The sequence below is a fragment of the Chanos chanos genome, chromosome 12 (genome assembly GCF_902362185.1).
Source record: "Chanos chanos chromosome 12, fChaCha1.1, whole genome shotgun sequence".
NCBI classification, from domain to species: domain Eukaryota; kingdom Metazoa; phylum Chordata; class Actinopteri; order Gonorynchiformes; family Chanidae; genus Chanos; species Chanos chanos.
Window position 1 is genome coordinate 15,923,581 of NC_044506.1, and position 72,089 is coordinate 15,995,669.

Below are 72,089 nucleotides of genomic sequence, written 5' to 3' on the forward strand. Positions count from 1 at the left end.
GAGAGAGGTGACGTGTAAAAGTTTAGGATCCTGGAGCATTTCGGATTTCGGATTAGGGGTGCACAACCTATACTACTGTTGCGGTGATCAAATTTAGAGTACACTTTTTTACTTGACTTTTTTTACTGTTTAACTTTTCTAGCCATGATGTTCTTCGTTTTCCTGAATTAACCCACACAGTGGATCATTTCCCACCACTGGGTGGCACTCACATCACAGACAACTCTTCTGCAGGTTGAAAACATCACACAAATGGAAAAGAAGTGTCGATTTCACTTCTCATCTAGAAAGGTCAACTGATCACAGATCTTTAGGAACTTTGTTTAAATGTGCTTGGGTTACAAGCATCATATGACTGCCCTGTCCTTCTCCATACCTTGAATGCTTGAATTGTATTACTGCATACTGACCACGTCACAGGCTGATGGTGCATCTGTCAGTGAGGTAATGAATATTAATACAGTGTCAATGGCTGAGTCAACATCCCTTCGGCACAATGCTGATTACATTAAGGTTGTTGCTTTCACCTCTCTGTTCTGAAAAACCAGACTATCCCAAAAGGTCTTCTCTAAGAAACTGCATGGGCTGCAAAGGTTAATTCAGAATGTATTAAAGTAGAGAACCAAACCTAATGCAAAACAAAGCAAAAGCAACAACAACACGTTACATCAGTTTAAATCTGCCAGTTTTCAATCCTGCCAATCTGTATGCACACATTGTGCAAGGTGACTGTGGTGTGTTCCTATACAAAGTACAGTTACATAAGGTTACTGCAGCATAGTGGAATTTTTTATTCAAAAAGAGTGACAAAGAAAATGCATTTTTAATGAATTAGATCTCCTAGTGTGAAACGAAAAGTCTGCATCAGTCACCCTCTTGTCAAAAGAAAGTGAAAAACACATTTGATCAAAGTTGAATGTATTTCTCAAGCTGTCAAACAGTGACACTGAAATAAATACAGGCCTGTTCCAACATAAGAAAATGTGGCGTGTGTGTGTGTGTGTGTGTGTGTCTTCACAAGACTAATTTCTGTCTGTCCTTTTGTCTTTCTCTCTTGCTTTCACAAACATACACACCATTTAGTCTTGTCACCATGAAACAGTCTCACACTCATTACATAGAAGACAGCGCTTGTGGCCTCAGGTGAACACAGGTTTTTTGTTTAATAAGCACCGTTCAGCTTGAGTAAATGACAGCATATGGTATGACGAAGTTCATTTGCCATGTCGATAAAGAGCCTTCTTCTACATTCATCGCAAGGCAAACAAGTCTTCAGTCAGCTGCCAACGTCTGATAACACAAACACACGGAAAGACAAGCAAAATGACAGTCTGAGCCTATTTCGACTGCTTAACTCAACTACTGATCTGTGTACACATAAATGCAAGAACTTTTTTTTTGGAAATGTGATCTTTGCTATAACCGTAATTATCCATATAAGTAGCCTTGTCTGCTCTACTGTGTGGGTGAGATAAAAACTAGAAGGGAGCTTGACGATAAAAAATTGTAGCTTCTCTTTGACGTGTGATAAGGTCAAAGTTGAGTCTGAGTGGGCCGAATAACATTCTTCAACCTAATGATAATCAAAGAGCGGCATTATGAGGATGTGTTTGGATAAAATTGTCTAAAGCTCAGTCTGGATGGTGAAGATAATCGTGCCTTTCGCAATTAGGATGTTAACTTGAATCCATGAAACAGATGCATGGTCTAAATCACTGGAAATACAATGTCAGATGTGACTGCGCCATCCTAAAAATAAAGATGAATCGACCACCCGGTAATATTTTAAACGTACGAATGCAATAATGTGAAAGAAACAATACAGTCGTTGGGGGTGTTGGAAGAGTCACCCAGGTAACCTCCACCCTCCCACACACACACACACACATCTTTCGCATCTTCCATGTGATTATGAGTGAAATAAACTCACTGTGGCCAAGGACAGAAAATGATACTAGATATAGTTTTACAGTAAAATCTCTGCAATGTTGATGCGTGCTGTACATTTTCACCGGGCTTACTGGACTATATCCACATCTAGAGACCTTATTATCTGTCCAAATAAACATCTCGCTCTTCTTGAACAGAGCGGAGCCACGTCTTTAATGCTAAAATCTTGCCATCCTGATCTGTTTCTCGAGAAGCGTGTGTGGTCAAGCTGTGACTTCGTTCATTCAAATCACGTTGTTTTACTCATTCATCATTTCCATTAAGGTGATCAAAGTGAGTCTCGCAGCTGCGCAGTAATCATGTTTACCCTATGGGGGTGACAAGATTGGCCGAATCGCTACGCTGTTTACTTCTGTCGTTCTACCGTTATTTAATTCCCATAAATACCCTCCCGCTGATTTCGCAAAGGAAAATAAAAAGTGTGTCATCTGCATGGATTAGAATTGTAAATTTGGCAGGTGCACACAGCCGATCTCATAAATAAAGATTAATATAAAGTGCCACAACTCTATGGAGAGACTCTAGGGATAAGAACCACAGATCAATGCACTCGAAAGACAACTGGCGCAAGCAGAACTACAAAAAGGGCTAAATCGAGTGGGATAATATATTCAGTCACCGAAATGAAATGCCTTTGAGTTTATTCAGAGAGATGAGTTTTGACCATTCCTCTGCTTCAGTAAAATAATAATTACTGGTTTTACGTAACGATAAATTGCACTTCACTGCCGCTAAGCGCTCGGTAGATGGACACTGTGATTGATTTGAATGTTCTTGGGACAAATACTTTATTTATGAAAGATTAATAGCTTGACACTGCCTCAAAGCTGCAGAATGGCACTTGTCTGAAATAGCCAATAGATAAATATGCAGTTATTTCCCTAGTACATGCGATGTAGCTCACTGTCGGTATTTAATTATACGTCAGAATTGCCAGATGAAAGCCTTTTTTTTTTTACCTCCTCTCATATTTGCATGTAGTATTGGTAAATAACATCAGTGTTCTAGGACAAAGCAGTGGCCAGAAACATTGGTCGGTGTGGTCAGTTACTATGGCCATGCTGTGGACTATGACACCAAACCAATACTGACATTAGAGGTGGCAAGACCAAACAGCTCATGTAATTATCACCCACAAGTTCTGTTCTTGGGACTTCACAGGAATCAGGGGTAGTTTAACACTCTCTCTTTCTCTCCTATTTTCTTATCTAAGACTACTCTGGAAATGAATCAGCCATACCCAAGATGGATCTGACTCCAAGACCATCACTATTACAAACCCATTTGAGGCTCCTGTGATGAAAAACACTTTGTCCACAGTGTACTGAATGTAACGTCCAATTTTGATCCATCTATAAACTACAACCGTGGACCATTTTTATAGTCTGCTAACATCTCTTCTGTTGTCTGCTTTGTTCCATCACAGAGAGGACTCTCAGTGGTTAGGTGTCCATGCCGTGAATTTCATGTCAGAGTGCATCTTTTACTGCCAAGCTTTGATAATTGCACTAACCCATTTACAAAACCACTTTTGTGAATTCCAAACAAAAGAATATGTCTATGTGCATCATGATTCGACTGGATGTACACTATATACAATATAACTACATGGTGACATCTTACCTCTGACTGTTCTTGAGAACTGGGTTGAAAAGTGCATTCAACTTTCATGCATACTACAATAAAAGGTTTGTGTTCAACCAAAAAACATTCTTAAGGATGGAGATAAAGAAAGACAGAAATCCTTTAACACAATGTCAAATCAGTTAGCCATTTGTAAAAAGTTTATAGAACGTATATCAATGTCACGTTGAATTTGCATGTCTCAGGATTTTTTTCCTCATGATACAATGTATTTCTTTAAGGATGTCCTTTTCAACTTCAGCAGAAAGGTTTCAAGGTCAAAGATGAGGTTGGGTGTGCATTGAAGAGCAGGAACAACAGAGTAAAATAGGGGAGGATTTCATTCGATTTGAAAGGAAAGCAACTGTGGTTACATGTGAAGCCCTCAAATTCAACTCTGCTGCCCGTGGCATGTGTCAGCACCTTGCCCCTATGAGTATCCATCAACCTCTCCACCCCTTACAGTTGCTGCTTGACCTCACTCTACTGGTTAGTAAAAAAAACTCTATTCTACTTGGAAGTTACTCACAAGCTACCATGAGAATACTGGTATTGACAGTGGTGCTAGATAATGGCATAATCTGTCAATATGTTTTAGAATTTGATCCAAACATGCATCACTTGATTAACTTCCTTTCCAATAGGTAGGTTTTGGCTGAAAAAGAGCTGGTGCGCTAGAGCTGGGGTATTCAACGTTTTTCGACCTGTGCCCCCATCCTTTGTCTACATTTGAACTTGAAACCCCCCGCCACCACACACGCACCTTTTTCATTGTACTTTCACTGTACCTAAATACCTCCTAATCTTGCGACCCCCTTGACAGGTGCTCGCACCCCCCTGGCGAGCCCCACAGGTTGAAAACCCCTGCACTAGAGAGTAGATGTGGCTCCTAGGTTAGGGTAGAGGAAACTGTGTGATGAGAGGATAAGAACTGGTACTAGTAAGCTTTGGTGAAGAAATAAGACTCAAGACTCAAGACTCAAGTAAGTGCTACTGAAACCTCACCTTACTGGCTATTGACTCTGATGGTTGGCACACTTTGACCAAAACACATTTGAACTATGTATTCACATACAATTTTTGGCCAGATGTTTCAAACTTTAGTCACCTCTGATGATACATGTTCCTCATTAATCTGACTGATTTTCAGCAAGTATAAGAACCTTTGCAGATGTATTAATTAGTCTGATAAATGAGACTCCAGAAATCAAAGGACCTGGTTAAATTCCACACCATTCTATTCCAGTGTCACCACTGATGTGGGACGGTCTTTCTAGCAAGAAACACTAGTGTGTATCTTGCATAATCTTGAATAGTGCTGCTTTTGTTCAAAGTTTTGCCTTTTTTGCCTCCATTCTCAAACACTCTCATTTCCTGTTTGAAAGGAAAACCTAATTGGTCTGCACAGATAATTTGGTGTTGCCAGGACCCTTGTGGTGTACCAGTTACAACTCTCACGCAACACATCAGTCTGGGCTTATCCCCTTCATGGAGGCAACAAATTCATGCATTCCCACTTGATGCGGAACATAGATATCAGCCATCTATAATTACTTCCCCTGACCCTGTGTAACAAGACAGAGGAAGTGTTTTAGTCAGCTCCATAAAATCACTGCAAGCAGGACGCAGTGATTAGCAAAATAAAAATTCTCATGGTAATTGCACTTTATTCTCCTGTTCTTGTGTTTGCCACAGTCATGTCCTCTGAGTCAAAAACCTCTCGACAGTTAACGACAGTTATCTGCCTTTCAGTCTGTGTGCATTTAGGCAAAAAGCATACAATAATTCATTACCATCCCTTTGCATCAGTAGTTTTCAAATCCAGTCCTGAACACTCACTGCCTCATTTCCTTCTCTGCTCCAGCTCAATATCTATTGACATGGACACATTAAATAGACGACTCAGTGTGATTTCATCATGAAATACAGACAAACAGAACCGGTGCTGGCAGTCCTGTTCATTTGTAACACAAAAGAGCTGGATGGTGAGTAGCCTGAGCAGGATTTGTTGGTTGAATCTGCGAAGGTTTTACATGGTCTCTCACCTGGTCTTAGAGTAACGAGCAACTATTTGACTTCGGAGAGGAAAAAAAGTGGTATTAGCGTTTAATCTCAAGCTAGACTGCTGTCACCATACAGCTCAAAAAAAGTGAGTATCTCTTTTCAGCTGTTTTTTATACCAGGGGTTGAAGGAAGCCATTTCCCAAAGAGCTTTGAGATGTTTGCACAACATAAAAGGAGCTTATAGGATGAAAAGGCTCAGTGAGACAGAGCACTGCTTTCATCACTATTTTGTTTTCTCCGAGACAGGTCGATGTTTGTCTGGGATGACAGCGGTGAAAATATTTTTATATTTTGACGAAACGTGTTTTATTCTCAAGGACGGAGTTGGCTGTTGGTTATGTGAAATACCTGAATATCATGAAGTACATCTGTGGTATTGGCAAATAATAGAATAAGAAAAGGCCAGTCTGACTTGTTAAAATGTATTTTGAGAGAGAGACAGACAGCGCAACTATGGGTCAAAGACGTCTGGCTTCAGTTAAACATATTTCATAATTTAAGCTAGGAGAAACATAAAGTATTTGTTTGTGTGGCTTCTTTGTATCATTATGAGGAACTGTTCAAACTGAGAACGGTATGAAATAAGGACGCGTCAGGGTCTATGTCTTATACGAGATGGCGCTGTTGTTCCTTTGCAAAAAGCCCGTTCAATATCGCTAATGGGGTCCATTAACAACCTCATGAAATAAATACAATACGCGCACATGCGGCATCAAAAAGCTCACTTTTACTGAAACATGGGTTTCACCCTGACTGGATGATTTAGGGTTGAATGAGTTATCAGACGTTAAATTTAGAAAAGCAAACATATCAAAGTTTAGGTAGGCCTATAAATATACATTATATATATATATATATATATATATATATATATATATATATAAAATGTAAAGATCGCAGTGAATAACATCGTTATGAGAACAAGTTAGAGCTCGTCGAGGCTACATCGTTCCGTTTCTCGATGTCGTTAACAACCTTGAGTTTACAGGATGATGCAGACGTTTACTCAAACTGTTAGCGCGGGATAATTTGTATAGGGGTAGGGTGATTGATGTCTTCAATGTGGAGAATGTTTCATGAGATAAGCCTGCCGATTCTGCGGTGCAGGAGAAACTCATCAAAAACTGTATGTGTATAATTAGACTGCAGTTTCTTCAGTTTACTAAAAAAGCCGGTGGTAACTTTGCCAAGACCACCTTTATTCAAGGCTACACCTTAATTCACGTCTCATTTCTAATGCGTGCAAAAAGCAAGTTGGGAGGGGAAAAATTCCAGGTACCCGTACTGAATACGCAGCATTACACATTTGTGACGTTACTTTGGGGCGCGGGGCGAGTCTTATCTTCCGATCAAACCGAGTAACAAGCTTTATTATGTTTACCAGACAGCTGTCTCCCTTGAGCTCCCGCTTTCATGAGCCAGTAGGCTCAGGGGAAATTCATCCGCCGCATAAAGATCTAAACCCCCATGTCTGCCCGAGCTTAAAGAAAAGCAGCAGGAACGACGGCATGGTGTCGTTCGCGGAATAATAATCAACCTACATTTGTTAAGAAACGTGAATTGTTTGTCCAAACTGGTCTGGTCTGTTTGGATAAAGCGGTTATGGCCTACTCACAGTCTATGAAATACTTATTAAAATCTCTTATACTGCGAATCTACATTAAAAAAAGGAACTGATCTTTGTTGTGACTCCGTTACAACAAATAGCACAAATTTAGACACCCTCCCCCTTTTCGTTGTATGATTGTCATTGTCATTATTTTTTTAAACCACTGAATGCTTATGAGTACTTTACTGGGCTGTTTAAATACTAGCACTAGCACTTATTTCCACCAGTCGTGGTAATAGTCTCAGATCGGCTAAAAAGCGCTGATAGTAAATTGTGTAATTAACTCGGTTATCTCCTGACACATGAATGGTTATGCATCCAGATGGCGCTGTCAGTTGGCAGACACGGTGACATTCAGTGGTTTTAAGCATCAATGGGCTACCTACCAAGTCTCACTTAAAGTGTTTCCACAAACGCAAATTCAGTTCAGAAAGTATGCTTGCTTTAACTGATAAACAACATGGGGGGAGTTTGCCAGCAGCTGATGTGACTCTTTGAACTAAGACAGTCTTTCACCCCCAAACTCATTTCCTGAAGTTTGAAGAGAAAGACGAAGAAGAAAAAGAAAACTTAATTAGTCTGGCGTGGCATTATTATTATTCATGTTACATTATGTGACACAGATAGCACTGAGGCTAAATTTGCTTCAATCAGATTAATTAGCTCTGATGTCAGTTCATCCTCTCTTAATTAAAGGACGCACTCACTTTTTTTTTTCACTCTCTGCTAGTGGCATTTGGATGGGACTTAACTGAGAGGGTCAGGGCAGTGGTGGATACTCTTTCATTTCAGACAAGCAATAAAAGAGAGTTATTACAGATCCCATCCTCATACAATCCCAGCCCTTTTCTCACAAGTCACATATTATTTCAGAGAGGCGTGCATAGATATAGGTGTAGAGTAAAATTGTGGCTACTCGACTGCTTATTTCAATGCTAAACTGGCGAAGCACGTTTTGTCCAAAAATGGATAAAAGGAGAATCACATTTCTTCCGTATTTTCAAAATATTTTATGTTTTACAGTTGCCCTTTGTGTCCCTTCATACTCTGAACCAGTGGCTTTATTCCAATTCTGATTGTCAGGAGGCTTTAAGCCACCTCCCTAAGGATATAACTTCAAACTGAAATATTAGCATTTCATTTTTATCTATTTATTTTTTTAAGTTTAATCATGACCATGGATATTATCCATCAGAATGATGGATTCTGCCATGACGTTGATCCATAACTCTGGCATTCCTTGCCACTGCAATGACTAATCTAATGAACCAATTGTATGTGTTCTGAAGGACTGTTTTCAATACTGCATGGTGTCATTGCCATAATTATTCAAACATGTAATCTCATTTGCTCAAACAAGTGCTTACAAACAAGCAGGCTATTTTATTTTACACATGCAGATTTTTTACACACTAGAGACCAAACGGGAGATTCTAATACTAGATTAAAATCACTGAGGTGAAAACTGGGGCAACTGTGCAAACACTTGCAGCCCAACTGCTTGCAGTGCAGAATTTGACTTTGTCTGTTTTGCATGTATATAGAGGTATCCTTAAGTCTTTGTGTTGATGTGAAATGCAGATGAATTTACATGAGCTACATAAATTTATCAACAGTAAGCTGATATAAACTGGTTCTGTGTGCGTGTGTGTGTGTGAGGAAGAGAGAGCCCTGTGAAGGACACTAAGCTTAGGGACATTTTCATGTGCACAGACACACACACACACACACACACACACACACACACACACACACGCACACATCACGCAGATGAGACAATCTGAGCAGGCAACCAGCAAAGTTAGGAGAAATCCAGCCTTTTTACAGCACTGCAGAAGACCCATAAGCCGGTTAGCCTTCTTGGTCTGCCTCCTTTCCTCTTTCCCCAGTTCAATACATGCACGAGGTGTTTCTTAAGGATGAAGACATATCTAATCAGTATTTAATGCTTGTCTTTCTTTCTTTGGTTTTTCATACAAAATGCATGTGTTAAGTCCCAATTAACTAAATATTTTGAAAAATCCTGTTACATTATTTTCAAACTCTTAAATTTACCTAGGCTTAGTGAGACTCAGATAAAGATAATCAGCTGTGTGCTTTGTGATCATAGTGCATTGTTTGTTCTATCTGTTTGCCAGGGCTAATATCAAGATGCCAGCACTTAATCTCTACACGAAACTCCGATTACAATACTTAACCACTGTTGATCAAACATGATGATCAAACACATGCTGATTTCAGGTTAACATTTACACATAGGCCTATATACTGTTTCTGTAGGTCACACATGGAGTGCCCTACATGTGTTATGCATGATTACTTCATATGCAACATATGAATATTCATATCAAATTTCTTTGTTTCAAAAGCAGATAAGGGAATGTTTTTTCTATGCTAATAGAGTTACCACTGAATACGAAAGGCATGTAAGGAATATAGGGCGAAGTGATGTAGTCTGATGCAAAAAAAAAAAAAAAAAAGCTAAGGTAATTTCCCCCAGCCTGAAAACATTTTTCGGTTGTCAAGTTAGCTCTTTTTTTTTCTTGTGTGACTGTTTCTCCTCGCATAGTCTTGAGTCAGCAGGCGTTTCAGTGAATCCTGCCTGTCTGCAGGATGAGGGAGGTGTCCAAAAACCGAATTCCTTTGAATTCTGTACTGCAGTTTAAATTTATTGGTCACATTAAGATGTCTGACCTTCAGCTCATCCCTTACTGAAGGACAGACTTGTGTCCTACTTCCAGTGTGATGCATATTCAATATGGCTATCTGCTGATGTGTAAGAGTTTGAACCCTTCATGAAAAGTAAAAGAACACCATTTCCGGCCCTTTTGTTTTCTTGGACTTCAAAAAAAAACCCCATTCACAAACAGATAGGTTCCACAGCCATGATTAATGTGTGTGCAAATAGACTTAAATGTAGCTCAAGGTTGGGGAGCCTTTTAAAATAGCAGTTCAAAGCGAAGTCAAGAGCGTTAGTGGGATCTCTTTATATAAAAATAGGGCTTTGAGTACCTTTCTTCCCCCAGCAAAGCTTCTCTCTTATTATCTCACATGTTTCTGGTTTATTAATGAGAGATTAATTTGTTCCCCAGAGACATTAATTAAATCAGGATGTGATGAATGTTGTCTCAGCACCCATTTTTATAATCAGTGAGGGTGAACAAGAAAGTTGTTCTAATAAAAAAAAAAAAGATTTATGACAAAACATAACATTTCTTATTTTCCAAAATGAATTGATTTCGAGGCCATGTCATGTTTAAAATATGCTGTTCTAGAACTAATATTCACAGATGTTACTGTAGGAACGCAGGCAATTTTTCAAGTGGTTAACATTCTCAATTCTCCATGAATAATCCTAAGTCATCATGTCTTCTTCAGTCAGACTGGAAAAAAAAAGAGAAATTAGTCAACATTGAAAAGACAGAATTGAAACAAAAGATAATTACCAGAGGAGTTAATCAACTTTTTTGCTTTTGATGATCCTCGTGTGACAGGTCACCAGGCACTGCTTTTGCCGGTGAAATACTGTGAACTTAAAGGTCCAGCTTTACATTACACTTATAAAATACTGCAGACACACCCTCACAGATGGTTCAGCGTAACAGAGTTCATGATAGGCAGCCTAGTCTCTGAACCACTTACATGAAATTTTTGCCTTATAAGGAAGTCTCCTAACTTTTAAAGGACCAGTTTTGATTATGCGTGTCAGTACAAGTTAGTGGATAAGAGGTGCTTGTCCACCAGCGTTAGGCTGGTTGCCCCTAAAGTCCATTATAGCATGAGCTAACCCATTTTGCATTCACTTTGTCCATCATTTACAATGAAAAGTAATGGGACCCTGTTTTAATATGGCATCGCTCTGCACAGATACATTTTTCCTCTGATATAAGGAGGGATATAAAACTTGTCATGGGCCATCTGGAGAACGCAACTATAGCTTTGATCCCAGGCTGTTAAATCTGTTACTGGGACAGTTGTTTTCCCCCTCAGCATATCGGTGAAGATAGCATGGAGATAAATGCGGTCGACAGTCCTGACAGTTTAAGAAACTCTGCAGTTCAGTTGAGCTTTATAGGACTTGTCCCATCTGGCTAATCTAACCAGATCTATAAAGATGAGAATAAACACCACTAAATCAGTTGGCCCCTCTGTTCAGATGGTACTTTCAGGGCAAATGATAGCATGACAGTGGAATTTATGCAGCAATGAGCTTTGATGACCAGCTAATGTCATACGATGCCATTCATTTTCTGGTGTTAGCGCAAAGTATTTTAGAACAAAAATATTCATTGTTTACTTTCGGTTATTCATCTAGTAAAGGGGAAGAACAACCGGAACAACAGCTGACTGAAACATTTCAGAGTTTGAGAGTAAAGATCATCGTAAATCAACATGAAAAACAGCATGCTGAGCAAATCAAACCAAACTGTTTTACCTCTGCTGCTAACAAGCTAGTGCAATTTGTTTTAATTGGAACACTTATTAAACAGTTTGCTACAGTATTGAGAAGGTGGAAGGAAGTTGTTTTAAAGCTCCATTTGTGTTATGTGTTTGGAAACGCAAAGGCAATAACACGATAATTTCAGTGTACACACATCATGTGCTCCAGAGCATGCAGCTTAGTGCATATATGCTTAAGACTGAAACCAATCTGGAATTCAGTCATTTCAAGCATCATCCAGAAGGAGAAACACAGTGTATATATTTCATTGCTGTGTTGCAACTTCTCTCAGAGAAAGGCTCCACAAAAAAGAGCACCCTCTACTGTTTGTCAAAACAGGTCAGTACTAATGTGTTAATTAAAAAAAAAAAAGGTTGATTACTCACTGACTGAGACTGGGTAGCTACAGTACAAGCTGGTGTAGGCTATAACTATTGACGAACTTTTTGTAAGATAGAAACTACTCGATCGCTCTGGATTGATCATATGTGTGACCCAAGTTCTCGTGTCTGTCCTTTTATTACTGGTGGTAAGGCAAGGTCAGAGTACCATGCAGCCTATTTCAGGTTGCTCATCTTCTTCTGCCGTATGTTCAGCATGTCAAGTACATCCACTATTCATGAACCAATGTGAGAGAAATTAACTAGTGTGTTTTCCTTGTTTGTATTACCTGTTCCCCTCTTCAAACTTGTTTGGAAACTTCAGTTTTCCAACAACTAGATTTTGCAGCTTACAAATTGTGCTTGCCCTCTGAACGATCAACTGGTTATCAATCTAGAGTATATCCACATCACATCACACACATCAACAATGAGAAATTGCTCATTCATAGTTCACAAATGTCTGTATTTCATTGAGAAGACAAAGAATCTCATGTTTGGATTAAGAGAAATAAAGAAAATATCATTCATTTTAGCAGTAAAAGATCAGGTATGCTGCAGATAGACTCAGTTGTAGAGAAATTGTTTTCTCTCTGTGTATGCAAGGAGGATTTAGTTCATGGGTGTGCTGAAGAATGTTTAGGAGGATGAGTTTAGTGTGTTATGACTCATCACATGTGTAGCATCTGGAAGTGGTCTGCTTGATCTGACTCAGAGCTGAAATATCTGCATGCTTTAAGATGTCACAGCAGTCTGATATAAACCGAAGAAGCGTTTGCAGGGATAAGATAGTAAGACATTTATTTCTCCAAAGACCTGTATGAGTAATCAACTGCTTAATCTCTGGTAATTTGTAGAATATTTCCTATGGTAGTCACGCATGTATTGCACTAGGGTTTTTGAGAGAAATGTTACACAGGCAAGAGATACTTTCTCTCAACCCTCGTCCAGCCTGTTGGTTTTACTTGAAAAACTGTTCTTTTTTTTTTATCCGAACCACAAACATATGTTACAGCTGTTTCTAAAGCATAGCTTTTTGATATAGGATATAGTAGAGTGAAACAAAAATAATATCACACTAATTTCACATTGAAAACAGCGTGGTGCAGATGTGTAAGGAAAAACAGCATTTGTGCAGCATTTGTATTCTTGCTGGGTGTGTCTCTGTGCTGCGTGCATCCAAAACTTACATGCAAAAATGTGGCCACATTTGCCAAGGGTAAATTACACAAAGTTACGCAAAATATGACATGAGAAGCTCTTTGAAGTCATATGATAAACAGATGGTGATGTGCTTTTAAGCAGGCTTTCTTCACGAAAATAAATTTTTCGGGCGATTACTGTACTGATTGTTGCCTGAAAAATGTTAGCTAATGTTAAATGCTCCCAGACTCAAGGCATCAAAAAAATTTGTTGTACCCATCTTTTAGGTTACTGCCCATTACCATGTAATTAATCATATAGTAAATTAATTTGATTTTCTCCTAATGTCCCACTACAGTGAACATAAATAGGTGGAGAGCAATTGCTTTGTATGTCTCGTTGACAAGACTGAAAAAAATTAGGTGGGCTAAGTGGGTGCACCCACGTAACCCCATCTGTTGTGCACTAGTCTTTTAAGACAGACACAAGATGATTTCCATCTTGTGGCTGAACTGAGGCTTGATGTAGACTAACGTCACACATACTTTCACATTAGTGCACAACAGATGGGGAGAGCCTTCAAGAAGGAGGCCTCCACCAGGGATATAAGAACGATTATTTGAAGCCATCACTGACAGAACACCCACAAGAGACGGATCACCTGCTCTCCATAATCGGACTTGATGTATCAAGGAAGACTGTCAATTATATGTCAAGACTTGTATGCATAGATTACATTACATGAAATCAAATCGTGTACCTCAAAATATGTACAAAACACAATACAGCAGAATCAGTACAATGTTGAATAGGCATTTGCGTGTAATTCGAGTGACAAGTCAACTTAGTTCGGCAATGCCATATAAATTGTTTCTTCACTTTGTTATATAGACTGTCATCCCCTCCCAAAGGGTAATGTGAAGGTGGAGGGGGCTGGTAGTGTGTTAACTGTTGGTCATAAGTAGTGTCAGTGGGATGTTGCGTTGACTTTGGTGCTGGCCTGAAATGAGATAGGTACAGGTGTAGACAGAAGTTGAGGTACTGACTGACATTGAACCTTAAGGTCTGTGAGAAGCTATAGCAGTTTTCTCTCTACCTGGAACATAGATGGCAATGTGTTCAGTACTGGCACAATGATCACTGCAAAGTGAAATATGTTTTCCCTAAACTGTGGCCCATGGGACGGTGTGGGTGTTCTGGCACTGATGGCTTCAAGAAGTTGTTGTTCTATCCCCGGTGCAGGCCTCCCTCTTTGAACATTCTCTCCTTGTTTGCCTAGCACCAGAAGCCATAACTCTGCTCTTCTTGAGCCCTCAGATCCACAGATCTCTGTGCCACTCCCTCCTGGACAGAGGGAGGAGAGGCTACCCTTTTGAGAGATGTTTTCAATCTTTAAACATTCTGATCAGTCATTCTGGTTCAGTAGTCTATTCTCATGTGAGCGTTAACTTGACAGACTTTCAACACATGCAAAACATCCCCATAAGAAAAGGAGCAGCCCTGATTTGGGAATGCTCATGGAACAATTCATCAAATGCCACGAGGTCACATAAGGACTCTTTTGCATGGGTGGAGAAATGGGAGAAAGAGAATGATGAAAAGGAAGAAAAAAAACACACAGAGAAGAAAGAACATAAACTAGCTCTTTTCTCTGCACTTAGATAAATGCTGAATCCTCAGTTAGCCTTCTACAGTCTCTGAAGTGGGAAGGTCATAAGCGTCGCTGTAACGGTCACAGTCTTCATTAGGCAGCCTTTTCTTCTGTTTCACTGATTTGTTGAAAATCAGAGAGCTGCAAACAAAGTTTTGATCTTGTGTCTTAAGAAGTGCAGGCCTATATGTCAGTAGCAAAGGGTTTATTGTGTTGTGTTGTGTTGTATAAATGTATATTGATCCCATTTCTATCTGACATTTATTTATCTATTTTTTTATTTATTTACTTGTTTATTCAATCAATAATTCCATTGGAGGTGATCTGGAGATGTTTATAGTGAAATGCTTTCAATCAATTAGATATACACTGGATTTACAGTGCTACTTCAATGTTTATTGAATTCCGTATTCTTAATAATACAACACGCACAAAAGACGAATAATCAGTGTTTATTAATATGTCCCCATGTCTGTCCTCTCATGTGACCAGCTTAATGTTGGCCCAGGCTATTATGGATGATGAAAGCATCTTCCTGTGGAGCAGCACCTACGGCTGGCTCAACGCCGTCCAGCGGCTGTGTTTCCGATAGCAGACTCAAACAAGTTCATCAGCGCACGGCATGCAAGGATGATGTTGGGCAGCTTGTCAAGGGTGGTGTCAATCCCCCTCAAAAGAATCCATTCTGCTGAAGAGTTCTCAGCAACCATCTCTGCCCTACTGTGTGTTTCACTGAATCTCTTCTTGTCTTGGGTATGCTGACCAGTGTCTGCAAAAGGCTTTATTAATTTAGCGTGTAGAGGACAGGCACTATATCCTTGGATGTCAACTGGCACTGTATACCCCCCCCCCCTCCTGTTTAAACTGAAGAAAAAAATATTAAAAACAGTGTTCTCTTATGTGTGTTATACGGTATTTATTAGGGGTAATCAAAAAGTTTAGAGACTTGGCCTTTATTTTAAATTCCTATTCCTATTCCTATTACTTTATTGCAACATTTCTATTGATCTTCCAGACAAAGCAGTACTCTGATGAGGGATGGAAACAGTTTCAGAAGGTGAGGTAGAATTTCTTAGTTAGCCAGATGACATTGAGCCAAAAGTAAAAACAGCCCAAAAGAAGAGGACATTAGAAAATTCCTATTAAACATTCCTTGATTTTTGTCTTAATGTAAACCGGAAAACAGAGAAAGTGTGGGTGAAATTCTCAGCCTGGGCCAAATGAGAGTCCCAACGCCACACGATACCTGTTCTGAGACAAAACAATAGGAGTCTAACAGTGAGTCAGATGCAGCGTAAGTTTATTGTATAGCTCAAAAGATGTACAACAAACTGAGTCAGGTCCCGGGGAGTGACTGACGCCTTCTCACAAAGCACCGGTTTTTATACACGTTTTCTCAAAAAAAAAGATACACATTACTTTGTCTCTTTGTCTGTGGGACACCTCTGCCAGCCCATCTTCACAGATTCCTCTCATCGCTGGTTTATGTCACTTTATTATTGTTTAGTTCCTTTAGGTTTACCATACGTCGTCACCAATATTTACTGCCCTGCTAAGTGGTGGAGTAAGATATATCACAAACCTGGAATATTTCACCTTCTCCATATATTATGACTGACCACAACACTCTGGCAGAGGCGCCGTTCTTTTCCCATATATTATGACTGACCACAACACTCTGGCAGAGGGGCCGACCTCTTCTCACATGCTGTCCCCTAAAGGGCCACACAGGTCTCTTCTTTCTGAACAAAGAGAACTTGATGTTTCTTGCAATACAAAGGATTGTATAGATATAGCTGTTAATATAAATGATTACATTGATTCACTCCTATAATAATGAATACATTATTGTTACATTGTTTATCATGGTTACTACAGTGGTTATCTTAAAGGAGAGTAATTTTTCTCCAACAAAAGCCTGCTTTGGATGCTCTGTTTCAAACACAGGAGAACTCAACTTCACTCACAATTCAGGTATTTGGTTCTTTAAGACTGACCTATTTTCCTGATTACAAGTTAGCGCTGTTTAATACCCCAAATTCATGTCATGTATTAACATGTTCTGTCATGCATGACAATATAGCACCAGTCTTCGGTCTCTAAAGGGTACCAACACATTCTAATATGATAAGCATTAGGCTATAGTACTATGGCAAAATAAATTACAATTCTGGAAGATAGTAAGAAAGTCAAAAGGTTTCTAATATATACAAGACAACTATGAAAGGAGAGCTGGTCTTAGAGACTGTGTACATTTGTGGAAAGCTCAGAGTGAAAGGATTTTGTGTATGGAATGTGAAATGTACATTTGCTGACAATTTGCATAATAATTTGATCAGTGGAAGGACACACTGAAAAGGATTAGTTCTGCCACAGTTCCTTTGTGTGTATGATGTTTGATCTTAATAAGCCACACAAAAAACCCCTCTCAAACACACACACCTTCCACATTTTCATGATTTCATAAGCGGTTGTAAATATGAAATGTCAACATTTACCATGTGAGTACATTAATATGATGATATTTGATGTGACCCTCTGCAAATATTCACCTTGTCTCTAATCTTTAGCTGCACTGCACACTAAGTGACATACCCTCGTAACTAAGGTGTCCACTTTTCCCATGCTGAATTAAATCCCTGACAGTGTGTCTATTATTTGTTAATTAATTAGTAGTGTTGGAATGATCAGGTTCCATTAGCCTATTGATGATGTATTAAAACACATTAAACACAGGTCACAATAAACTGGTCTCCAAACATGTAACCAGTCTCGGGTAAACTAACCATCTCTGTGTAAACACATTAATAAATGTTATCAGAGGAGATTTCACTCTGAGTTAAGTAGAGAGTTGGGTTAAACTATTCAGTTTTGTTTGTGGGTGTTTTATTGTTTAACAATGTACTTATTCATAAAGCATTTGACACTCAAATGTCTCCTTCCAGATGCATCCACTTCCTTGACGCAGAATTGCTCCCTGGATGACAGTCAGCCTCGGCCAGTCATCATACCAGGCCTGGCTGCAAATTTCACAACCCCTTCCAAAAAGGAAAAAGATCCTCATGCGCCCAGCAGGACAGTGCAAAGATACCCGGCACTGCCTCATTAGCTATTATGGGCCTCTGACTCTAGGCTACAATTGGGAAATAGTGGCAAAGTTCAACACCGCTGACAGTGCTCAGAGCATTTTTGGATCCCACAGACTAAGCGTCAGACACAAGTACACATGGTAAACATTATCAGTAATATATCTAGAAAATTGTAACAGCAGGTCAATAAAGCCAGCACAATTGGCATGGAAGCCTCTCAGTATAACCAAAACATTGGCACAGCGGCCTAATGATGTAGGCTAAACATAACTGACCTAAATGTAACAGTCAAGTGTTGTATTCATCCGCCTGTCTGAAGGGCATTTCACAAGCCTTGTGCTCCATTGAGTCATCAGCACTCGCCCTCAGGGAGGAAATGCACAAACGATATTATGCATTTGCAAAAGGATTATGGACTGACTGATATGCAGTTCTCTTCTTTGTCTCTTGAGTCATTTAAGTCTTTTGTGCATGATTGTAATGCAATAAATTTCCAGATGTTATATATTAATTTCTGTCTAATTGTGTTGCTCATTCCATCATGTGGTTGAAAAGAATACGGACAAAACAAGAGCTTTTAAAGACAGCTGATGGGGTCATGGAAGTACAAACATTTTAGCCAAGAACTAGATGTAACAGTGAAGTTAACAAATCATTTTCATATTTGGATTGGTCAGTTTTCACTTTGGGAAGTCCATGAGCCATTAAAGGTTAAATTTGGGAAATAATACAAGTGATTCTCACCTTAGACCCAGTGTTTTGAGTTGATTCTGGGATGTTTCTAAAAAAAGATGATACATAAATAATCTCATCCTGAATGGAGTGACTGGGGTGTTTTACTGTGATGTATGGGTTCTTTCAGGACATGTTAGGGCTGGTGAGGCCTCGTAGAGTGAGGACCCAAAAGCAGACCCAGTGGATAGACTGTAACTTAATAAATGTTTAATGAAATCGTTTTTTCCGAAAAACCAAAAGGCAAATTCACAATGGCGGTACCGGTGGACACAGGCAAAAGCAGTAGTCAAAATCAGGCAGAGAAAATCAGGTACAGAGAGTCAGAAAATCCAGGCAGAGGTTCCAAAAAACACTAGGCAAAAAAACACATTCCAAAAAACAGGCTGAGGTCAAAAAGCACGATACAGAGGCACCAGATCCAGAGGTAACAAAAACACAGGGCAAAATTGCAAACCCAGGAACAGGCTAAGTCAAGAGCAAAATAAGCGATGCAAACAACACAACAATCACGACTATGGCGAGTGCTTAAATGCAGTGGCTGATGAGGTGAGTGGCAGCAGGTGAGTGGGAACCAGGCAGGGAACAGGGTAAAACATGGACCGGAGCAACCTGGAACAGACAGACAAGACATGCAAGACAGGACACAAGGAAAACATGGACTAGGACATGGAAGAGCAGGGCTGGACCGTGACAGGACAGGGTTACAGCAAGCCAACAGTCTGATTACTAACAAAAAGTTCTCTGCATTTGCCTGACCATGAACCTCTCTATGTCCCTTGAACGCCAAGTCGCATGTATCTAGAGAGAGTGTCACATTTATCATACACTTCAGTACCTGCCTCCAAACGTCTACTGCATTGTGTACATTCTCTCTCCATTTCAGCATTTATTTCAGCTTCCACTGCTTACAGGCTGCACATGGATCAAAACGAATTGGAGCGAATTCATACCGCTCAGTTTTGGAGGAGAAATGCTTCCAGTCTTTCACTCCATTTACCCATGTGTTATCGCAGTAGGGGGTACTTTGACTGGCAAAAAGTCAGCAGGGCTCACAATACACACAATCTTATTTGTGGGAATAGCACAGCCAGCTGTGTGGCAATTTCATCCCAGCTTTAACTGTAGATAGGACCATCAGGTTTGCATGGTCCAATTTTAAGAACGCGCCTTTTAATATTGGTGTCGGTGAGGTTCTCAGGGAAACTGCCTCTATCAGTTGGTAAATGCTCATGACCATGAGGAGGCAGGCTGCTTCTACTGCAAGGCCACGCTGGTGATGACAGTAAAAAGGAGAAAGTTAGCTGGTCTCACGCAGGAGGGCAACTTTCTCCAACCGAGCAGCTTGCAGCTGATTTTCTCTTACGACATCCAAGAAATCGAGAGGGCGGGGAATCGGTTTAATTGCCATTTACGTCCCTGCAAATTTTGCCAACAGTACTTATTATGAGGGCTTTTTGATGGCAGTGGAGATAGAGGATGTGATGATGCACCACCAGTCAGGTCATATTCCCCTACTGCTTTTGCCGACTCTCTTGTTGCAGCAAAAGGAATGAGATCTAATTTTGGAGTTTTTGAAATTTATTGGCTCCATATTATGCTGTTGTTTCCTCTTCTGAGCACCAGTTTTCTGTTGATAAGTAGGCATTTTGAGAAGAACGTACCACAAACACACACTCTGTTGTCAAAACCAATATTTGAGCTCACTAGAGCAGATTTTGGCATTTCTTGATGAGGAGATAGCAGCATGACAACCTTCATTTTTTAGCTTTTATTCACTGTTCATTAATCTAAATTTTTGTAACTGTGTGTATGCTGAATAAAAACTGCTCATCTAACACAAATTTTGAGATTTCAGTATTTACAACTCACCAGGCCTGTGATATTTGTTAGAAATGGGTGGTATTTAAGGGTAATAGAATGCCCTCAAGAGAGTTCGGAGCCAATACTCACAGGCATTTTGCTATGCAATACCTAACATAAGACACTGTATATCCTGGTTTGGCTGCACCCCCAGCATTCCCTGGCATTCTGCCAGTGCCTGTCATCATCCAGTTTTCAATGCACACCTTCAGAGACAAAGCATAGAAAGTCTCATGAGATGCTGCACTGTTGGAGGAAAGGTGAATTCGTTTTGCAGAAGATCTTACTTCAGCAAGAGGCAAGTTAGAAAAGCACTGTGGCCACAGGGGGAAGAGAGAGGGGGAAGACAGTATACTCCAGGGCATGCCTTCATCAGGGTTGAAAAGTTGTCTGTCAACATCTGTGGGAGAGAAAGGCTGTCTGTCATCAGCAATGGCAGTATTATGTCAGATATTGGTTGATCTAACTTGACTTGTAGGCCGGCCTAACACAGGCCGTGTCTATTTTGACCAAATGTAGTATTGAAGACATTCAGTCTAGAAGTTGCTGGTGTACAATAGTTTGAGTTCCCTTCTGAGTCATGCCATCCACAGCACCAGTCCATGGGAGCATGACTAAGATTTCCTGTTAAGACTTGAGTATTTTTGCGGAAAAGAGAGTGAGGGTTGGGGTGGGGGGGTGCAGCGGAATTGGGGGGGGGGGGGGGGGGGGGGGGGGGCACTTCATCGAGGATGAGAAGCTGTCTGTCGACGTCGGTGAGGGAGAAGCATGTCCACAAATGCTCAGTTAATATAGAGTTATCATCTGAGGATGGTACCTCAGAGATTGGGAGAATGCCATTGATACTCTCTGTGCTAGTGTTTCTCTTGGCTGTCTTTGCCCACAGCCGTGGGGGGTGGGTTCTTTGGAGATAAATAAATCGCAGGCTTCCAGTAAATTATGGATTACTTGCGGAAGTAAGTGACGTGGCGCTGAATTCCCGGAGACTGCATATGCAGCAGGTGCACATCCATGGGGTTTTATCAGCAGCTGCACACCTACGAGTTGGAAGGCGTAGGACTTCGACATCAATGTCCCTGAATTTTTTTTTCCATTGTTGAAAACTGGTGTTCTACTTGTGACGTGGAAACATTATTTTGTGCATAAATTTCCCCTTTTATGTGCATAGCATAACCGGAATTACTTTTTTAAAATAGTGGTTGGTACCAGTTGTGATGTCGTGCGTCTTTGGGATTGTCCCCTAAACAGCTGTCTAGCGGTAAACGTTACAATACTTTGCATTCGTGGACATAGTTTACACCTATGCATTGGGCTTGCTACTCCCTAACTTTTGGTTCATGCTTGTGGTACTGAATTAAGCGTATGAAAAGACTTAAATAGAACGCGCTAACGAGTTGTCCGAAAACGTATTTTGTATGTGAATTTTAGAATACAAAATCATGTACAGAACTCCACGATACGATATGTTATTATACTTAAAGTTGTAGCTGGAGCATGATTTTCTCTACGTGGTTCACGCGAGAATTTTCACTCCTGTCAAACACAGATACCTATTCGGCTTCCGTAGGGGTGTCGTGGCGTTGAGTTCGAAGGTAGAAGTTGAGCAACTGTACAATCTAGAGAAGGAAATTGTATTTGCCAGAAGCGTTGAATCTGCTCGAAATTTATTAGGTGAATTTGCCAACAGACGTAAAGATGAGGCGTGCAGGTTTGGGTGAGTGTGTTTTTGAGCTTGTCACATAACATATCTTAGGTTTTAGGGAAGCGTCAAATTGAGTTGTAGCGGCTAGTTTAGCTTTAGCTAAACGTTATCACTACAGTTAGCCAGCCCCGTGACTTTTATGCTAGTTAATGAATCAAATCTACTCATTACAGCTGCTCATATATCAGCAGTAGACGTGTTTCGAACTGTTATTCAATCTGCTGTGTACTATGGTGTCAATTGTTAAATATGTTGCTTGCTGGATTAGACGATAGACTTTTAATTGTCCAATATATGCTAACTTTAGCTTGATATCTTCAGCCTGTTAATTTTGAGATGTATCTTAACTTTAACTACAAACACTGGCCTGGTGGGGTTCAGTAAATCGCCATAGCAAGTCTACGTACTGGGTCGGTCCATAAGGAGATTAGAGAACAGTACCATTGAGTTTAACTATATAGCTAACAGCTAAGAAGCTTTACTGTTTTCATTCAGTGATACCAAGTCAAAGGCTATATAACGCCCACTGAGGTTGTTCCCCGGCTCACACAGGCATTGCGCTACGTCATCATTAGCAACTAATATGACATAGGCCTACATTTTCGAACATATGGCATAGCATCTACAGTGTCAAACAAATCTCCCGCTTTAGACAGTGCCTGACAAGAAACTGAGGGATAACGTTTCTGCACTCTGTTTTCAGGAGAAGGAGCCCCCCAAGGAAACTATGTGGCAAGCGGATACAGCGTTTACGAAGAAGAGAATGAACACTTACAGGAGGGGTTGAGAGCGAAAGTGAACGCTCTGAAACATGTAGGTGACGCTTGAATCAACCCATTTTGCCAGTGACTGGCATCGCTAACATTCCTGTATTTTATCTTATTTCTCTCCTTGTTTTTCCCTCTAGCTATCCATTGACATTGGAAATGAAGTCAAGTACCAAAATAAAATGTTGGAAGGCATGGTAAGCCTACTTGGTGCTTATGTCTACAATATAGTTTGACATTTTTTATATAGAAGTATGTATGCTTATGTAAACGTTAGCCTTTCACATTAAGTGATGTTTCACTACCTTTGTTACAGGACTCTGATTTTGATTCAACTGGTGGTCTGCTTGGGGCCACTATGAACAGACTGAAATTAATATCAAGGGGAAGTCAGACTAAGATCTACTGCTACATGCTGCTCTTCGTCCTTTTTGTTTTCATTGTACTGTACTGGGTGATCAAACTCAGGTGATGTAGGGGAATGATTTGTTCCCACTCAAGTCTCTCACATGTGCCACCGGGTTTTGGATCTGAAGGCCAGGGTTCTAGCGATGATGACCACTGTGATGAAGTTAAGGATACAGTAGTGCAAGAGTGTCCTGTGTTGGACAGGAACGTAAAAAACAAAACATTGAACAACAACGTTATGTTTTCAGATGAAATGTGTCTTAAGCTTATAGAAGCAATGATTCCACACTGCCACAAGTTAGTTTTGTACTGTAGGATATGGATGTCAGTACTTTTCATTTCATTTTGAACCGCAGACTGATTTGATTGGTCTAGAGGCTGCTGTCTGTGTGCACAAAATTTGTAAACTCAAACAAATCTGATAGCGGTTAACCATGGAAATAAATGCTGTATATTGTTTATTTGGGCTAATATAATGGTAAATGCTGACTCCCTTTAGACCATATGTGGCATAAACATCCTTATTATCATGGAGGCCACACTCAGGCCACTGCGTAATCCCATGAAAGAACTGCATGGTCCAAAAGTTCAAACATCTTACAGCACCTAGTAACAGGCTTGTGTAATGGCTCAAATATGTTTAAGTCCGACAGTCTTTTTCTAACTGACAGATTAAAGGGAGATAACATTAGGCTTTAGAACTGGATGCTCAGTTATGCGGAAGATGATGGGTTAATTTATTTTGTAGAGGTTTGTGGAGAGCATCATATCTTTGCAGGTATTTTACTGTACGGCAGTGTATTTTTGAGTTTTCAGTGGTAATGCTTTGACATTCAGCTGACGACGCTCATCTTTTTCACAGCTTTATCCTTTTCATTTTTAGACTCTTTTGTTTATTCACCAAGTGTTCCAATATTTCATCTCAAGATACATGTCAGATGAACCATGACTCTTCTCTGAAAATATGGAATGGTAAGAGATACAGGGGTACTCCACAAAGCAGGATTTCTCAGTTAGCTGGACAACTAAAGTCAGGACTTTCTAATAGGAATGTTCTTTGACTGTTCTCCTATGGGGTAGTCTTGACTTCTAGCATTATTTACCCAGATAACTGGAAAACTTACTTTGCAGAATACCTCCAAGGTGTGCTTAGCAGAAGACCTCCCAATTGCTAAACTGTACTTTTATTTTTACAGTGTAAATAAGTTGCATGTTTTCTTAGGAAATTGGGATTGTAAGAAAGAGAAAATGTGCAATTTCAAGTGAATAAATCAATGTACATAGTTATATTGATGAAAGCCTGAAGACTTTATTCTGTTTATTTCCTTTGGGTATGAAGATGTGGACTTCTTGAGTAATAAGTAATGCAAACTCTACAAACTGTTTATGTCTTTGTAAGAATAATTACCAGAGAAAATCAAACTATACAATTAACTAAAATAGTTAAACATTAACTTACAATTATGATACAACAATGTGCTCTCAAACGTTTCACATGCAGTAAAACAGAGAATAGGAACTGTCAATGATACATTTACTGTCAATACCATCAAGCACTCTCTCTACCATGTGGCAGATTCATAAGGCCCACTAAGGTCGGCTGAAGTATGTTAAGTGCACTTGCAAGCTTTTCCTGATCCATGCACTATGGCTGTCAGTGAGGTCATTTCTTGGGTAAGGTGTCCATGTACTTGCATATGATTTGCAGCATCACTTCATCAGCTCCAGCTCCGATGGACAATAATCTGGCATCTCTGATCACAGGACACAGAATCCAGAGTCATACACAATATGAAATCATTGATTTTAATATTTCTACATTTTAATATTTTTCCTTTTGTTAATTGAATGTATGTGTGAATATGACTCTTTATCATCTGTTCCTTGCTCTCTTGGCTGTATCTCATCTTTGAAAGTTGTTGCTAGCCACGTTGTTCTGTTTGACAGGAAGAAACTGACTTTCACTGTGACATTCTCGAGGGAATAATATGAGGAAATGTCATGCCACAAATTCAAATCTAGGCCAATCCCACTGCCTGTTTGTGCCACATCACTAGGTGTCACTGCTGCTTAACAAGCATCAACTGACATTAACTTAGTGCAGGGCTTTGTGACTCTGACCCTCAGTTGCAAAAATCTTGAGGCCTCTAAGACCTAGAAGAGCAATTTCTGTATGTACACTTCAGACAATCATTTATTAAGACTAAGATCATCATGTTCTGTTCTTCAGAACATCTGAATTTTAGGGCATGTGTTGAGGAGCCCCAGACTAGCATATTCGTTTATTCAAATGGTCTGCACTAGACTCACCTGTAGAACCTGCTGACAAGGACGTCACTGGTGAAGCCCATCCCACCCCAGTACTGTAGGCAACTGTCCCCCAGTTCTCGAGCGAGACGTCCTGCTTTCAGTTTAGCCATGGATGCCAATTTGGTCACATCATTGCCCTTAATGTACAAAGCTGTTAGGAGGAAATTCAGAGTCACAAACATGTTGTGTCACCGAAATAAATATCTGAAGGAAATATTGCTAATTTCTAACTCCGCTTGTGTAATTATCAGTGGTGTTACAAGGTGCACAAACTTAACAGTGCCTTGAGACACTACAGACAATTTCACAAGCAAAGTAAGAGAGCAACAGCACTGATGAAATAATAAAATTCATGTGCAGAATGACCTGCAGGAACTTTAGCGTACTGTTCGGAGGGTAAAAGGGATGATGTCCGTTACTGTGTGGCTATCCAAGCAATCAGGTATGGCTGCGACTAAGTTAAGAATTCTCCAGAATTGTAATCAAATGGGTCATCATAAATAACAGACAGAAAAAAAATATGTCCATGATGAAATGACTGGCTGGACCCACCAGTGGCTCGGTGGAGCAGGGAACGCAGCATCTCCACTTCTGTTGCCAGCTCTGCTAGCCTAAAGTGCACCACTTGATGGTACAGCACTGGCTGATTGAAGATCTTCCTCTGTCTGGTGTACTTAATTGTCTCTTCGATAACCTTATCCATCATGGTCAGAACTATAGGAAACATACAGATGCAGTCATGAAGAAGCCAGAAAAAAAAAAACATGTCCCCTAAGAATGGAAAAAAGGGACACAGTTTCAATTCTTTGAAATGTATTAAAGAGAAAAAGAACTCTTTATATTGTTCAGAAGTGTGGAGGGCAGAGAGAGTCCTGATTTATAAAGGGGAGAGTACGAGAGGACAGAGATAAAACTCTCTGGAGAAAGTAATAAGTGTTCTGTCTTTGGGGTGAGATGAGGCTCACTGACGCCTCAATTACGCTCTCATATGGCCAATTTTTTTTTTTTTTTTTGTAAGATAAGATTCACAAGGTTTGACTGATTCTTGTAGCAGACTTATTAAAAAAAGGTCTTGTCCAGCTCATTCAAAAAAAGAAAAAAAAAGAAAGCAGGATGTCATCTGACACAGCTATTCCTTGCCTCCATTTGCTCACGAAGCAAGTCGTGTAATAACATAACTGTATTAATTATATTTATCGGTTATCCTGTTGTTATCAAAACATACCAGACCTTTCTGGAGCGGAGGAGGGCACAAGCTAAAACTCACTTACTGTTGGCCACCCCCCAAAGCCGTTCTTCCTGGAACTGCAGCATTTGGTATGTGAAGCCCATTCCCTCTTGGCCTATGATGTTTTTACATGGAACGCGCACGTCATCGAAGAACACCTCTGCAGTATCCGAGGACCTCATCCCCATCTTATCAATCTTGCGCGCAATATGAATTCCTGAAAATGTACAAGATGACGTGAGGGTAGACTAATTGGATCAACAGGATGTCTTATTGTCAACAAATGGCAACCACTACAGTTATTGTCATAGGAACAAACAATTCATAAATAAACTTTCAAACATTACTGTAATCTGCTTACACATAATGACATCAACAAGGAGAGTGTTTATTGACTGCTCTGAAGTTCACATGTTCCTACCAGGTAGGTTCATGGGTAAGCAGATGAGGGACTTGTTCTTGTGTGGAGCCCCATCGCTGGTGTTGGCGAGGAGACACATCCAGTCTGCCTGGGTGCCATTGGTTGTCCACATTTTCCCTCCATTTATGACAAATTCATCTCCCCTACGCACAGCTTTGGTCTTGATGCCTGAAGTTAGAAAAGCGGCTTTTTATTATTGTGGTCTAGACTTAACCCATCTGTCTGGGATTTCTGTGGCCTCCAGGAACCCTAATAACCCTCTGTCTAAAGTGAAAACAAGATGCTAAATACCAGGATTTTCCAAGGTCACTTATGACAGCCCCCTTAGACACAAGTTCCTCCTAGAATCATTCTGCCTCAGACAACTGAGGATAAATAACTAAATAAGCCCGGACAGAAGGAGGGGAATTCACTATTTGTTTAGTATGAAACATAAAAAGTCAAGTCTCTCTATTCATCCTTGTACCGTGAACAAACGTAACTGAGCCATTTTAATCTGGTAAATCTTACTGAGATAGACATGATTTTTATCATTCGCCTTTTGAGTGGCGGTTCTGACCGAGCCCTGGGCAAAGAGAATGAGTTATGTCTGAGAAGCCTTATTTCACAAAAACATGACTTACTTGCAACATCAGAGCCTGCACCAACCTCACTGACACCCAAGCAGGCCACTTTGTCTCCCATTATGGAGGGAAGCAGAAACTCTTTCTTCAGCTCAGCGGAGCCAAACCTAAAGAGTCGAACAAAGCTCACACCTACATCTGTCATGGAAATGACAACATCCAGTGTCAAGTGTCTGACATAATCCATTAGTCAGACCAGATTAATTGGATTGATTAAACATTTACAAGAATCAGGGAAGGCGTCTTGAGAATTTCGTTATACTGTAGTACAGAGAAGTACAATACTTCCTTGAGTAGTACAATACTTCCTTGAGAACATCATTCAACACTGTCTCCCCTGGTATGTATAATAGTTTTATTGTATAGTAAATTCCAATTGCAACTCCTTCTACTGCAACATAAAAACTCTTTTCTAGTTTCCTGTTCAATATAGTCCAAACATACAAGCAAAATGTGCTGTAAAAGAAAAAAAGAAAAAAGAAAACTCCTCGTAAACTGACTGCTGTTATTGAGTCATCCGTTGCTGTGTCTTTAACTTTTTGTAGAGGAAGGTCATAGGTACCTGGCCAGTGCTGGGGTTGCCATATCAGTCTGCACTCCGACGGCCATGGGAATACCTCCGCAGTTGATGTTTCCCAGTTCCTCGGCCACGGCCACACTATAGCTGAAGTCAAGGCCCAGGCCTCCATACTCTGCCCACACAGACATAAAAACATCCGTCACGTCTCCACCTAAGAGAGATGCAGGGCTGCTTTCCTTTCCGACCCTGTTTGAAAACCCCTTCTCTGGTACGCACAGATCACACTTCAGAGGCACTGGCATGACATTTATTCAGTTTTGATGACAACTAACATATAGTGTCTGTTTACCCCTTCTACCTCAGACCTGGTTTAGACTTCCAGACAGGTCCTTTGCTGTGAATATATTGAGATTTGAGTCCTCAAATAAACCTGCTTAACTCAGTGGTAGCTTGAGGAGATTGATGGAGACAACTGTTTCAAATGGCCCTGATAACTTTTTTTTTTTTTTTTTTTTTACTGACTAACTGATGCTGAAATCACGAAATTATTCTCTTTTGTAAAACAGATTTTTCTGCTGTTGATGTTGGTCTTCAGTCAGCCTTTACCAGATGCTGCAAAAGAGCCTGACTGTGGAAAAACAAAAAAGTTACAAAAATGACAAAAAGGATAAATCTTAGCATTGCACTGAACTGACCACATTCTTTTTTTCTAGACACAAACTAAACATATACAGAGACTAAATTTCACTACGAATGGGGTATTTTCTGTTCCAAATTAAGAGGTGAATTAGGGTTAATCTGTGTTGTGGAAAACTGCCCTTAAGTGATGAAAACATGTGAGAGTTAGGAGGTGTGTTCCATGGCAGTTTCCTCCAATCAGAAAAGGTCAGTGCCACTTGTCATGGATCTGTCAGATATGCATGGGCTAGAGGAAAGATTTGAACTGAGTAAAGTAAGCAAAGATACACAGGATCACAGGAAACAGATGTGGCTACAAAGAGATGAGTCTACAGAAGAATGTGATTCCAAGAGTTGAGAAACACACAGAGGAGGAGAGAATTATGCATTTAGTAAATGTACAGAAAACTACCACATAGATGACTCTAAAGGGAAAGCAAACAGAATGGCTGACACACCACACCATGCCTACAGTATGTAACCAAAGGTGTGGTATTTGTGCATTTGATTGCTGCCTTTCTATCGAGTATCAATGAGACATCAAAGGCATGCACAGAAGAATGACATCATTACAAATTTTCATTGACCACGGGGTTGGGGATGGAGGCTGTCAGAATTAGTCACGCTTCTAGGAAAATTTCGATAAAAATTCAAATGCATGCCACTACACAGGTCATCCCAAATACCCTACTAGACTAAAAAGGATTGGGTATCCACCTACCATAAAGAACAAGAAATAAATTAAAATCAGTTTCTTACACTTGCCTAATCAGAACCCGACGTTCTCTAGTTAAGATCAATTTTAAGCTTTAGACTTTTCTGTTAAGACGCACGTAATGGTAATTGAATTCTGTGAAAAGCACTTTTAAGAGAACTGTCTTTCAAAACAAGTTTCTCTGCCAATCTGCATCACTAAAAAACTGGACTGTGGTTGCAATAACACACAGTGTAGAGAAAGGGAGAAGGTCACTGATACTATGTCCGTATGTGATGGTGCCTGGGCGCAAAGTGTTTCCTCCCTTTGTAAACTTGGCTGCAGTTAATCGCCCCCCCCCCCTTCTTTTTTTCCCCTTGTGGAGGAATGGAAGGCCAAGACTAATGCATTACACTTGTGTGTGTGTGTAAAGATGAGGATAAATTTAAGAATTTGAGCTTTAGCACATCTGTTACACAATCAGGATCAAAGGCGTAACTAGAGAGAAAGCACCTTGTGCACCCTACTGCGCTTCAGTAAATTCCATTGGATTGCAAAGTTTGAAAAAGCTTAGAAGATAAAGAAAATGTGTTATCTACGGTTAAGTTCCTGGTTTTCCTTGCAGAGGATGACTTCTCTTGAACAGTCTTTTCTATGGAAGGGCTGCAATACAGCAGAACAAGGAAGTAGATCCCACATTCTCAGTGTTACGCATGTATTAACATGAAGGGTTTTTTTCCGCACTGTAGTGTTAGTGGGAACACTACAGTGCTGTAAAATGTTTTGATTTGAAATCATTTAACTGTTTCCACACTCCCAGCTAAATGTATATCCTCAAAAGACTTTATCCAAAATCAGGCACCAGATGGGGCAGGTACACCTTACTCATTAAAAGACAGCGAAAACCCCAAGACCTAATGGTAAAAAAAGATATCATATTTAAACCGACACCCTCTCCCATGAGCATCAACTGCCGCATCTATCATCTTGCCGTTAGGCAATGTTCCATTTGATAATCTTGTGTCTGGGACAGCCCTAGTCCTCTCCTTTAATCCAGCTCTGCTAATGCAAAAAGTCTCCCTATGTCAGCACTTTCTAATGCATGAGCCTGTCTCCTTTGACCTTTAAGAAGCCCTACTGCTTCCTGTCCCCAACCCACCAATGTCCACTACATTGACCAGCACTCTCCTCTGCATCGAATTCTCTATATACATTAGACTTACACAAACAAAACTATGTCACTTACACAAGATAGTTTAAATATTGCCACTTCTTGTGCAAAGTCTGAGCAAAAATCTACGTTGGCCTACATTCGCCCAACTGAGCTGTTACTAGCAGACAAGGTCATTTCTATGTTTCAATCCAGAGACATACATCTTCTCACAGCTACAGCTGTAATGTCTTTCATCTTACATTTGATTTTAAAAGTGTGATTTGTGCACAGAGCCATTAACTCTGATGGTTGTACAATTATTGTTTCTGTCTCTTTTAGAAGAAAAGATGCTTCTTCACTTGGCATTGCAAAACGTGCCCGGTTCTTGCTACAGTTTTTTCTTTGGTAAGACCTCGATTTTGATTAACAAACTCTATTAACTTCTCTAAAAGCAAAAAGCACTGGCAACTATTACAGAGGGCACTAAGTAACAGACATGCCTAAAACACTGCAATAACTGAATTTGCAGGCCTGAAAACATTCAAAATCTTCTGACATTACTCCAGAAAATGATAAAGGAACGTGTTTCTGGAGAGTGGCCTCCTTACCCACTGGTTTGTTGACTCCGAGAAAGCCTGCGTTTCCGAGGACCTTGAAGACTCTATGGGCAGGGAACTGACCTTCTTCTTCCCATTTGTCCACGTAGGGGTTAATCTCTTGCTCAATTATCTGCCAGAAAAACATACGCAGTACACGTTCAAATACCCCGCACCAAGAATGAACAGGATTAAAAAAACGCAAATGTGGGAACGACATGTGTAAACGTATCTGAGCTGGTGTGGGTGTAATGTTTTTAACACTGTTAAACAATTAATGAAGAGGCTGATCCAAACAGGATGGCTGAGCGTTAAACAAAACATTACAGAGGAGGAGAGAGAGAGAGAGAGAGAGAGAGAGAGAGAGAGAGATCTATTTTATGGGATATGCACAACTACACTATTTGATGGGGTTTCTGTAAAGTACATTGTCATTCAGTGTTGAATATACTTTCTGTGGCTTGGAAAAGGCTCGTAGTCTCATACACAGTCACACATATGTACACACTCATGCATACATACACTCATTCACTCAGTCATTTTGCGTCACTCTGACAGAATCACTGATTCATACTCAAACAAAAGAAAAAAAAAAACCTCACTGACTCTCTCTCTCTCACACCCTACATCGTCACTGTCACATTCTTGTCTATAGTAGTAACATCGCTATCAAGAAATGCGGTGGCATAATTTATTTACATATGAGCCCTAACCAGCAGCTGGAAAAACACTCCAGATGGAGGCAAAGAACACCGTGAGAGAAAAGTAGAGTTACGACGCAGTTAAAAAAAAAAAAAACAACACTATGAGAAATAAAAACTTCAAAACGAAACAAAAACATCGACCTATTCAAGCTTCAAGAGAGGTGTAAAGGGGATGTGAACGGAACAGCCTGTTTTCTGACTGAATACAGATGGTGTGGTCCTATATTGTTTCCACTGCTTTCTCTCAATTCTATTTCAAAAAAAGGAGCATGAGTTCCTGACATGTTCACAATTTTAATAGCATTTAGAATCCTGACCTTTAATGAACCAAAACATTTCTTGCTATTTAGTAGCTGCTGAGAGGTATGATAGTATCCCAGCAGAGGGCAGAGAGAATTTGAAGTATTAATTTAGCTATAATTATATGATTCAGAGGGGAGGGATGTGTGGACCTCCGCAATGCACTGGCCACTATTAGGAGAAAAGACATTTCCAGCTGGGTTTTGCATAATGGGAATAATTGCTTTAATTCAACTTCTTCTTAATGCAGTCAACTTTTTCATTAGTGAAAATTGGTGTTTTCATCTATCAGTTAATCTGGTGTTTAATTTTAAGTGCCTGTGGAGAGAGAGAAACTCTCTTTCTTCTTGCGTTGAAGACAAAGCTTTAGAAAATGAAAAAACACAGCAAAAAAGGGATGGGTACACAGTTCTCTTCCAAAGCACACAAAGAGGGGTTCTTTCTATAGCCAAAGAAAATGTAGTGTCTGTGAACCGACGTGTACAGAATAAAAGTTAAAATTGTCCCGGTCAGTTCAGGGAACTGACAAAGTGATGATAATGACTAATGAGTTAATAGTAAATTCCCTGTGGACTTTGGCTTCCTCTGAGCTTTCACATTCTAACATTTTGTATGGCCTTACTGCTCTTTCTCACCCAATGCTATAAATCCATATTTTCCAACGTTCACTCAGTGAAGGGAACAAGGGAGGAAGGGAGGTGCCCAGAAGTTTGGAAGGGAAATATTGCAGTCTGTTGGGGCTCTAAATCTTTACTGATGCATTCCAGAACAATCTTAAAATGGAAATGTGACTTTTTTTTTCTTTGGGCGTCAAGACCACAGACTTCTCCTTAATTTTAACACAATGTGTTCGCACAGGATGATGTGTTTTGAGGATTGGGACCTGTCAATACGTCTAGTGCTCTGTCCTTTTCAGTTTTTTTCTTCTGCAGAAAACACCACATACAGGGACTTGCACAGAAACTGAGCCTCAACTCACTTATTAGTTTAAGTCATGATTTCACAACTGCACACTCCAAGGAACCCAAAACATGTTTTGCATGTATTGTCCTGAACACTATCAAGATGCAGCATGACTTTTTTTTGCCTTGTGGCCTGGCTTTACGTAACACAGTTCAGATTAAAGCCATCAATCATCAAGCCATTACTTGGCTGAATTACTTCTGTATTCTTTTTTTATACCATTAGTCTACTAACAAAGGAGAAAAAAAGCTGCCTTGCAGTATTTGAGAAAAGGGTTGATTTTTACCAGCACTGGTTTGCAAATATGCCAATATTCAACAAAATGACTGATTAATCTGACTCATTAAATGTGTACTGACTGTGCCTGAAACAAAAAGTTTTAAAATTAACAGATCACCCAAAAGGTACAATAAGAAATGACTGGGAAAAGCTGAATGTGGTACGTAACATAACCTAGTACTCATGATCAGAAATGAAGTTAAGGATGTGTGACCAAGTCACTCAAGGATTTTTTTTTTTAATCTCACTGTACATCCTTTGGCGATTCTGCAGCCTAAAACAAAGTCCCGAAGGTTGATGCTAGTGTATTGTTCTTACTGATGTTTTCTTTTCTTAGCACTTCATATCCTTCCTCAAATCCCTTTTTTTACCCATTTGTCCCCTGGAGGGATTGTACCAGAATACCACATCCTTTCGTATTCCCCTAAACATTTTCTCACTTTTTCCACATGTTTTTTGAGTGTTCTGTGAAGAGCAAAAGCCAGATCATTAAAAAGTAATAGGTGCAGATATTTTTTTAAACGATCCCAACATATACAGTCGAAGTCGGAAGTTTACATAGACCTTAGCCAAATACATTCAAACTCAGTTTTTCACAATTCCTGACATTGATCTTAGTTAACATTCCCTGTCTTAGGTGAGTTAGGATCACTACTTTATTTTAAGAATGTGAAATGTCAGAATAATTGCAGAGAGAATGATTTATTTCAGCTTTTATTTCGTTCATCACATTCCCAGTGGGTCAGAAGTTTACGTACACTTAGTTAGTATTTGGTAGCATTGCCTTTAAATTGTTGAACTTGGGTCAAACGTTTCGGGTAGTCTTCCACAGGCTTCTCACAATAAGTTACTGGAATTTTGCCCCGTTCCTCCTGACAGAGCTGGTATAACTGAGTCAGGTTTGTAGGCTTCCTTGCTCGCACACACTTTTTCAGCTCTGCCCACACATTTTCTGTTGGATTGAGATCAGGGCTTTGTGATGGCCACTGCGATGCCTCGACCTTGTTGTCCTTAAGCCATTTTGTCACAACTTTGAAAGTATGCTTGGGGTCATCGTCCATTTGGAAGACCCATTTTCGACTAAGCTTGAACTTCCGGGCTGATATCTTGAGATGTTGCTTCAATACATCCACATAATTTTCCTTCCTTCCTCATGATACCCTATATTATGTGAAGTGCACCAGTCCCCCCTGCAGCAAAGCACCCACACAACATGATGCTGCCACCCACGAGCTTCACGGTTGGGATGGTGTTCTTCAACTTGCAAGCCTCCCCATTTTTCCTCCAAACATAACAATGGTCATTATGGTCAAACAGTTCAATTTTTGTTTCATCAGACCAGAGGACATTTCTCCAAAAAGTAACATCTTTGTCCCCATGTGCAGTTGCGAACCATAGTCTGGATTTTTTATGGCGGTTTAGGAGCAGTGGCTTCTTCCTTGCTTAGTGGCCTTTCAGGTTATGTCGACAGGACTTCCTTTGCTGTGGATATAAATGCTTTTGTACCTGTCTTCTCCAGCATCTTCACAAGGTCCTTTGCTGTTGTTCTGGGATTGATTTATACTTTTCGCGCGAAAGTACGTTCATCTCTAGGAGACAGAGCGCGTCTCCTTCCTGAGCGCTATGACGGCTGTGTGGTCCCGTGGTGTTTATAATTGCGTACTATTGTTTGTACAGATGAACGTTGTACCTTCAGGTGTTTGGAAATTGCTCCCAAGGATAAACCAGACTTGTGGAGGTCCGCAATTTTTTTTTGAGGTCTGAGGTTTTTTTCTGAGGTCTTTCTAAGGCTGATTTCTTCTTGATTTTCCCATGATGTAAAGCGAGGAGGCACTGAGTTTGAAGGTAGGCCTTAAAATACATCTACATGTACACCTCCACTTGACTCAAATTATGTCAATTAGCCTATCAGAAACTTCTAAAGCCATGACATCATTTTCTGGAATTTTCCAGGCTATTCAAAGGCACAGTCAACTTAGTTTATGTAAACGTCTGACCCACTGGAATTGTGATATAGTGAATCATAAGTGAAATAATCTGTAGACAAAAATTACTTGTGTCATGCACAAAGTAGATGCCCTAACTAACTTGCCAAAACTATAGTTTGTTAACATTAAATCTGTGGAGTAGTGAGAAAATGAGTTTTAATGACTTCAACCTAAGCATATGTAAACTTCCAACTTCAACTGTATGTATACATATTGCTTTTGGATGTTTTCAGGGGGGCTAAAACACGGTCTTACACATTCATATATTTTTTGTAGAGGACATGATACATAATCGATGGGACACAGTTTGGGTTGAAATTTGTTCACCACAGACATGATCTTTGGTGGCTATATATCTACAGTTCTGTCATTCTGAACTTATGGATTGTATACTAACCTTAAAATAAAATGGACATTTTCCATCTTTCTTCCATCTTTCTAACAGAACTTCTAGACATACAACACAAAAAATGACTGTTTAACTACATTGTAAGTTACAGGTCCCTTAAAAAGTGTTCGTTTGTTTATATGATTAACAAATGATTACCAATGTCATTTCGAGATAGTATTATTTCTCTTTACTGAACTGTGTTGCATTTGTTATATGCACACATTCTTGTAATTTGTGGATACCTGTACTTTTCGCTCTCTGCCCGACGTCAGAGAATATTAATGTCAAATGCGCTCCTCTGATTTGCAAGGTTCTGCCGTTTAAATGGTCGCGAAACATTGTCTGAAGCTTGTGTGCTTTAGTGAAAGATCACAGTGTGAAATTGAAACAAGGATGGCAATTATCTGAATACGCATTGGAAAACCAATCCCTCAACGTGTTTTAAATTGTAGCTTTGATGTGTTATGAAATTCGAATTTAAAAACGGAGGTTATTGATATCTATCTCAATTTCTGAGAATAAATTTTTAGGTTAGAAAAACAGGATCTTTTATCTGTATAATGCATCAGTGTTGAGTGCAATGCACAATAAAGTTTAGCACTCAGGCCTAAACTAGTTTGCAAAAAATTGTGAGTTATGGACAGATTTCTAAGGGATGGCTCTAATGTCAGGTCTGTCATATAATAGACTAGGCTACTAGGCCTACACTAACGTGGCAAAACAAATGAATGTTTTTAAAAAATAGATGCAAGCAAATATGACTAATTCCATTTTTAAGTCAGTTAGGCTTACTAATGATGGCCAGGTTTCACAGAATTTACAAAAAAACAGCCGCTATATCTAAACACAATAAGAGCACTTAATGGAGAAATAATTATGCATTTTCAAATTTACTCGGGTTACTGTGGACAACCCACTTTGTTGGCTGAACTTTCTGTCTTAGGCTACTGTAGAATTATGGTAACAACAACGTTAAAATATCGTTGGTATCACCCATAGCCTACTTCACCATTGCGAAAGGTATATATACAGTAATTGAAATAAAGGTATGGAGAAGGCGCGCCTGTCTCAAAAGGAAAGATGCACTTCTGTTGTAGAATGGCGTATCCACTGAATCAACAGAACGACCGAGATGATGGTAGCATCCGAATAGTCAAAAAAATGATGTCCTAGGTCCTTTCCCAAGCACTTCTCCTTGACCTCTATGGAAAACGTCATGAGGTCAAGGAAAGATGTGAAGGAGAATTCATAAGGACTTCAGACGGAAAAGACAACCGCGGTGCTAAGAGAATCTGACTGCATTTACATTAGACTATGTAACGGTGGATGTTATTGACGTGGGTCTGCCACTTAGATACTTCCGGGTCACTTCACTCAGTTAGGAATCTTCCCAAGCAAAAAAGACTATTCGACTGCACCCCATGAGTTAAGTCTTAACCCCAGTTAAGTCTAGGGTGTCTTTGGGTAGATTCGTCTACTGTATTGTACTTTCGAACTTGAGCTTTCGAGCTCGGGTTTTCGAACTTGAGCTGTGCGAGTTTGAACTCGAGCTTTTGAACTCAGGTTTTCAAGTCGAGACATTACAGCGGTTTAACTTAATTCAGATCCTTTCGCTTGTAATACAAAGGTTAAAAATAATTACTTCACTGACATAAATGTGAAAATTTGTGAATTTAGTAAGATAATTAGTCTATTTTCCTAAGAGGTGGACGTTACTGTGCCCAGTTTTTTTGGGCGCATCGGTTTACAGTTTCTTGCTCTTTGTTGATTGTTATTAGCCCGTTGCTGTGCGCGCTGCACAGTGATACTAAAGGTTCCGACTGATTGCGTGCAGTTGGGGGCAGCTGAAGTGGTATGAATGACTCAATAAAAAGAGTCGTTCAAAAAAAAAATAAAAAAACGACTCGCTTGCAAACTGCAAACCAATTTGACATAGCAGTCATTCAGTTTGTGGTGGACATCATTATCATGGACATTATTTCAGTCAGCCAGAATTATATGTTATTATTATGTTAACAGGCTGGCTAGCTAATACTACTGGTTTAATAAATTTTTGCTGCCACTGTCAGAACTGGTGTCACGTTCATGCGCATGCGCACTGTAACGGACGTTAAATGCATTTTGATGCAAGCACAGACAGTCTGACTAACGTTAGTTTACAGTCCTCTCCTCTGCGTCGACAGAAAAAGCAGCTAAAAAGTAATGTCGCAGAAAGGACATATCCTTCTGTTTATCTAAGTTATTTTATTTTAATTGTAGTTGACTGTTGTTCTTACAACAGAGTTTTATGGCAACGTTGAGGGAAAAAAAGTCTGAGATTTCCAGAATAAGGTCGTAATGTTGCAAGAATAAAGGCGTAATATTACGGGAATGAAGTTGCAAGTCTATGAGAAAAGGTCAGAATATTACGAGAATAAAGTCGTAATTTTAGGCTGCATTTTATTTTAGAGGGGGGATATCAGAAGAGCAGCCTGCCGCCTGCATTAAAATGAGGAATGAAACTGTAAACCTGTGTTTGTTCAACAAGCAAAACTGCATCAAACGTTTAATGATAACATTAAGTATAGTTTACCTGCTGACTGATGTGTGTGGCACCATGCCTGAGACAAACAGCAGTTGCCAGAAGCAGGCTCAGGCTGCCATTTTCTGTCCTCTCACTGGTAATATACTTTATTGGTTGCTGGTAATACATTTTCCTAAAAATTATGGGGTTTTTTCCCTCGAGCTTTTAACGATTTTATTCTCGTGACATTATGATTTTTTTTTCTCGTAAAATTATGACTTTATTCTTGTAATGTTACCACTTTTCTTGAAATATTATGACTTTATTCTCATTATATTATGACTTTTTTCCAATTACGACCTTATTCTCGAAATCTCAGAATTTTTTTTTTCTCAGTGTGACCCTGATACGCCATCGTATGTTCTGCACTTTTGCACGTTGCAAATTTTTTAAACCAAAAGCAATTAAAGTGCTTAACTTGTTTACAGTAAATGTACTGTCTGCTAGTTTATTTAGTTACTTTTCAGTACACCATGTTCAGTATGCCACTTAGTACTGTATCACTTTGAATATTTAAGTGCAAATTAACACCAGATCACTCTTGTGAGTTTGCTACCTTTTAAGATTAAAAACCATAGGAGGGTAAAAACATGCCAGGCTGACACTGGTATGATGTAAGCAATACAGCTACAACTAATAAAATTGATAATGGGTGTTTTAGATTTACAGTAGGTGTGCGAATGATATAGCATTGAGAATAGTCAATAGTATTGGCAAAGCCGGGGCGGTGGGGGGGCCCCCCAATCAGATTCTGCTTAGGGCCCCATAAAGGCTTGGGCCAGCCCTGGGAATAATTGTCAATATTTTAAGTTTTTCTTTCTTTCCTTTTTTTTTTAATTTCATGGGTTATTTCGGCAATACGGGTGGAATACGTCGACGGCCGTCATGCCATCTTAAAATATCGCAAACTACGCTGCAAATTTTAAGAAACAAGTAGGTACAAAAATGCTTCTTTCTCCTACACGGGCGTAGGAGTGTTTACTTTAAGTACTATGCCTTAAGTGTCTACCGGTGTTGAGTCCAAATTTCGCTCCCTAAATCATAGGGGACGGTGCTCTAGAGTTGCAAAAATAACAGAACTGCTAGTTCTAATTCCATAGCAAGCTGTAATTAGTTTATTATTCTCGAAGTATTGATAGAAAACGTTTGCCCTTCTAGTCAAAAGTGTGTCACGTAATCACGTGACAATTACGACGTCCTTAGAGGTTTCAAAACATTCACGATTCACAAGCAGGTCATTTGTAACAATTTAACAGTAAATACGGCCCTTTCTTCAAACCGAGTAATGTTTAAATCATAAAAAGTATCCCAGGTGTGTGAAATACTCTGAAATCGGTGCAAATATTATCATGCTTCTGTGGTATTCAAACCAATAGCCTACATCTACTGATTCGAGTTGAGTGCTTTGCTAGTCATGCTAAGCTAGTACAAATGACCTCTCAGCTACATGGAGAACAAGAATAACTTGGGTAAAGTTTTTTTTTTTTTTTTTTACATTGCACAGGTTCCGCCGGTGCCCGGACTTAACAAACATACATAGTGAGAATGAACTGAACATGATAAGTATGAACATGACGTTTAAACGTCAACTGTACCTTTCTGAGAGATTCCTTCAAAGCAAAATGTTCCTGTGTGTACAGAATATGATCTGTTGTTTCGCTAGTGCTGCTGCACTTCGGCTTTGATGATGCATTTTCTGAGAGATGTCGTCTGTTGCACACTGCAGTTGTTTTGAGAAAATTACGATAAATCACAAAATGAAAGCGCAAGTGGTTCAAGCGCAAGGCCATTCTTCAACTGTGTAATAATACGCATGCGCATGGAAATCTAGAGTAGAGGTCACTGAGAGCGCAAACAGTACATTAAGCTTCATTTTATAGCTCTGACAGAAAGCTGTGAAAATCAACTTGAGGAAAACTCCAAGTTTTGACCTTTTAAGAACGAATTGCTTACTTATAGGCTATCTGTATCTGTTCATTTATCAGTAATTTATTTAAGTAAAAAGATGGCTGGCCAAATAATGCTGTTCACATCCAGTCAGTCTATACCACTAAGGTGTCGCTAATAGTTCTTCAATGTCATGTCATTTCATAGTATAACATATTGATATTGCTCTAAACAATCCTATTACGTCAAAATGCTTTTGTCCACTGGGGAAACAGATGGTCCTCAATCAGAGATTCAAAAAAAAAAAAAAAAATAGGGACAAAGTCCATCAAACAAACCTCTGACAATTATTGCACAAAATTACTCTGATTTATTTCACCATTTCAGAGAGGAATACACAACAGTATTTCAGTGTCCAGATCCTGGAGCACTCATTTACAACATGGAATAGCCATACAAATTTATTGATATATCTATCCTTGTTTGATTTTCCCCAGTCTCAGGGCAGCAAAAAAGGTTTCAGCTATGATAAATCGGTAGCAGGTGTCCATGGGCACTATGAAAGGGCTAAATCGTGAAAGGTAAACTGTTCCTCTTGTCCACTTTATGAAATGACACATCCACCCTTCTCCTTAAATGGGTTCTTCTCCTCAGGGATGCCTTTAACTAAGGGATCGTCATCTGTGCCACTTTGAATGTACTCCATGACCTCTTCACAGCACTTAGACACCTGAAAACCAAGAATAATGAAGAATCAGACTCATAACTCAAAAATAACACAGCATTACTGTTAAGATATTTTGTTTAAAATTGTTTTCGAAACTGTATTAACAAATGTCTGTGATTGCATACAAGTCATCGTTGCCTTATAAATGATTACATACATTTATTCTATAGTGGAGCTGCAAGCAAACCATTTTCTGGAATTGCAGTGTGATCTTCTGTTTTTTTTTTTTTTTTTTGTTCATAATGAATCCCTTGCTGTGTGCTGAACTGAGGGAGTAAAAGTATTCACTAGCTTCTGTTTAAAGAAATGATTTTAAACATAAAACTGTAAACTGTAATAAATATATTTTTTAATTTATTGACATGTTTTTGTGGCATATTAGCTTTACTGATGATGACCTGAGTTTGTTGCAGGTGTGTTTCAATACAAAACCCAGAATTCCAAGACTTACCTGTGCCCTCTCTAGCTTCACCTCTTTTTTAAGCTGGTCTACTTCCATTTTGGCTTTGTCCAAGTCCGTCATATTCTCTACATCTATGATCGGCATTGTCTGTGAAGAGACAGACAGAATTTTGCACAAGGTGACTCGCTTGTGTCATGATCATAGAGCCTTGGTTGAACACTGATTTATTTTGAAAACAAGGTATAAAAAAGTGATGAGTAATTTGAAATCACAAACAGACAGTTATTAACATTAATTTATCTTGAACTCTGTTGTCAAAATATACTGAAAAGCAATAATTAAACCTACCGCTGCTTAAAGTGAGCTGTCTTCAACCCTGAAAACGGCCAGAGAATCCTGCTCCTCTCCCTCAATCCGGGTTATAAAGTAATCTGCATAAACATTATAATCTCTTAATCTTATTAAAACAAGATCTTTTATCAAAGCCCTACAGCTTTATTACTTTTTTTTTTAATAAAAGTGAATTACATGTGGGGTTTTTTTGTTATTCTATATTTCAGATGGTATAAGATTTTTCTCTTTAAAAAAACTGATTCGGTTAAAAAACAAAAAAAAGAAAACAGAAAAAAAGAAAAGTCAAACAATACTCTATTGCTAATATAGGTCAAGGGGACAAATGAAGTATTACAGGTAACTGTGATAAGAATGCTAATCCGTATTTGCCCTCAACCTGTCATGTTAGATGATGCATCATTGCTCTTAACATGGTGACAGTATTCCCAAACAGCTCCTCAGATGTAGTCATACCCACAGCTTGTATCTACAGTAACCATGAACACAAACATAATAACTCTTACATCCTTTTTGTGTGGTTATGTCACAAAGTCAGTCACTATGTCCTGAATTTCACAAACTGTTGCTATTTTTTTGTGGTGGATAGTTCTTGCATTTCCAATATGTAATAGGGTTTTTCTGTATTTCTGTTTTTTGATTAAATAATATGAATAAAGAAAAACATTGGGAGGTAAGGGAGGTGGAGAAAAGTTATGTGGGAGGAACTTGGAACAGTGCTGAACATTTTTGAAAAATAGAAGATAAGAAACTGGACATGGAAACTGATAGAAAAAGTTGAAAATAAGGTCATTGTGATTAAATGAAGTCTGTGTACGTCTAGGTCTTTGAAAAGGCTATTGTCAAATAATTATAAAAATGGGTAAAGAGATTTGTGTATAAATATTAACTTTTCCGTCTCTGTTCTATCAAGCACATGCAGAAATGTGTCTTTCACACGAACAAGATTATTAATCTATACCATGGGCTTTTTCAATCTGTCTCTCTCGGATATAATGCTCTATCACTCAAGTGCTGGTCGGGATGTTTTACGAGACTGTTTTTTTCTTTTTGTTCTTCTTTTAATCCTTTGCAAGTTAACCACGGCTAAATGGGTGCAGCTGGGAGCGATACTACAGTGAAGTAGTAAGAAGAAATGGTAGTAAGATTATACTGTGGGTCACAATCCAAATAAATAAATAAACATTTTACAAATGAGTATTCTCTCGAAATAGTTTTACTGTGTATTCCCCAGGGTATTTTGCAATTAAAACCCTCTCGGATGCTCTGTAGTTTTATCCCTTGTCATAACAGAAAACTTCGTTTTTTTTCCTAACAGGGGAATGGCCTTTACATAAGTACATGATGGCTTATTTCCAAATAAGCAATACTCCACTTTTTAAACGTGAGGTGAATGAGACGTGATCATAGATTTTAAATATCGTAATTGGTACATTCATTTCCCTTTCTTATTGTGTAATGAATTTGGATGAACGCATTTCAATCCACGCAGCATTATGTTGTAACGCATAGTTTGTCATACTATTGTTTGTCTTGGAAGTGACTGGTAAACTGTATCCCGCCCTTTCTTTCCCACCGGACAGAAAAAAAAGCCCTCGCACGGGTATAAAAGTGAAGCCCGAAGAAAGTCGAGTTCACATTAAACTACTAGCTGTACTCTTCACAGAAATTTACGATGGAGTGCCTTTTTCTCAGATATTTTTTGCTTAGCGTTTTGCTTAAGAGCGCCGTAGCAATACTACCAAAAGGTACAGTAGATTAAATAAACTTTATTGCATATTGACCCACCTTAGATCATTAGGCTTTTGTGGGAACGATGGAAATATATGAGAGCATTAGCAAATTAACAGCTTTCTTGGATGATTAATCGATATACGATGTACCAGAGACTGTTATAAGTAGAGAGTCGTTCTTTATATATGCCTGGTGTTGAACAATGTTTCATTTTCAAATCATGCTTTTTACAGAAGTGTGCCTCCTTCAGCTGGATGAGGGACCATGTCGTGGAGACGTTACCCGTTATTACTACAACACTGTTACACAGCAGTGTGAGGAATTCAGTTATGGTGGTTGTATGGGCAATGCAAACAATTTCAAGTCATTTGAGGAGTGCCGTAAAACATGTTGGAGGATACCAAGTAAGTGATAACGTCGGACACTCTCAGCGTCAGCATCGGACACTTTCTATTCTTCTGTTTCCCGATTTATCAAGAACATCTATAGGAGCTTCTTTGTCTTTTGTAATCATCTAAGACGTGCTCTAACACTTGATATACTATAAATACTACTACTACCACTATCTATTCTACAGTTTGACTAATGTTAATAATTTTCACGGGTCGAGAGGAACAGAATATGCCGCGAAAAACCTTTACGCTATAACTTATGGGATTTCTTTTACCCTTTGTCATCAGAGATTCCCCGGATCTGCAGATTCCCAGCGGAGGTGGGGCCGTGTCGCGCCAGTTTCAAAGTTTACTTCTTTAACATGACTTCTATGCAATGTGAACCATTCATTTATGGTGGCTGTAGTGGCAACGAAAATCGTTTCCAAAGTTTCCAGTCCTGTATGGAGTACTGCAGTCCTTCAAAAGGTAGTCTATGTGAACCAGGTGCAAATGCAGCTGTGGTTGTTTCCTTGAAACTGATCAAACAACTGTAGGACAATATAGAAGTCTTTTTTTTTTAGTTGTTGTGCACCAAATTATGTACTGTATATCTAAATAAAACAACAGGCCTATAAGGACAATGCATGTTCATCTAGTAATTAGATAAGTAATGGCTTTGTAGAAAATTGGTCAGCTCTACTGTAAAAAAGCATACCCATCATGCCTGCAGTATGTTGTCCAATAATGTCTTGATAGTGAACAGTTCTATGACATTAATGAAATGGATGAGTGGAATATGATTATATTTCATTTGATGAGTCATAATTTGATATTCATTTTTTCACTGTGGCATGCTGATAATACATTCAACTCCTATAACTATTTTCTGGTGAATAAATTCGGCAAATAGTCCTGCTTTCGTGTCTTTTCGAACTTAATGGGCCCTTGTGTTATTTTAAGACCAGATATAGTAAAATGGCATTATTTCATTGTTGATAACAGTTTTCTTTCTCTCTGTCTCAGTTCATTTATCTTAATATGATCTTTGCATTCTCTGGAATCAATATGATCTTTGCATTCTCTGGAATGTTTTGTTTTAATTATTGTGTGTTTTTTTTTTTCTACAGCTACTCCAGTGCTCTGTCTGGACCCTCTGGACAAAGGAACATGCTCAGCATCCATTCCTCGTTACTACTACAATAAGTCCACAAAGATGTGTGAAGAGTTCATTTACTCTGGATGTGGAGGGAGCAGCAACAATTTTGTCTCCAGGCAGAGCTGTATAGATGTTTGCGGCAGAGGTATGTATGAGAAATGCGATCATTATAATGTTTGTCACGAAATGTAAAACACAGTGTGGACACTCTAACATATTACATTTAGTGCAGTCTGCAAACTGAAGAAATGTTATGTGGTGCATCCACTGTAAATATTGTGTTAATATTATATATTTTTTCTCAGGTGGGAAAATTTGGAAACGGAAGACGAAAGTAGACACCAGACGAGTTAGATACCCTATCAGAAGGAAACTTGTCCGATCTACGTTGCACTAGTTGGCTGTCGTTATCTTTTTGCTGCATGCAGTCATAAAGCTGTCACACTGTATATAAGACTTTGGAGTAACCAAAGTTAACTTTACATGCACTAAATCTGAATGTTCAGATGTGAAGTTAACCTAAGAGTAAAATGTTTCTCTTTCTTCAGCTCAATGTGAACTCACAGTACTTACTGTATATTATTTAGCAAGTTATTAACAACAGTATTACCTTTAAAATGATTTCCACAAAATGTTAATATAATGTACATTCACCCATAATCAGGTAGATATTACATCATAAAAATGCTATTTTAAAGAGTCGGCGTTAAGTGAATCATGCCTTTCTATTATATTGTAACATTTGACAAAAATCCAGAAAGCTGGTTTGCTATGTTTTTCCCCCCTTTGTCTTTTTTTTTTAATTATTTTTTTGCCAAAGGGTCGTCTGCTGATTTCCAATTGTTGCACCTCATATTTTGTGTTCATAAATAACGTCTTGCCTTAAATAAAGTATTTTTTTATATATACATTGTCAGACATACTCATTACAGTGTTTCTTTTTTGGAATATCTTTTTTTTTTTTTTAGAGTTGTTTTTGTTCTTTTCACTCTATCTAATATCTTTTAAAACAGACAGGTACATGGAGATGTTCAACATTACACACACTATATTGCTTGTTAGGTCCAAGAGTATGAAAGTGTTTATGGGTGAAATGAAAATCTATTGCCTATCTGTCTCACATTGAGCATAATAGCTGATGAGCATGGTACAATGAGACATACTGGATAAATAAGACAAATATGAGCATTTATGAACATTCTGAACTACTGTTCAGATCTCAAGGACATATATGTATTCTTTGAAAATCTCTTCAATGGCAGATTCTTGGGTTTATTACTGCAAGGTTACAAATTTGTTATCTTAAATACTTGTGTATCGAATTAGTAGTAGTACAGTGGACACTGCATATGGCATTAAATGATTTGCTTACAAAGAAAAATGCACAACAACAAAAACTAAAAACTTAACCTATTTCTAATGGTCATTAGAGGCACTTGGAAATGTTAAAAGATGTCCTCGTATCAGGGATAGTAGAGGCTTTTTACTGCTTAGGCTTAACAACCTGCTCTGATTCTTGGAGTATATATTGCATTGCTGCACAGGATCAGAGACTGAGAGTAATGATGAGTTCCAAAACCCCATCGGGAGGACTTAATGTAGGAATCCATGGAGATAACCCAATCTTGAAAACTTAAATCAAGCCACTAAGAATAATGACATTCAGTCATGAATGCAAATATGGGTTGCATGGGTTGCAGTTTAAGCCATATCAAAGAAAGCAGTTGTGTTGGTGAACACTTTGGCTTTTATCACAGCCCGTCTGTATTAACTTTTGAGGTTTTAAATTTTAGGTCGTCCCAGAGACGGATATCGTTGGTATATGTTTGCTGGTATGACTGGTGACAGCTTAAAACAGATCTACAATATTCAACATTTGTAGTGCTGGTGAAATTACAAATATATTAAGCAAATTGAAGTATAGGCTCCTTTATGCCCCCTGGTGCACGGAGGAAGTTGATCTTCAAAGGATTTTTACGAGTTAAAATGCATTCTAGGGACGGTGGGGCTACAAATGCCTTAATAACGATATCATAGCCGTGGCTATACTAACATTTTAAATAAGTTAACGAGAAATCAGGTAATAATAAATAAAACAGATAAAAGGCCGCTAATGAGGCTATTCACTATCTCCACTGGGATCCTCGTCATTCCTTCGAACACCAGGTCATGGCTTCACGTTTACCAAAATGGCCACTAGGTGGAGTTCCGGATTCATGTTTACAGAAAAACAAATATAATTGCCAATGAGGTTCCATTTACGTGGATGCGTGCTATCTTTTTGGGTGTGAAACATGATTGGCACGCTTTGTTTCAAATCGCAAACGTAACAATGGTCGCTTTATTGTTTCTCTTCAGAATGGTTGTTTAGTTTTCTTGCTGATGAAACGTTTTGGATGCGGTTGTTTTTTCTTTTTGACAACCTCGAACAACCAATCATTTGAGATCAGTTTGAGTACTTTAGCTGTATATAGCTAAGCGGACATGACACTGTTTCTTTGTCCCTGCGTCCCCATAATCATTCATAATCAAGTTGTGTACGACTGCACAGCTTACAGATGTGTCTACAGCACATAGTCTAATCAGCACGTCTAATTCTGTAAGAAGTGTCTTATTTGAGTGTTTCCTGTCCTGAAACACAGATGACCACAACCGTGCATTACATAACAGTCCGGAACACGGTGGTTTGCAATTACAAGATCAAGTGATTCTTTCCCCCAACATCCTGATTAAAAATAGGAGCGCCCTGCCACTGCCGAGGCTGGACCTAAAATTGTGCGAGAAAATCATGTCAGTAAACTATAAGATAACCGCTCGAATGAGTTTTTTGAAGGCACTAAAACAGTAACTACAGCAGTAACTAATGCTATGCCCCAGTCACACTGAACTGAATTTTAAAGTCGTAACCTCAGATCCTAAGAACCTAAATAAATAAATAACAGAGATTTGTAACAATATGGTAAAAATATAGTGCGTAGAGAGAAATTTTAGAGACGTAATTAAAGATGTTTTAGGTGTTATTGCCTCTGAAAAACGTCTGATAACTAGTTTTAAGAGAATAGATGCACTCTTTGCCACCTAATTCTGACATTTAATTTTGAGATCATGCAAGAGGAATAAAAGATTTCAGCCTGAGGTATTTTGCAATGAGCTGCAACTTCCCCTGTGCTGTGGTCTGCAAAGGTTAACGTTTTACATTGAAAAGAAATTCAGTAGATTTCAGCAGACTTGGCAGGTAAACACTTTGGCACAATTGAATTTTGCAGCTTAATAAAATGATATTTAGTGTACATGTGCTGGGAGGTGGCAATGCACATAGATAAAATTTTGAACCCCCTAAATAAGCAAGGTGTGTGCTTTATGTAAATCAACAATGTCAAATCGTAAGTTTTCTTCAATTGCACTTTTAAATTACCAGTGACACATTCCAGTGCAGATGCCAAACCCCATGTGTCTGTCTGAAATATTCTCTACTGTCTGAACAGTCTAGGATGTGGAGCCAAAACGTTGCAAGCGCTGGAGTGTAGGCTCATTTCAAATCCTGAAACCATTCTGTACTCTTACCGTGAAATCATTCTCTTGCAATGATTTTACCAGTTTGGATGCTTGACTTGTAAAGGCTAAGAACAGTATTAGAGGAGAGGAAACTGGTCCTGCTGAATCAGTTGGTGCTCGTGCTGCAAATGTGAAGAAATAGAACAAAGAGTTCTATCTATTTTTTTTTTTTAACCAATTCCAGTAATGTGCATTTATCTCCTGAAAGTTGTAGAACATCCAGTTTTTGTATTCTCAAGAATTATTGAGACTGATGATATCATATTATCACAGGCTGACATTTTCCATTAACTGAGATCAACCTAAGGGGCTTGCTGCTGACTGTGTATATGCACTCATAAACTGAACCTGTAACATGATCCCTGAAGAAACGCAGGGATACATGGCAGGTTAATTACCGTCATTCCTGTCATCAGAGAGGCATTTGTATGAGTGAGGGATGATGAGGCTTGTGGAGGTTCTTGAATTGCTCACTGAGAACAGCATGGCCCTGTCTCCTCCTTTGTTCAGAGGCGCTGTGCATGGGGGATCGTGATAAATTAAAGCCGCACACGCTCACATTAGACAAGAAAATGAGGATTCTGTCTCATTGTCACAAATGGTTAGTTATAGAAGCCAGGTGAAGATATATATTCATGACAAGAGGCTGATATAAAAAAAAAAAAAAAATCATGAACGGAATAAGAGACACGCATATGGTTGATGTAAGTTCCACATAATTGCACCTGAATTGGCTGACAAGCAAAAAAAAAAAAAAAAAAAAAAAACCTCATGGCTTTATCTGGAAGAACTCTTTGGGACTCTTAGAAAATTATGCTAATCCAGGAAAAAAGAAATTAGCTCATAGGTATGTGGCTGAGAACAGGGATTTTTTTTTTTTTTTTTTGCCAGCAGGACTATTCACAGCACGTATTTCATGATAAATCAGTGTGCCTGTTTGAAATGCACTCCTGTTAGTTTCTTGTTTGGTACAGCAGACACATTTGTATTGGATGGAGACACTCGATACTAATGGTATTATCACTGTTCAATGGCTCTATAGCTTCTTATGAAACAGATCTGATGTAACATACACTCCTCCTGGCACAGTCTGACACAATTGCTTTGAATATGTTTGCTTTTCTCTTACTCTCAGGGAAATCAGTTGTGTTTGTTTGCAGCAAGCCCGGCGCCAGGATGAAGTGACTGAGGGGGCAGTTAAAAATGGTGAGGGGGCAAATCTTTTTACACAGTACTACAGTAGGTTATTATCCTGCAATGTCTATATCTGCATTTTTTTTCATCCTACGGATGACAATATAGTGGCGTTTTGACTATATACAAACAATTCGCTAAATTTAAGTCACCACCTAAAATTGGTCTGGTGGTAGGTGTAATGAAATTCATTGATTTAAACATGCAATAGCACCTGAAAGGTCAAATAACAACAACACAAGACCACTGTTTCAAAATCAAATAATACATTTATTTCACAGCAGTGGTGTAGCCAGTATTTAACTTGAGAGTCCTCGTACAATCTGAGGGATTGGAACGCTCGGAGTGTAGGTCTACGAGATGCAAAACAATACCATTTATGAATGAGTCTAAGCACTGGAGAAACAGAAAACTTCAAAGAGGGTGTTTCATTACTGTCGTCTCTGTGACACTTGTATCTTGGCCAATATTATTTTTGTTGTTTTTCCTATTTTTCTATAGGATTGATAAAAGTTAAACTGGGGGCTGAAGGGGCAAAGCCCCCTCTTGTCCCCTCCTGGTGCCGGGTGCAGTTTACAATGTCTCTATCTTTTTGCGTGCGCACATGACACAGTGAGAGGCGTATTCCTGTAGCCTTCTGTGAGGTACGGTGAGGACAATTTTGCTTTTGCTCTGCCCACTGTGTCTAACCTTTACCTCAGGTGTGGCTGCCCTTTGAAAAAGATATCCTCCATGTGTGGTGAGGATATTTGATAGAGGAAGATAAAATAAGGTCACAGACAGCGGTCGTATTACCTCAAAAACAACACCTTGTGGTCACACCAGAGGTTAAATTAAGTGGTATGGTTTAAAACAATTTCATGGCATTTTAGAGACATGCGTTCAAATCCTTATATGAACACAGCAAGGATAAAATTAGTCCTGAAGACAAAAAGAAAAAAAGAGAAAAGACAGACATATGTGCATCCTGTACCCATGTGAACTGAAATCCCCTCTTTACGCAGATTTTTGTCTCTGAGTCACTGAGATGACAACTCATCGTGGATTTGAAAGTTTTAATATATCATAAATATGCAGCTTCACACTCTCACCCAGCTTTATGTATGTGTCTGCATGAAGGGGGGGAGCGGGGGGTGTCAGATGAGTGTTTTAATTGCAACTGAATTTATCAAGTGAAGTGGTTTCTTTGATTTCCTGATGGCCATCATCAAATACTAAGTCACTGAAACAATACCGATCAATGTTCTGTATGAAAAGCCATGTTTCGCTTTCCTAAATCTGGTTTTGTTATAACCCCGTGGTGTGGCGTCAGGGCAAGCAAGGCAAGCGCTGCTTGCCTAACTTTCCTGTGCAAAAACAAATGCCAAAAGGTGTATCTCTTAAAAGTGATCATTTTCTAAGTATATGCACAATACACAAACTGTTACTGTCTATTTTAATATATATCCCGTCACCCACTCATTGCCCTCTTGTGGTGTATTTGCCCCTTTTTTGCTGTGCTTTTCTGCCGAGAATAAGCTGTGCTTGCCTACAGCTCATTAAACTCAACAGCAGGGGCCTGTACTACGAAGCGAGGTAACTGGATTATCCAGTTAACTTCTGGTTAAGTTAACTCAGGGTAAGTAGCAAACCACCTGATAGAAGAGCCCTATGCGTTTGTTTTACTAAAAGAATGAAGCCATAGGGCTCTTCTATTAGGAGGTTTACTACTTAATCTGAGTTAATTTACCCAGAAGTTACCTGGGGGATTCCAGAAAGTGGGTGTAGTGAAAATGCAGAGTTAGTTAACTCAGAATAAGTAGTAAACCTACTAATAGAGGAGCCCCATGGCTTCATCCTCCTAGCAAAATGAAGCCATAGGGCTCTTCTGTTAGGAGGTTTACTACTTGCTGTGAGTTAACTAACTCAGAGTTTTCACTACATCTGCTTTCTGGAACACCCCCCTGGATAAGCCCGTTACCTCGCTTCATAGTACAGGCCCCGGACTGTTCAGCTGAAGTCATGAGTCCCATTGAAAATAGTAGGCCAAGGCAACTGGTTTTAAAATTGCTTGCCCTGTCCTGTCATCACATTTCGCATGTGTGCAAAACGGATCGGGCAGCCAGGACGGAATAACTAGCCGACTAAAATGCTACTTTGAGTGATGTTTCCACTGAACTCTCTAAAGTTGACGTTAGACAGCTAACATCAGAAACACAGGAAAGGCAAGCGTTCTTGAAATTGCTTGCCCTGTTCTGAGATCAGTTGTGCATTTGTGTCCTACAAGCGTTGGGCGGTAAAATGATTGAAACGGTCTACTTGTAGCGACTGTCATCCACTAGACAATTTAAATAGCCTTTTTACCGGATTGAACAAAGCTAATGTGTGCAGAAAGGAAAGTCCAGGGTCCTACATCAAAGGGTAAGCATTAGAAGATTACCACAAAAACTGTGTATTGAGTGTGGAAGGTCTTCCTTTAATATATTTTTGAAGCAAGCTTCTCCAGATATGTGCAATGTGTAGTATAGTTTTGTGTAAATTAAAATAAATAATCTCAGTTATTTTTTCCTTTGGTTAGGCAGGGTGCAACAGAAGAGGCACTTTACTTTCATGACAGGAAAAACAGACAGTTGAAATCCATGAGACAGAAAGTTGCACCATACTGGGCAGACTACAAATTCCAGAGAGCAGTATGGTTATGCTTTAAGGCCATACAATAGTATGTTTGATTTTAATATTATTTTTTTTTTGGCTGTTTCTGTAATGGACCACTTCAGGCACCATGTGTGTTGATATCTGGATATCTGGGGGGGGGTCCTGACTTCTGCTTGCCTACCCACCGCACGCCACTGTTATAACCCTACTAGAGAAACTTCCTGAAATCTTGAAACTTCTTTTCTCATGTTTACATCAGTAAATTAACCATGACCTTAGAGTACGTAAAAGGGTCATGGAGTGATTCAAGTTAAATAGCATTATTTTTTATAGACACTCTGACAGTTGAGATAAACCTAACAGAAACAGAAGGGTTATCTAGGCATTTGCAATTATCAGTCTCAGTGTGAATGCATTTCACACTTTAACATTCATTTTCAAGTATTTTGCATAAAAAAGGAATCTTTGAGCATTTTTCAAGCCACACTTACAGAGAGCTTGTGTCAGTTGCTGAGAGCTACAGCCAGAGTCAGTAAGAGAATCCCTGCTAATGACAGCCATTTATTAAAATAGGGGATTATTCTTAAGTGAACACATTAGTTTTGCTCTGGAGATTAAACCGCACAGAGAATTTACATGTATCAACAACGGCTATTAGTGGTGACATAAATTATGGTTGGTGATATGTAACTTATTGATTAGCACTCACTTACACTTACTCTTGTAAATGCACATCTCCTTAAAACAAATTTGTGAATTCAAAACAGAGCATGAATGTGATATGCTACATATAGAAATGCTCTGATGTTGAAGTAGTGCATCCCTCATGTCCTTATCAACTTTAAGTGTCGCTGCCAGTGGTGATGATGAAAAATAAACATTATCTCCATCCTTCTTTTACTCATCACCAACCTTTCGTGACATTCTTGAATGTGAACTGTGCCACTCCTACTTATTAAGTGCCTGATTTCATAAACAAAACAGTTTGAGCTTTTTCAATAAGTGCTGTTTAATGTATAGCTAAGGGATGTATAGGGAACTCACAAGCCGAATATACATGTAAAACAAACTAAACGCTTCCCCGTTGTAATATTTGCAGTGTATTAAATGGGATGACGACAACGTTTACAGCGAAGCTTTTAACTAGAACGCAGGTACTTTTCTATTGGATTCCTCGCAGATTACCTCACCGGTCAGAGACGTATAGAAACAGTCAGAATATGTTTTGTAAGCATTCAGAGCGACTGTCAGCGCGTGGTGATACCTATAGCGCACTGTGTTTCTTTAAGAGTGATGAAGCCCCGCGGTCAGCCGCTAGTCAAGGAGGAGCTCTCTCTCTCTCTCTCTCTCTCTCTCTCTCTCTCTCTCTCTCTCTCTCTCTCTCTCTGAAAGAAATCAGACAGTTAGATGCACTTGGATTACCGGCTGGTGAGCTGAAACAACGTTAACAACCTCTGACTTGAATTTGCGTCTGAAATCGCAGAATCTGCTCCTGTCATAAAAAGTACATAGCTGCCATGAATCGCAGCTGACATCACTTTATGACTGTTTTTTTTATTACCAAGTGGATATGCTCTTTTGAGATTTGAAAAAAAAAATTACGCTGAAGTATTCGCCCTCACAGCTGCTTAATAGGACCGCAGACGATGGAATTCAGTCTCAGAGGCTCAGCTTTGGCTGTGGTCTAATCATCTTGCCATTCTGGAAATTGAACAGCATTAGAAATTTTAACTTCTTACGCCGGTAAAGGTAAGACGTGATTCAGTTAGTATGCAGTGGGCAATGTGCAGTTTTACAACCATGATATTTATTACCCTATATATATTAACGATTCTTGCGAAATGTAGTTCACCTGTTTTTTGTTCACGGACATTCGTCTTTGCGTTGTGTCATTATAGCCTATTTCCCTTCACTTAACACTACGCGGTGACCTTTCGATTAGACTGGAAGTGCGCCGACCGAGCGCACTGGATTAAGTCAACTTCAGGGATGTTCATACTAAATAGTTATAAGATCCGTCTTGCCTATAAAAGGTCATATCTGTACGAATTTCAAAATAAAATAAAATAAACAGTTACAAGTTTAAAGAAAGAAACAGAGTCAAACTGGGAACATCGACTGACACTTCAAGCGTTCAAGTGTACAAAATATTTATCTAACAAGAGATTTATAATACAAGTACATCTTAAATTTAGACGTGTAAATAGTAGTTGAATGTGAAATTATACTATGTGTGACCTATTTTAGGAACTGTAAATATACTGAGATTTGTGTTTTGCTTTATACCAAAACACTGTCATGATGATGCGTAGTTAGTGTACATAGATTGATTACTGTCCTCTTGTCCTACTAATTAATGGAATATGCTTGCTAAAAGGAGTTAAAAAGCATTGGCCAGCTAAGAGGGTTAAAATACCCTTTTTGTATTTAAACACTGACCAGTGGCTAAGCAAGGGCTATTCCCATTACAGCAGAGGGCTTTTTGAGTCCCATATCGCCGTGATAGAAGACTACAATTTTTCTCTTGTGTTAAAAGTGTCATCTAGTGTTGCACATACTGCGCTAAATACAAGATATTCCTTTATCTAAAAACTGAAAGGCTATGTAGAAGATTTGCTACTCTTGCTTTCACAGATAGTATTTGAATGATGGAGATAAAATTTTCATTGACAAAATTCTGAAGCAGTGGTCTTTAAGCTTTTGATAAGAGGCAAGATATCAATATCAAATTATGTTAAAAAAATCAACCACACTTGGAAAAAAAAAAAGATTTTCACTTTAAAAAACTTGAATTCACAAGTTCCTGTGGATAGCACACCCGAGATATGTTGTTTTCATGATCATTAAAATTTGTTTAAAAATCTGTGCGTGCATAGACACTGAGCATCAGGATGACCTCCAGATTGATTTTTTTTTTTATGAAAAGACAAGGGCATAACCTCTCTGTAAGTCAACTGAAGAAAATGAATGCTTTTGAAATGCTCTGATTGAAAGTGCACAGTGAGACGGTAAAACCCTGTCACAGGGAAGACATGGAGCCCCACTAAACACGTTTGGTCTCACTACTCATCCGTTTGTTTGCTACTGACCCATTCATCATCTCTCGCTATCTGTTTCATAAAGAGCACGCAGCATGTGTATCAGATGAGTATTAATATTTGGGCTTTGTATAGATGCTGAGAATGCTAAATGCAATGGCATTTCAATCACTGACTGTCTGTCAGTTGGAGGATTCAGGAATGGCACGTAGAGAAGGGGGGGGGGGAAAAAAGAAACAACAACTAAACACTTCTTTAGGAGGACTCATGATCAGTCCTCCGCTGACTGAAACCAGACATATAGCCGAGGTGTTCTGGATCATGTGCATCCGCTTTTCCTCAGTCTTAATCCACCTAATGGCTCATGTTTAATTCATCAGTGTTTATACGATATACAGTTCAGATCATGTCTACATGTCCAGTCTACTTCATTTATTTTTCAATGGTAATTTAGAGGAGCAGTGAGGCATGCCCTAGAACTAATGGGACTTCGCTGGAGTAAATAAACTGCTTGTCTACTGTATTCATTATGTAAAATTGTCCCGGGTTCTGCGTTCACTGATTTACACGCTGAGCCCATGCTCTCATGCTAACAGTGAGTGGAGAGTTGATTTTTGTGAGTACTGGTCGTGATTGAGATGAAATGGCAACTCTTTTGCGTAGAGTAGCACAGGACATTTCTCCACAGTAGAGCACTGAGTGAGATATCAGTCTAAATCATGTAATGGAAAGAAAAACAAACAAATGTTATCATTTAAAAAAAAAAAATATTCTTATTCCAGAATAGTACAACCAGTTCTCTCTTGCAAACACTTTACATCTCACAGATACAGAAAAGCTACTACCTTTTAAAAAAGTGATTACGTCTCTTGAAAGCTGTTAAATTGTTTGCAGTCTCCCAGGGAATGTTAAAAATAAGAGCCAAACAATGTGGACCTAAAGTGAAATATAAATGAGAGCAAACAAGGAGGACTGTCCAACAAGGACTTTTGAATGTCATTGGTAATGAACATACATTTAAAATGCGGTACCATCCACATCTTGTGTCCTTACGCATAGAGAAGAATTCATCCTACGATTCCAACAAAAAAGGTTCAATTTTACTTTATTCATTAACCCCTTGGCCGTTGGAAGTCACATCACCTTGTGATGGCTGCAGTTACCCCAGTGGACAATCCTGCTGTAGCTATATGAATCTATAGTGGAGATACCATATCAGTAGGTGGAGCTACAGTACAGTTGTGTGATTAGATGACAAATAAGGTTTCCAACATGGAACGAATGGATTTTAAATGTATTTTCCATTTCATGAGAATGCTGTCTGCTTTTAGATTGGTTTATAGATGAAGTACCATGAATGAATGAATTGAACTGAACACCTTTGGCTTCTTCTTAATGAGGTTTTACGGTTTTCTTTAAGTCATTTGATATGAAATGCTTTTTTTTATGTTGCTCTTGTTGCTGGTTACCCCCTGGTTTGGAGAAGCTGATTTTTATGAGAAAAGGGTTTTTTTTGCTTTTTTTTTTGAATAGTTGAAGATTTTTAAAGAGTACTGTTACATGACTTTTCCTATTTGTTGAGCAGTCAAAAGTAACATCATCTCAAAATATCTGATTGAGACTTTTACTGATTATGTTTTTGAGAAAAAAATAGTGGATATTTCCACCCACCATCAACAACAGCAACAACAACAATTACCTGTGATATCAGTGAATACACACTAACACTCTACCATCCTGCTGCGCAAGACTCCTGAATATATTTTAAGAGACTACTTTGAACATAAAATTTCTACGCTGTGTTCTAAAAATGTATTTACCCTGGAAACATGAATCAAACCTTTTTGGAGAGCAATTTGATGATATGTGTGATTTCTTTTAGTCCTTTTCCTGTTTGGAGTTGATCATATGAGATAGATAAAAGTAGCTCATAGCGATTTGGTTTTCCCCTGAGCCAAGACCCTCATCTTGACATTTCCGACTCTCTCTCTCTCTCCCTCTCTCTCTCTCTCAAACAACAAACCAATTTCTCCTGGCAAGAACATTGTGAGCTTTTTTCTGCAGCACGAAAAAGCAATTCCATTTTCACAGTTGCTGGATTAATATCATGTGCCCTATTTTCTGTGATTAAGCTAGTTTAGTTGGATGTGGACATGCGTGCCCGACTTGTTCTTTCTTTATTCTGTTCTTTTAACCTGACTTTGTTCCCAAACACCCAAACAAGATGTTTGCACACCTCTTATAAACATGTAATTTGAATTATTTGCTTGGAATTTACAGAACCTTTTTATCCTTTTTGATTTTATTCACATGAATTAATTGTACAGTTAGCAAATATCTGCTTAAAGGGGTCCCTGTTCAACAGAATAAAATAAATGCTGAACTTTGGATTCATGACACAGGTAAAAGTATCAATATCCTTTGCCTTTAAAGCCTGCCCTGTTTTAAATTAGCACTAATGTGTCAATACCTGTGGGAAAACTACATGGGAAGCAGAGAGAAAAAGAGGGAGGGAGAGAGAAAGTGAAAGGAAGGAACAGAGAGAAAGAAAAAGAGAGAGAGTAAGAACGAGAGAAAGCGAATTATAACAGTCCATTACCCCCCAGAGCAACTCCTAAATGTGGCATAAGTCTCTCTAAAACTGTTCAGAATCTTCAAATTTTTCATAATGTTCACCCAGCTCAATGTTCAGTATCTCCCTCAATCTCCATCGTTGCCTCCTCTCATTCATATCAGTGTAAGCCAGGCTTATTCTCTCCCTCTCATTTATATATAGCCTTTTATATTCACTCGCATGTCGTTCTGGCTTTGGCTGTGTCTCTGATAGCTTCTCTATTTCTCCATCTCTCTCGTATACGGGGTTGATTTCACAGTCTCTTAGAGCAGCCTTGTTTCATTCTCTCTATTTCACGCCCCTGTTGCCAGTTTTTATTTGCAGCCTGTTTAGTTCTGACTGTTTCCAAGAGTTGCTCCTTGCACACACAGCCAGTGGGTGGCAAAGTGACATATCATTAGTCTTATAGCAAGCCCCCCCCCCTCCGAGAGCCCACCCCCCCCCCCCCCCCCACCTCCTCTCACCAGCTCTCTTATTCTTCTCCTCCCTGCATCTCACCGTCTAAGCATTTTGCCATCACCAAGACACTACGTTTGCGGCCGAGAGTTTCCTCCCTGTTATTGTCAGATGATGAATATTTTGTTTAGGTTGGTGTAGCAGAAAGGATAATCTTAATTGTTTCTTTCTGTGGGGTTGGGATGGACACGGTTGTCGCTCGAAGGATTTCTGCAAAACACTTTTTTTCCCTGTAGTTTTTCAGCCTCTTCTTGGTCTGAAATCTGGCCTCCCTGCTCACCTCTGACTTTTGCAAGTTTCCCGTAATCAATAGACCCACTTAATGCAATGTGTCATAAGTTGTTCAGAGGCTGAAAATGGCAAGTACTCACTGATATAGATTTTTCATTCACGCCAGCATATGGAATTGCTTGTTGGCTCAACTCTGAATCTTTTTCCACTTCACACACTTTTGTGAAACAAATCACTACAGACTAGGGGATAAGGACCCCTCTTTGGTCTTATGTATCCTTATCTAAGCCCTCTATGAGATGAGAATAAATGAACATTTCCAACTGACATTTAAACAGACAGGAGCTGTCTTTAGATACACTGTCAATCTCCTATAAGTCATGTGCAGTGTCCTCTATTAGGATTTCATTCATCAGTGATTTTCAGATTTTGACTGTCAGAGGTAATTCAATTATGGGCCTATATAATTTTTGTGTAAGAAGGATCTGTCGATGGATATTGATTTCTGTTTTTAAAAGAGAAAAGATCATAGTTTTTTTTTTTTTCAACTCAATTTGAAACAAATTCCTCATAGATAATAGTTTTTCTATGGCATTCACCAAGAGGTACAACTTTCTGTTCTGCAGAAAATAATAAAATAAATAGACCTAAAGTGCCAATTTAGAAATAAAGTAAAATTATTCTGCTCAAACTAGCAAGTTGGTGACTTTGCCTTTGATATGTCCTCTTTGACTCAATGTACCATCAGTTTGTTATTTGTTACCATCACACCTGAATTCTCCTCCTCTATTGAATATGTTGGGGGTGGAGGGGGTGGGGGGGAGGTGTACGTTTATAAGCCCATGTGAGGTAAAATCAATATTCTCTCCTTTTTAACCTTCACAACTTCTCCCAGTAGTATTCTGATTTTGAGTAAACCTAAGATTTTGAAAAGTACATCAGTCAGCAGTCAGCAGTCAGCTAAAAAAACAACAAACAAACAAAAAAACAAAACAAAACCAAGAAAAAAAACTCCAAACAATAGAAGCATTACAGCAGTAAATAAACAAATACAGCAAGAATAAACAGCAAGACAGACAAAACCACTACAGCTGACTTCTCTTCTACCACTTGGTCTGATCTTAACAAATAGACAGGTAGAAAGACAGACAGACAGACAGACAGACAGAAAGGAAGACAGAAAGTGAGAAAGAAGGAGACGACAATACAGTAGAATCCGTGCACAAGTCCTAACAGAGCCGTGGGGTTTACTTCAGTGAAGTCACTAAGGTTCAGAGGCTTATGAAAAAATAACTGTAACCAGTGGCACTCAGAGGTAAAATTGAAACTTTCCCAAAGGGTGTCTATTTTCTCTCATTGTTTTACTCAGTACGTCCTCTCCTTCCATCGTGCTCTCTCTCTCTCTCTCTCTCTCTCTCTCTCTCAGAACTTCACAAAATATCTTTCTTTTTTCTAGAAACGTTCTCTGAAACAGCAACAACAATCCTCTTCTTAAGTTTTAGGTCTATGTTCTACTGCCTTACTTTCAGCACTCCTCTGTTTCCTCTTGACTTGCCGAACGCTGTCATGGATGCATCAGAAAGCGCCGCTCAAAGAGGAGTTTGTGGGCCTTTGGGAAGGAGTCCAATGACAAATGTTTATTTCATTGTGGTCCTGCTGCTCAAATATGTTTCCTCTCCGTTTGCATATGGACAACAACCGCCAGTGCTCTGAAGGAAATTGAAAAGAGTTTTTTTTTTTTTTCAATATTCCTTTCAATACTGGTCACATGCTTTGGTGGTGTTTTCTTTTGTGTGTGTGTGTGTGTGTGTGTGTGTGTTCGTTTATTGTGTGAATATCTTGACCACATGTTATATATTACATTATCAATGACAAGTCATGCTTATATAGAGACAAAGCATACTTGTGCATTTCACGTGTTCTTTTGACAGCTGAAATTGGCCAATTAAAGAGCCAAAAATAATCTAATGGGTGTTTATTTTCATATGAGTAATTTGATGACTCACCATGCTTAACTAATCCAGTGCTTAGTTACGTTGTCCTGTCCAGTATTTCTGTTCATTAAGTTCTTAATGCTTTTTTATTATTTAAATGTGCGGGTTAGAGTGCTTTAAAATTCAGCATTTTCTAATGCTGAGTTGTTTGAGTATAATCTTAAATTGCTCAGCAAAAATGTTCCCATCCTATACATACCCAAACAGGCTGTTTGTCTGCATTATGGTTTCAGTAGCAAGCTGAATACTGTGCATAGAGAAATGGAGCTTTTCATGACAAAGAGTTTGTATGCTGTGGGATGACAGTGATGCTGTTTGTTGCTCATAAGATGTTTGATGCTGATGCATGAAAATAAAGACAGAGGCAGAGAGAGAGGTAGAGACAGAGACAGACAGAGAGAGAGAGAGAGAAAGAGAGAGAGAGAGATCCTCTCCACAAGAGGTAATTGAAAGCACACACTAAAGGAATGTGAACATGCTTTTTTTTTTCTGCGGGTTATCAAAGCTTTGAATTACACGCCATAGTTGGATTAACATCGTATGGAGATTCTTTCATCGAGCCGTATACATGTCATCTCCAGAGCTGGGGTCCATCCAGCAGGCGTGGATTGTAAATTTTTATCTATCAGTTAAGTTATAAACATCCCCTCTTTGCTCTGATTCTATCTGTATTTTCCTAAAATGCCTGATGGATACTTTTATTCATTTTGTATACATTTTACAGCTGCTTAGAAGCTATTCTTCAGCAATTCAATTACCAACAGTGGCCCAAACAATCGCATTTTTTTCCCCAAACAGTAAATGACAATTATGTAACGAACAAACATTTTCAGTAAATAATAAAAAATAAAAAAGTTTACCGTTCCAATTCAGAATGATACATTTTATTCCCGTATTGAATTTCTGCGCCAAATCACAGGCACAGTATTTGTTTTTATGTGACAGTCAAAAGTTTTCCTGGCTTCTAACTTCCCTTTTAAAGTCAGTGGAAAAAGAGAAGAACATGTATTTATTACATCTGTAAAAAGACTGCTGCCTTTTTATGATTTGCACACTATTTTATTTTAAGATGAAGTCTGAAGGACGTGCCTGATAGGGGAAAATACCCCACTCCACAGTCTCTTGACTTCCCTCTCTTCACTCTAAGGAGAACAAAAAGAAAAAGAGTTAAGGTTTCACTACTTTTGCTCCTGAAAATATTGATATAATTGTAGGAGAATAACAAACTGTTCCGTTACACGTGTTCTTTAAATTATTTTACTTTACTGTGCTCTGCGATATGATGCTCGCTACCGTTAAAGAAATGGACACTAGCCTGTTGTTCGTGCGGGTTTCTGTTTTTGTAAGCATCGAGCTTACAGGGGACATTAGCTTAAAATATCCTCCACAGTTTCGCCTCACTGTCCATAAAAGGCATTAGCTTGCACTTACCCACTGATTAGTTAATAGCGGGGTAATTTGGGCCTCACTTAGTCGCCCAAGCAGTTCCTGTGGCCCTGATGGTTGTTACGATGTCAGTGGTGCTAATGCTATCAGGTGGAGAGGAGAGCAGAGCAGAGCAGAGACCCAAAGTAACATGTTCTCTCGGCCGGTTTGCCAGACACATGTGTGGACGCTCTGGGTAAAAATGCTTCCATCAATTAATCTGGAATAATAAACCTGTCGACGTTCACTGAGTGCTCTTCATAGCCAGCTGGGCAGCGAAACACTGGACCAGGAATCTGAACTTTTCTTTTTTTACAATATTTATTGTCTGTGATGTGTGATGTTTATGATTGTTCAAAGAAACGGTTTCAGAGTGAAATATAGACGATAAAGAAATGCTGTTTCAGCATGTGCTGAGTTTTACTTTTATACCACATTTTCAGATCGGAATTTATCATAAAGAACCTCTAGCTCATTTAGCTAGCTTCCTGTCATATGTTGGCTTATGTTGTAGGCGTAACAAAACAGTAATTTAAGAAGGGCGTAGCAGATGGAAACTGTTAAAACACTAATTAAAACAAATTAAACCAAGTAAACTACAAGGAAAGTCAGTTCATACCCAGCTATAATCAATGTTTAAATGTCTCCCAGCGAGCTCCAGTATGCTGTGTGCGTGACAACATGTTATTAGGATCAGATACTTTTCAACATGACTCATCAAAATAACTTATGCCTGCACATATGTGATTGTTTTCTTATATAGACTTATATGTATGTGAAGCAGATATATGAAACAGTAATGCATAAAATACAAGCTGATATCCTTTATTTTTGGTTACTGGTCTTGCTTATGATGTTATTATATGATTATTATATGATATTATTGCATTGCACATTGCATCGGTGTTTACATTCCTGTTTAAGTATTAAATGCAGAACTACAGTATTTCTGTCTTTATTCATTTACTTGGGTGGATGTGTCAGCACACCAGAATCTCTTAAACTGGATTGCATGAATACTGCATGATATTTTTTATGATAGAAATAGGTGGAAACATATAGTATTTTAGCTCACTGTAATGTCATTTGGTGACCTAAAAGTTTGATCGTGCTGTCCAAAGACAGTTTATTATCAGTGAAGAACGCTTTGATGGACTTTCAGTGCCCTTTTGAAGCCTTCTGTTTGTGATCCCCAGTTAGTTACTCTCATTTTTGATTAGGCTCACAACTGTCAGCAGCAGTTATCGCTTCAGACAGGACATAGACACAAAGGTCATCGTAAGGACTTTCGCAGATGTGGGAGTTAAGAGTCACTTCACCTTTATTTTCAGTATGGAATCTCTTTAATCAACTGATTCTCAGTGCCTGTGTACTAGCAAAATAAGTGTAGAATTTAGACACCCTGAACAAAATCGTCCTGCAAAAAATCATTGCGATTAGAAGGGTGTGTTGCTGAGTACCGACAATTATTGAATACATACTGTCATTTTTGTATTTATAGAAGAATATTTGACCCTCTTGACATATGGACATAAATCTCCATTAGCATTTGTTGGTACATCAAGTAGTTTTTTGATCAAATGCTTGGATTTCATTTATTTTACAAACAACTGCTCATTTTCCACAATTTAAAACGACCCAGATTAGATAGTCTTTGACTTTTTAAGAACAAAATGCTTTAAAAGAAGAAAAGGAAGAAAAACAAGGATCCAGTGCTTGCCAGTGCAGGACGTGATGTGTAATCGTGTTGAGTTTGCTCTCATTCGTCCTCAGAGGGGGTGGGACAAAGCAGCATCTTTTACTATTGGTCTTTAAGACAGGATGTAAAACTGATTTTTTACTCTGTTCGCCATGCACCATTATACTCACTAAATATCAACTTTTAAACAGCAAAAACAATATATATATATATTGGTAAATATTGGTCTGCTAAAGTAACGTAGCAGAAAAAAAAAGTGCTGAAAATGTAATAAGAAGAAGGCAGTGGTCAAAAAGCGCCCAGGGTGAATTTCCAGTTTCCAGAGCTGTGAGTGGGAAAACTGTCTGTGAGTGGTCTGTGTTGTAGCCAAAGTTTGAACAGAGGAAGGGACTGTTTCGGTCTGCACGCTGATTCTCCTTAGTACCTATAATTTAGCCTTGACTGCTAACATCCTCCTATTTTTTCTCTGTCCAGAGGGAACTTGTTGAAGACTCTCCTCCTTTTTTTTTTTTATTTTTTGGATCTTTATGGGTTCTGTCATGATATCAGACTGTGAAAGTCTTACTTACCAAAATCTGCTTTTGCTGGCAGAGAAAGCTTCATGTGCTACATAGCTGACGTCAGAAAATGTCCCCGAGTGATCAAATCAATTATTAGGGCACATTAAAACTACTGGACATGTGCTAAGGATGTTCCGTTCTGATTTAGAGGAGAACGTGGAAAATCTTCAGCCTGGCAGTGACCCAATGACGTGGTTTCCCACGTAGATATAGACATTGTCTGCTAAGTCTACATGTCATTAGTGCAACAGAATCTGATAAAAAAAAAATCCAACGAACTCTGATTTTACAATTGAAGCAAACAAGAGTGCCTGTGAGGGCAACATATGGGAGAACACAGCGAGAACATAAAGTGTTTTCTTTTATTAGTGTGATTAATGACGATGGATTAGTTGGCCAGCTCGGACGATCAGATTTAGCATTGTTTATAGAGTTGAGAGACTCCATCCCGCTGTTTGCCAAGGCATCTGCTCTCCTAACGTACTTATTCTGCAAAGGCATGGAATGTTTTCATTTTACACAATGTGACCGCTGGGTAAAGACCAACATTTCAGAGTATTACCGTCACCTACATTACGAAAACACAACATGAAGGCAAGTAAACAGGCAAGATCGAAGCTTCTGCAGAAGATCTGTTACGTGTACCAAACAAACAAAATGATATAAATCAAACGCAAAAAAGTGCAGCAGTTTTCAAGGCACAATGATAAAATACCTTCTGGTAATGATGGTGAAATTTCAGGTTGCGTGTTTTGTTTTTTTTTCTGTTTTTTTTGTTTGTTTGTTTTTTTTACATGCTCAAGTGGACATACTGGACATATCAAAATTTAAATGACTTTTAAGTAGTAGTCCAGAACTGAACCTAACCCAGGACTAAACCTAAACTAAACAAAAATCACTTTGAAGGCTCATAAAAACAAAGAAATTCTTTAACATTTTATTAAGATTTTGAGGATTATGGCTACCTCAGATGGCAGTGTAAGCATCAGATATTAATGCAGGTTAAAATGGAAAAAAAAAACAAAAAAAAAAACAAAAGCAAGAAAAGAATGAGTAATAGGAGTATGTGTTCTGCTCATGCATGTGTTGTTATGCTAAACTGAATTGAGGCTGCAGATATTTCTTACCTCCAGTTTGTGTTAGAGACAAAGGGAAGCCCCATGCACACACACTTGTGTACGTATACATGGATGCACACACACGCACGCACCACACACACGCACCACACGCACACACTGCACATACACAGCAATAAACATAATGTGGGTATACTGGGGATGGATATGGGGAGTAAACAGATGGAGACAGATTAGTATAGATGGGGGGGGGGGGGGGGGGGCGGGGGGCAGGGAGAGAGAGAAAGAGTGAAAGAAGGAAAGACAGAGAGTGGGCCAGCTCCAACCGAGCAATAAATGCGACGCAAGGCTGCTGATTGACGTCTGAGAGCCGGCTGAACAGTGTGATGATAACATTCAATTCCGCCGGATCCTGGCCAGCGGCTCCTTCTCTGTGCCGCCCGTATCCAATTTGCGATTGTCATAGCGTTCTCCTGGCTGACGGCTCTCCTGGTTTGACAGTTTCATGGACGGTCTTCAATTTGCATGAGAAATGGCTTTTGTCCGTATTTATGCTTATTCCCAGTGATGTTTAAAAAAAAAAAAGCAAAAAGAAAAAGTTACAAACAAGATTATACCTGCCTCGGCCATGAGTCATAATAGCTTTTTTTTTTTTTTTGTACAATACATAAGTTGAAATTGCAGAAAATAATGCACTCTCTAATCTCTTCATATTTTAATTACAGTTTGAGAGAATTGTACAGTTGCATCCTTGAATCCATTATGTATATGTTTTTTTTTTTAATATGTTTTTTTTATATGTAAGTCTTATATTTCTCATGAGTCTGCACTGACTGCTTACTCCCTGTGAAGTGCTTTTCCTGTGTCTGCTCCCAGAAAGCTATTTTTATACGATCCCCTCCTCTTGTCTGATTTAGTCAAACGGTTTTTGTTCCACTGGCTGAATCCATAATACCTGAACCAGTTTTTATCTCTTTATATACTCCTATACTTCTCTTATGTGTTATCTGTGTTTGGTTAAGGTTTCCACACATGCGTCTTAGATTTACGATTTGGATTAAGTTGGATTTCGTTTCCTCCTTCCATCACGAAGACGTTTAGTCTTCATTCTCTTTCCCAAAACCTCATTCAAGGTAAAGTCCGTTTAAAGTCCCCTGGCCGACTCATTTACACTGCCTTTAAGTACTTTGGCTCTCAGCTCACTTGGAGCAGCCATTGCTTTGTAGCTTTTAGATATTTTATTTGGTCTTTACCAGCCAAACAGTACACTTCTACAGTTTTTGAGCTCGAAACCAAAGTGAATGAGTGAGTGAGTGAATTTATATGTCTATGCATGTGTGTTTTATGTGTGTTTTATGTCTAGATCAGAACCAGGCTTAGAATATTATGGTTCATGGGAGCCCTTCAGTCCGTTGTCAGCTGTCTGCTTAATATATTTTTTTTTAAGTTCAGAGTTAAACCCTGTATATGAACTGAAGAGGCAGACTTGCTAGATAAAATGGCGACAGCTTTGTTCTTCAAAGCCAGTGCAGATCTGTTGAAATCTGAAGAAAGCATAGGGAGCATTGTGTCTAATGAAAACAAAAACAGTAAAGATTCGAATAAACTCTCACCCGTCCAGGCAGAATGTTTTTTTTTTTAAATTTATTTTAAAAATATCTCTTGGATCGACAAAGAGATAACAACACTTGAGAAAATAAGCGCCGACGCTTTAGGATTTGACAGTTTGGCAAATGGGAATGCATGCGGAGTGGAACAACAAATGAGGACACATTCTTTTGCAGGCTGATTCATCCATAATTACAATAATAATAAAAAAAAAAAAACAGAACTGCAATTCGGAATATTAAAATACTGTTTCAGCACCATGTCAGGTAACCGCTGCGCTCACACCAGCTCAGTAAAACACGGCAGGCCATGGCAGTCTTGCTGTGTTTTTGTTTCAATATGTGCTGAGCTTCAGACTGTTCTATTTTAAGTCCATGATTCTGAACAATTCTTAAATAAATTGGTGATGAGTGAAATGCTCTGACCAACCAACAATATCAAACATACTCACTGAATATTTTTGCTAATAAAATAACATTTTTTTTGCTAATGAACCTGTAGTGAGACTTGTTGAATTATTAGTGCTTCCCCAGACACTATGAATTACAATTATGACAAATAGGTCAGGCCGGTATAATTTATTGAGAGCCCATGTGCATGGCCATTAAAGCATAAATTCATTTTACATATCGGTAAAGTCACAATGTCAAAGGAAAATGTTCTAATTCGTTATTCCTTCACGCTCATTTCTTGTAGGAGGCAAATGACTGAAACCAACCCCCCTCCCAAGCAGATATTTTAAATGCATTAAATAAACCACAGAGGTCTTCCTTTGTGAAACAGCTTTAGAAGTGTTGCAAGATGAAATGTTAATTCCATTGCTTGCTGTGGAGCAGTGCTGCGGGGCTGATATGAACTGATTATGCCCTGAATTACATAGAAAATATACATGTATGACTCACTGTTCAAAAGTTCAAAGGAAACAGAATTTGAATGTGCAGCAATTTTTTTTTATTGCTTTTTTACGCGTTGTTTAACGTTCCTGTTTACATACACGGCTGCTCAAAAGTAGTTCGGCTCTGTGAAATTGAAAATTTGCCTCAGAGTCCTCAGAAAATCACCCAGATCATTGACAAGCTTAAATTATATCATTACGAAAAAAACCTGTGGAGGGATCAGAGTGCAGAAACGATCAGGAAGTCTTCAAAGACAAAAAACAAACAAAAAACAGATGAAACAAACACATTTCTCTTAGCAGCTTGTCTTAATACAGAAACGTTGACACATCTCCCATATTAAAACAACCTGCCATTTTGGTCAAGCTGTCAGGCCTCTCTCTTATGGTATCTAGGCGCTCTCCTATTGATGGCTTATAAGGAGCAAATGCAGGGGTCAGGGTGGATGAGATAGGAATCAAGTGCTGGCTGAGTAAAGCCAGATAGCTCGCTGTTGAAGAGACGCGCCAGCACCACTTGACGCCATCCGCCTTCCTCTATTCCATTCAATTTCGTGGACGATAAAGGTTGGGTTCACACTGAAGTGCGCTCTTCTCAGCGGGTACTTTGGCACTGCTCAGTCTAGCAGGATCTCGACTGTTATCAGTTGCTGTCTTACAAGTTCAACCGAGTTCACACTTTTTCAAAATGACCAAATCAATGTCATGCCTCAAGCTTCAAGTTTTTACTCCTTTAGACCATCATCTGAATTTGATCTGACATGAGTAGTTATCATAACTTTTTTTTTATTTTTCCCCTTGTAGAGCAAAATGATTTAAAGAATTAAATGAGAAGAAAATAGTTTTACAGAGCCTTTAAAATGAAAGATTGTAAAAGGGAAATCTTGTCCTGGGGTTAATTTCACAGTAAATAACCTAAATAGCCTCTCTTAGACACATTCATATTAAACCAAGAGCTCATTTCCATTTTGTCCATTTTAGTACGGTTTATGAATGAATGAATGTAATTGAATATCATTTAATAGAGAGGCTGCTCGTCTCATATTCTCCTACATATTTAACTTTGTCATTTGTAAGCGTCCTTTAGATTATGGCCCTCTACTGTCTTAATAACCGAGACTGTTACTTTGCGAAACTTTTTTGCTCTGGGATTCAGTTTACTGGAAAAGTTTTGGGGTCGTATTGTTGGGGCGGTGTTACAGTTGTTACCACATTGGGTCTATGAGGCAAATTGTAAAATAAAATAAAAAAAAAAAAAAATCTGCCCAAAACCAATTTGCTGTTTTGAGTGATAAAGCAGCATGTGGTATGGAGATGGTGGTTGCAGAGGTTCAATTTACAACACCTCGTTAAACCACGCCTGAGTCACCAGCCAGCGGAGATTAAAGATCTATCATGTGGGCAGTGCGTGCATTTTGTTCCATATTTTTAATCAGAGACTGACGGTTAGGTCCATAAAGCAGCAAGAACATTGAGACCATAAAAGCTGACCGTTTTTACGTTGAGGTCCTGACAGTTCTCTCGCCTTTTTTTTTTTTTTTTTCACCACCACTTCCGTTTCCTATTGTTCTCCAGTAATTTTACTGTCAGCCTCTTTTTGTCATGTGCTCCTTCTGTATTTGCTGATAGTAGCTTCAGCTCATGTGGAACTTTGCTTTCATGGGTCTCTGCGGCCCAGATGGATTAAGTGGAAATGTGACTTGTCATGACCGAGGGCTCGATCATGGAGCAGATGTATATGTCCATGCATCAAGGTCCTATGGGTGTCTGATGCGCTGGCGTGTGTCTGAGGAGCAGATGCGAACGTTTCTGCCAGAGCAAAACCGTTCATCTTCTCAAGCGTCACATCAGAGAAACAGTGTTAGGGTTACCTTCGTGAACCTGTGGGGCAACTGATAGAAGATATCTGCATTCAAGAAATATATACAAATATATTTATCACAAGGCAGTGACAGCAATGACATCGCTCCATCTGACAAAGGCATTGAAAAGGGATTGTTGTTTGTTCTCTTGATGGATGTATTGCAAGGATCTTGAGATAATATTATTCATAGTCTACAGAGAGCTCTTGCTGCCGTCACAGCTAACAGGTGAGTGATGACAGTAGGATCACACTGATCTCTGTAGCACACTGTAAAACTGTGTGTGTCGACAGATAACGCAAAGGGGAGAATATTCACGGTTGGACTCATTCCGAGGATGACGGCAAGGTGACAGACTTCATCGTCACTCTCATGGAATGTGACAGACACTCAGGCCCGGCATGACTCAGACATGTTCTGTTGGTTTTTGGAAACCAAGAATAATGAACTCGACTTTTTTTTACCACAGCGTGTGTGCCACAAACATGGAAGTAGCGCTTTCAAGAGGGTCCCTTTCTCCAACTAGAAGGTTCTCCATTAGAATTCGGTTGCATTGTAAACCTGAGCTGTTTGTGGGTTGCTCAGTTTCAAATGATTTTTAGTCTGTTTTCTGGCCAATGAGTTTGGACTGGAGAGACAGAGCACTTTTCAGAGGTAACGGACAAGTAATAAAGCCCAAAGAATTAAGAGACGCTGCTGTTTTGTGGAAAGACCACACTTTATAAATCAAAATTCCAGCTCTGGCCTAAAACTTTCTGGAGAAGTTTTTCATTCCCAAAGTTTGCCTCCAAAAGAACTGTCACCATCTGTTCTCTAGACCTTTTACTCGCTTCTAACACTTCATCTCGTCAAAGAGTATTGTGGGCTGATTCTCTTTGAAAAGCCAGGTTTTAGTGGTGCGGCACAGTGGGGTGAAGCCGTACTGAAAAGGCACTAGAAACGACTAATCCTCACATTGTAGTGGTATGCCAGCACTTGACCCGCGTCACGGGCGAGGACGCTCAACCCACAGTATGTACCCGGAGAGAATGGACCAGGCAGCTGTAATGCAGTTGTCAAGTGGGTTTGAATAATGGATGCTCCCTGTAAGTGCCTTTTGCTGTCCCTCCCGTAAAATCGTTCCTGTCCATTTTGGGTGTTATGTACATATTACACCTATTAAACCGGACTAATGGGCAAAAGCCCTATCATGGTGTGAACGCGGCGACGCGGCTTAATGGATAATGGCTTAAGCAGAAACACATTCTCTACACAGTCAAACACACTCCAGTTCTTCACAAGCTTTCTTTCCCTCTGCTCCGCCTGTACAGCATTCTTGTTTGGAGTGTGCTTTGTAAGATTAATTCATTTGGAGTGCACACAGAATAAGTCCTCATAAGAGCATATGCGCTGAGGCGCTATAATTTACGAAATGAGAAAAAAGAAAAAAAAAAAAAAAAAAAACTGGTGGCTCCACAGGCTCAAAATCCACCAAAGAAATCTTGCCTTTTTTTTTTTTTTTTTTTTTACTGTATGTTTGTCTTCCAGGGGTCTTGGGCAATGGGGAAATGCATCACGGCCAAAATTTCACAATAAGACTAACTGTTGGTGCCTTGGTGCAACTGAGGCATTCGATCACCGTTGACTGTAATGGCTAGCAATTCACTTATTCCACATTTTTGTAAATGGAAGATTATATCAATGTGGACTGCGCTATCATTTGTCTTACCCCCAGTGTCTATTTCTGTAATAGAGAAGAGCAGTTTTTCTCTAACAAGCCCCTTTTTCCAAAGCCCCAAGCTAA

General features: G+C 39.1%; 4 protein-coding genes across 4 annotated transcripts; 2 read left to right on the forward strand and 2 right to left on the reverse strand.

Moving 5' to 3' along the window:
* The first annotated feature begins 22,138 nt into the window (after positions 1 to 22,138).
* On the forward strand, positions 22,139 to 24,715 carry bet1 (Bet1 golgi vesicular membrane trafficking protein). Its single transcript, XM_030788722.1, has 4 exons — positions 22,139 to 22,259; positions 22,951 to 23,060; positions 23,155 to 23,211; positions 23,331 to 24,715. The coding sequence occupies exons 1-4, from the start codon at positions 22,241 to 22,243 to the stop codon at positions 23,484 to 23,486; spliced, it is 342 nt and encodes a 113-aa protein (XP_030644582.1). The 5' UTR covers positions 22,139 to 22,240; the 3' UTR covers positions 23,487 to 24,715.
* A 27-nt stretch (positions 24,716 to 24,742) lies between these two features.
* Positions 24,743 to 40,623, reverse strand: zgc:85777. The gene is made up of 9 exons (XM_030788720.1): positions 40,429 to 40,623; positions 31,658 to 31,778; positions 28,567 to 28,696; positions 28,005 to 28,111; positions 27,382 to 27,549; positions 27,004 to 27,177; positions 26,285 to 26,446; positions 25,733 to 25,883; positions 24,743 to 25,176 (listed from the first exon to the last, which is right to left on the reverse strand). Exons 1-9 carry the CDS (start codon positions 40,621 to 40,623, stop codon positions 25,086 to 25,088), a joined length of 1,299 nt encoding a protein of 432 aa, XP_030644580.1. The 3' UTR covers positions 24,743 to 25,085.
* A 701-nt stretch (positions 40,624 to 41,324) lies between these two features.
* Positions 41,325 to 41,994, reverse strand: gngt1 (guanine nucleotide binding protein (G protein), gamma transducing activity polypeptide 1). The gene is made up of 2 exons (XM_030788723.1): positions 41,899 to 41,994; positions 41,325 to 41,450 (listed from the first exon to the last, which is right to left on the reverse strand). Exons 1-2 carry the CDS (start codon positions 41,992 to 41,994, stop codon positions 41,325 to 41,327), a joined length of 222 nt encoding a protein of 73 aa, XP_030644583.1.
* Positions 41,995 to 43,865: 1,871 nt separating this feature from the next.
* tfpi2 (tissue factor pathway inhibitor 2) lies at positions 43,866 to 46,322 on the forward strand. Its single transcript, XM_030788721.1, has 5 exons — positions 43,866 to 43,949; positions 44,169 to 44,339; positions 44,616 to 44,795; positions 45,437 to 45,610; positions 45,771 to 46,322. Exons 1-5 carry the CDS (start codon positions 43,877 to 43,879, stop codon positions 45,860 to 45,862), a joined length of 690 nt encoding a protein of 229 aa, XP_030644581.1. The 5' UTR covers positions 43,866 to 43,876; the 3' UTR covers positions 45,863 to 46,322.
* Positions 46,323 to 72,089: the final 25,767 nt, after the last annotated feature.

Bases quoted from the DNA above. Each gene is read 5' to 3' on its own strand.
- bet1 (XM_030788722.1), top strand. The intron at 23,061-23,154 runs GTAGGTGACGCT...TTTTCCCTCTAG, and splicing joins AAGTGAACGCTCTGAAACAT to CTATCCATTGACATTGGAAA. The intron at 23,212-23,330 runs GTAAGCCTACTT...CCTTTGTTACAG, and splicing joins ATAAAATGTTGGAAGGCATG to GACTCTGATTTTGATTCAAC.
- zgc:85777 (XM_030788720.1), bottom strand. From the start codon at position 40,623: ATGGCCTTGCGCTTGAACCACTTGCGCTTTCATTTTGTGATTTATCGT. The intron at 27,178-27,381 runs GTAGGAACATGT...GTACATTTTCAG, and splicing joins CTTACCCATGAACCTACCTG to GAATTCATATTGCGCGCAAG. The intron at 25,884-26,284 runs GTGGGTCCAGCC...TCCTCCTAACAG, and splicing joins CCTGCTCCACCGAGCCACTG to CTTTGTACATTAAGGGCAAT.
- gngt1 (XM_030788723.1), bottom strand. From the start codon at position 41,994: ATGCCGATCATAGATGTAGAGAATATGACGGACTTGGACAAAGCCAAA. The intron at 41,451-41,898 runs GTAAGTCTTGGA...CTTGGTTTTCAG, and splicing joins TGAAGCTAGAGAGGGCACAG to GTGTCTAAGTGCTGTGAAGA.
- tfpi2 (XM_030788721.1), top strand. From the start codon at position 43,877: ATGGAGTGCCTTTTTCTCAGATATTTTTTGCTTAGCGTTTTGCTTAAG. The intron at 44,796-45,436 runs GTAGTCTATGTG...TTTTTTCTACAG, and splicing joins GTACTGCAGTCCTTCAAAAG to CTACTCCAGTGCTCTGTCTG. The intron at 45,611-45,770 runs GTATGTATGAGA...ATTTTTTCTCAG, and splicing joins TATAGATGTTTGCGGCAGAG to GTGGGAAAATTTGGAAACGG.